The sequence below is a fragment of the Amia ocellicauda genome, chromosome 12, assembly GCF_036373705.1.
Source record: "Amia ocellicauda isolate fAmiCal2 chromosome 12, fAmiCal2.hap1, whole genome shotgun sequence".
NCBI classification, from domain to species: Eukaryota; Metazoa; Chordata; class Actinopteri; order Amiiformes; family Amiidae; genus Amia; species Amia ocellicauda.
The window spans coordinates 40368450-40440538 of record NC_089861.1 but is presented as its reverse complement, the minus strand read 5'-3'; the positions used below and the strand labels follow the sequence as shown (position 1 = coordinate 40440538).

General features: G+C 42.8%; 3 non-coding genes across 3 annotated transcripts; 2 read left to right on the top strand and 1 right to left on the bottom strand.

The window, feature by feature from the left end:
* The first annotated feature begins 28416 nt into the window (after nucleotides 1–28416).
* On the top strand, nucleotides 28417–28490 carry trnai-aau (transfer RNA isoleucine (anticodon AAU)). The gene has a single exon. It is a non-coding gene; the product is annotated as a tRNA-Ile (tRNA).
* An 18247-nt stretch (nucleotides 28491–46737) lies between these two features.
* Nucleotides 46738–46828, bottom strand: trnar-ucu (transfer RNA arginine (anticodon UCU)). The gene is given in 2 exon segments: nucleotides 46738–46773; nucleotides 46792–46828. It is a non-coding gene; the product is annotated as a tRNA-Arg (tRNA).
* Nucleotides 46829–69970: 23142 nt separating this feature from the next.
* Nucleotides 69971–70044, top strand: trnai-aau (transfer RNA isoleucine (anticodon AAU)). The gene has a single exon. It is a non-coding gene; the product is annotated as a tRNA-Ile (tRNA).
* Nucleotides 70045–72089: the final 2045 nt, after the last annotated feature.

The following is a 72089-nucleotide window of genomic DNA, read 5'->3' as shown; positions in this document are numbered from 1 at the left end:
CCCCACCATCAAACATGGAGGTGGAAACATTATGCTTTGGGGGTGTTTTTCTGCTAAGGGGACAGGACAACTGCACCGCATCAAAGGGATAATGGACGGGGCCATGTACCGTCAAATCTTGGGTGAGAAACTCCTTCCCTCAGCCAGGGCATTGAAAATGGGTCGTGGATGGGTATTCCAGCATGACAATGACCCAAAACACACAGGAGTGGCTCAAAAAGAAGCACATTAAGGTCAAGGAGTGGCCTAGCCAGTCTCCAGACCTTAATCCCATAGAAAATCTGTGGAGGGAGCTGAAGGTTCGAGTTGCCAAACGTCAGCCTCGAAACCTTAATGACTTGGAGAGGATCTGCAAAGAGGAGTGGGACAAAATCCCTCCTGAGATGTGTGCAAACCTGGTGGCCAACTACAAGAAACGTCTGACCTCTGTGATTGCCAACAAGGGTTTTGCCACCAAGTACTAAGTCGAAGGGGTCAAATTCTTATTTCCCTCATTAACTTTTGAAATGCATTTTTCTGGATTTTTTTGTTGTTATTCTGTCTCTCACTGCTAAAATACACCTACCATTAAAACTATAGACTGATCATTTATTTGTCAGTGGGCAAACGTACAAAATCAGCAGGGGATCAAATACTTTTTTCCCCCACTGTACTTATTAATTTCATTATTTGCAATCCACAAAGTCCATCTATAATCATTCAAACGCGGGCTACTTCATCTTTTCTTGCATGATCAGCAACTTTATCCCATGCTAATTAATACAAAAAATGTCTCAACTCCGGTAAAGTAGTATGTCATCATGACGTGATGGTTTTGGCACATGCGCATTACACAAAACGTTCATAGAACATATGTTTTGTGGTTACCTGAGCACGTTATTTAAAGTTTTACAATTCTGTTCAAGTTGAGGTTGTTGTAACTCATCTTATTGTGTGGTGAGACACTGCAATTTCACAGAACATGATTTTACTTGTCCAATTTCCAAAACGAGCTCTCTTCAATCTCCGTTTCAAATCCATGTTGATTTGCGGGTAATCACTGTATCCACTCAATCTTACTACAGTTGTAAGAAAACACCTGTAATGCTGTACAAATGCATGTGTTTTTCAAGCACATGAAAGATTGTAGACAGGTAGAGATCGCCACTTGAGTGCCAGACTGACTCTATTGTAAAGGGAAGGCAGGATTATGTGTTATATTTGAGTTATTATGTATTTAAATGACCAGTCAAAATAACCCGATTTTGGCTATTCTAGGTAAATGTGTTTATAACTTATTTATTTTCGTGTTTATGCAGCTAAAACGCTGTAGGCATGTTTAATACATATAGTTAGGAATAGTCACGAATGAGTATATGCGCAGTGTATTTTGGAACACAGTATAATTCAAATTTGAATAACCAAAACGGTCAAATTGACCGGCTCTGCGCTTGTAGTGTTAAATGTGGGTGTCATATCGTGGGCCGCACTTCCATGTGTGACGGGCCGCAGGTCGAGAACCACTGCCCTATTCAGAACAGGTTGGTCAGATAGGACCAGAACCAGTGCAGACCCAAAGAACAGAGGACGAGCGTTAGGCAGACAATCCCCAGGGCCCCAGGGCCACAGGTTAGTGCTTTCCTGGAGGTCTTTAGCTCCCCTGTATAATGGACCATTCCAGAGAGATTCCCCTTTGTAGTCAATATCATCAGTTCAGCAGTTTGCCAATACAGATCCCTGGGGAGGTGGGGGCTCAAATCCAGGACCAGGGTTAGCCACCCCTAGCATAAAGCAAAACATTACATGTGTTTAAATGGTTGAAGTCAATACAATGATTAATGAATTGATGTATTTATTGAGGTGGCTGTGACAGAGCGGCTATAGAGACTATTGCGCTCCTTCACAGCAGCGTCTCTGTTGCTTATATTAAGTTATACTAAGGTATGCTGAGCTGACGATATTGAGGTTTTTACTAAAGAAAAAACAGATAACATGCCACAGGTTAACAACCAGTCCAGTCAAACCCTAAGAGAGATCAGGATAAATGAGGAGGAGGTAGTAAAGGGACTAGCAGAATTAAAAACAAACAAATCACCTGGGCCAGATGGTATATTTCCAACAGTACGTAAAGAAATTATGGAAATTATTGTATTAATTATTTCTAAATAGCACTGGTTTCACTGTTTTTGAATGTTTTGATGTTTTTTTTATTTGTCAAATGCATTGACCGTTATTGTTCTTATAAATGCATCAGATTGTTTTGATAGTTTTTTTTTGTTTGTTGTTTTTTACATTTCAGTTATTTTGACAATTTTTTCACCATTGCATAAATTAAATAGTCTAAAATGTGCTTTTTATTATTTTGTCTTGCTTTTCAAAGACAAAATCAATTACAAAACTACAATTAAAAATATGTATTTAAGACTGAACATTAAACACTGTGCCAACAAAGCACAATAAATAAAATAAAATAAAATAGATAAATTTATATCTGGCCATCTTTGAGCCCCCCTTCTTGAATAGCCTACTGTGAAAGCCGGACACAAATAACGGGGAGAGAGAGAGGGAGAGTCTCCGGTTTCGGTTGTGTCCGGGCTTTATTTTGTTCAGGTATGTCAAAAAAGGGCGGAGATACAAAACAAAAACAAAATCAAAAGCAAAAGCAAAAAGTGTCCACAATCGGGGTGCTCCGGGCAGACAGGGGTAATAGACTCAGTCCACCTTCTTGTCGGTTAGCTGCTTCGGTCGGGGAGGGAGAGGGATTAAATAAACAGGGCACAGCCCACTTTATAGCGAGACACTCCTTTTCAATGGTGCTATATTTACGCTCCTGGGCGATAATTGTTTGCTTAGATAGAGGACGGGGTGTTCCTGACCCCCAACACTCTGGGACAGGACCGTGCCCACTCCAACTTCTCAGGCGTCGGTCTGTAGAATGAAAGGGAGAGAGAAGTCAAGGCATTTAAAAAAAGGGTGTTGGCAGAGGCGGTCCTTAATCACCTGGAAAGCCACCTGGCACTGCTCCGTCCACTGGACCGTATCTGGAGCACCTTTTCGCGTCACTTCGGTCAGGGGGTAAGCCAGGGTGGCAAAGTCCGGCAGAAACTGGCGATAATACCCGGAAAACCCCAAAAACTGCCGAACTTCCTTTTTGGACTTAGGAGGCGGACAGGAGGCAATAGCGAACACCTTGTCAACGACTGGCCGTACCTGCCCCCCTCCTAAGAGGTACCCCAGATACTTGGTCTCCCTCCTCCCAACTGTTCACTTGCCCGGGTTTTCCGTGAGCAGCGCCCGGCCGATCCAGCAACTCATCCACACGGGGCATCGGATAGGCATCAAACCTAGACACTGCATTGAGCTCCCTATAATCAAAGGCTGTCCCCGTCAGGCTTTGGCACCAAGACTATAGGGCTACACCATTCCGATTGTGACTTTTCAATGACTCCCAGCTCCATCATCTTCTGCACCTCTTCATTGACAGCCTAGTTTTTGTAATAGGGGGTGCGATAGGGTTTGACACGCACGCAGTGGTCCAGTGCTGTGTGGATATGGTGTTCAATGAGAAGTGTGAGCACGGGTCTGTGAGAAAAGACATGCTGGAAGCGGCACAATAAAGAGCGAACCTGCTGTTTCTGTGCGTTTGTTAAATGGGCGTTTGTTAAATTGAGTTCAGTGCGAACCTCAGAAACAGCGGCTTCAGACTCTTTATTGTGGGGGGAACTAAAAGCACCCAATGCTTCCTGCTCTCGCCACTTCTTCAGCATGTTCAGATGATAGATCTGCTTTTACCTCCGACGATCTGGGCGACACACCTCATAATCAACATCCCCTAAGCGGCGTATGACCAAAAAGGGTCCCTGCCACTTAGCCAGCAGTTTAGATGTTGAATTTGGGAATAACACCAGTACCTTGTCCTTGGGTGAACGATCGTAACCGGGCTCTCCTGTTGTACATGCGCTGTTGTCGCTCCTGGGCCTGTAAGAGATGCAACTGTGCAAGTTTCCCCAGTGCCGATAGCCGATCTCTCAGGTCCAGGATGTGCTGTACCATAGAGGTCTGGGAGGGGGCGGTCGCCTCCCAGTCCTCCTTTATTAAGTCGAGGATGCCCCTCAGCCGCCTCCCGTACAGCAGCTCGAAGGGAGAGAAGCCAGTGGACGTCTGGGGCACCTCGCGTACAGCGAACAGCAGGGGTGGCAATAACTTGTCCCAGTCCCAAGCGTCTGTTCTCACAAACTTACAGATCATGTTCTTTAGGGTTTTATTAAAGAGCTCCACTAGGGCGTCTGTCTGGGGATGATAGATTGAGGTCCTGATGGACTTTATCCCCAGCAGCCTACAGAGGTCTCGCATCACGCGTGACATGAATGGAGAGCCCTGATCTGTCAGGATTTCCTTTGGGATCCCCACCCGAGTGAAGACCTTAAACAGCTCCTCGGCGATCCTAGTCGCTGACATTGTCCGTAGACGAATTGCCTCCAGGTACCGAGTGGCATAGTCTACTATGACCAGCACAAATTGATACCCCGCGGAGCTTTTCTCCAACGGACCGATCAAATCCATCCCAATGCGCTCAAATGGTATCTCCATGAGAGGCAGCGGTACCAGCGGAGCCCACGGTACTGCACTGGCATTGGTCTTCTGGCACTCCGGACAGGCAGCACACCATCTTTCTACCTCCTTTTTGATGCCTGGCCAGAAGAATCGGTCCATTATCCGGCTTAAGGTCTTGTCACGACACAGGTGACCTGCCCCAGCCAAATCAGATGAGAGCCTATGATCCTTAATATTAGATAGATAGTTTTCACTAGCGAACACCCGGCTGGGCGATGTCCAGGCTGCCCGCAACGTCACCGTGGTTTTTCCAGGGGACCACACACTGCCGGGGGAGAGAGAAAAAGAAGGAGCTAAGGAGGCAGATTTGTTTTTGGGACAGGCAAGGCGAGAAGGGGAAGTGGGTCGGGGAGAAACATGTTTAGGTGTGGTGTTTGGCAACATGCTGGTATCCAGGACAGTCGGGTCAGAGGGGGTCTTGGGAATGGAAGGGAGGGTGCCCGCCGTCGGGCATCAGAAGGTGGCATCGTCCCGGGCAATGATGGTTCTCTGCCAGCCTGGTGCCAGCCTTCGGGTTGGACGTGGGAGATGGCAGATGAACTGCTCCAAGGCCACCAGGTCGGCAACTTCTGTGGCTTGAGCCAGCGGTGGCAGGCACCGGGAGCCAGGTTCGAACCGGAGGCTTCTGAGCTTTCGGCGCTGGCCGTCCGACGTCAGACCGACCCGGTCCAGGACACTGTCCCTCAGTCTATTGTAGTCTAGGGCATCCTCGGGACGAAGCACTCGGGTGGCAGGGGAGCCAGGTGTACCGCCCACTCCGACTTCGGCCAGTCGCAACACCGGGCAGTGCGCTTGAAGATGGTAAGAAAAGCCTCCGGGTCATGAAGTGAGCACTGACTCCGGTGGTACACGATCCCACAACCTTTGAATGACCACTGCCCTTTTCACTAAAAGTCCAACGCGCTATCCATTGCGCCACAGAGGACGCCTAATGATGATGGGGCATCTCAGTGTGCTTGTACAAGTAGCATTTACAGATGTGTTTTTTTAATCGCTCTCTCTGATATAGAGACGAAAGGAAATGATGGGTTCTTCTTTTAGATAATACGACTCATGTTGACTTGACTGTGAGGGGAAGTTTTTGTCAGGCACACTGTCTGTGTCTGTCTGGCTGTCTGTGTGTGTCTGTGCTTGTGTGTGTGTGTCTCTGTGTGTGATGTGGGACAGTGCCCTGTCTGAGTGCCAAATATATTATATTCCCACCATTGTTGCAGCAAGATTGTGTAACCCATATATGAATTTAAGCTTTGTGTATGGCTCCGGAGAGGACAGGTACAGTAGTTCTGTGCAGGTGATTTTTAGAAAAACATTTTCATCCAAGGACATAGAAAGAACATAATGTAAGACACAGGAGACGTGTGTGTTAAAGTTTGAGGTACCTCATTACCATCATCTAGTTGCCCAGAAACCAAAGGGAGTCCTCTTGTATATGATAGCAAGTTCTTTAGAAAAACTTTAGATGTGTCTTGCCCAGTGACCATCTCCGGAGCGCTTCGTTGTAGCTCAATAAACTTTTTTGGTATTATTTCAGTTAAATCAGGTCCTGATTATTCCTTGTCCGCCTGTTTATTGAGGGAGTAAAATTTGTCCCTATTAGTGCGTCTGTGTCTGTGTCTCTGTGTGTGTGTGTCTGTGGAGGGTTGACATTTTTGATATCCATAACATCAGAGCAGATGAGCTGAAAATGTTTCTCATTATGCACACTGGGCACACTATATTGAATAGCGATAACACTACACACATATGAACACCAAATTATTGCTGAATCTTTAGTTATGCTAACTCTGAAAATCATAAAATGATCATCTGAAACACACAACAATAAAGCAACGAACATCATTCCACAAAGCAAAGCGAGCACATACAAGGATACTGTAAATTGTAACTGTACGCATACACTAATGTACAAGCACAATGACCATGAACTCAGACCCAATTCTTGGTGGGGGGGGTTTAAGACTAGAAAAGTCACTGGTGCCATCACTGGTATACATTGATTACAGATCGGGCCCTGTGTTCAGTGTGGCCACTGCTACCTACCTACATACCAGAGGAGGCTGGTGCATAGAGGTGCGAGAGAGCAGTTCTGGATCAAACACACCTGCTGCTGCGCTCTGCTCTCCAATGCGCACTGCAGGTCAGTCTCAGGACCAGACAGTGCGCAGTAAGTTGACCATTGAAATACTCTTGCTGTGCTGGATTTTATTTCTGCTATGACACTGACAATTTGATGAATGGTGATAGCTAGTTTAGGGTTACCATACATCAGAGGAGGCTGGTCCACAGAGGCAGAGGAGGTTGCTCCTCCTCTATCTTTGAGTGTTTAGCTGTTACTGTTTCTTCAGTTATATTTGTACTATATTACCTTGTTATAGTGTTAAAATGTATTTTCATTTAATAGTGTGGTTTTTCAAAGTAAATACTTTTTATATACATTAATCATATTAACTAAAACAAATATGATATTCTTTTTAGTAAAAATAATACTAATCGTTAATGTTATTTATTGTTTGTTATTGATTGTTAAAAAAATATGTTTTAGCTCACAAGTTTTTGTGTTCTTTTCTTGGTAAAGCATTTTAGCACCTTTTTGCCATGTATTGAACAAATAAGTGCTGTTTTTTATTTGACCTATTTGTATATATTTGCACAGTATATAATGTTACATAAGGGTCCAGGGATTGAATGTTACACTCTTAACATACAGTGTTAAAGATGCATTCTAGTGATGTTGGGGGGAGTTGTGTACCCATTCTCTCCAGTCAGGCATTTTCTTTATTTTTGCATATTAAGGGGACCCTATTTTGTTCACTAAAAGCATTCCCTCTTGCACTGAACACATGCTCAAGGAATGTGTCCATATTGAAGCACTTTTGGCGGTGAGTCGGGTGGAAAAGTTGTCTGTATTGTCTTGTGTTCATGGCAAGAAGGCATCACCGTTGTCTATTGTGTTCATTTTAAAATACATTTGTCACTAGCAAATGGTAGCAAATATGGTGGTACATTAATGCTGGATTGTTATGAATAGTCCAGCTTATCCTTGTAATTTGCTTCAATCTTGACTTACAAACTGAGTTTTTAAAACCAATTTTAAAAGCATGCCCCCAGACCCCCCTAGCAGACCTCTCTGTAATAATCATGGCCTCCTTATGGACCCCGCCCCATTTTCAAAATCCTAGAATCAGTGAAATGATTTTTGTCCTGTTTTTCATGTTGTACAGAATTGATTTCTTATTATCATGGTTGTACAGTAAACTGTCCAATTTATTAATTCGGGACCGTTTAGCCTGGAGCTTAGGCTCACTCATATCTTCCTCTTGAAAGTGGCGACTGCAGACGATAGTATGAGGGGTTATGCTGAACTGCTCACACCAAATATTTTGTATCCACTTTTTGAGAGTATCTTCCATGGTAGGGAAAGTATGAAAAGAAAGCTCAACACGCAGTTGAACTAGAGGAAGCCTCACGCAGCGGGACATCTGATACCCCACTCCCCCGCTGTTATTGTGAAAATGGTGCGGTCGAAACACTTGGCCAGTCAGATGTGCGGAACACACTGATGTGCATTTTGCAGCTCAGCAAAGCGGAAACTGACTAGCGAGTCAAAATGCCTCACCAAAGGCAAAAATCAGGGGACAGAGAGGAAAAGGAAACGAAAGAAGCAGAGAGGCAATGGCCACATTTCTTGCAAAGCATGAACACCAGGTATGATAGGCGAAGCTGAACATGGCAAAAGTGAGGAGCTGGTAGACTCGCAAATAAAACGTCAGCTAGAAAGCTTAACCTTTAAGTAACGTTAGCACATTCACTTCACTAGATAAGACAAAAAAACACTGCTTCACTGGCCATGAGAAGGGCTGTGTACTAACCCGGTATTAAACGGGCCCCGGTGCTAAATGATTAAAGACTGTAGTATTGATGAGCTCCGACGTTACGGTTCTTTTGAACGTGTCGGTGTCACTGGAAATCACGCAGCTGCAGCCGCTGCTCTGCTCTGTCGGACTGACACACACACACACACACACACACACACACACACACACACACACACACACACACTATGGCAGGGATGGCGAACCCGTAATGCAACGTCTGAATTTCAGTGTGAATACATACACAATAAAATAGCACCCTTCCCAGTAGCTAGAAATACCACGCATTAGGCTGCTATGGGTTAGATCATGGGTTTTCAAACCGGTCCTGGAGTACCCCCTGCCCTGCTGGTTTTTGTTCCAATTTAGGTTTTAATTACTTAATTGAATGGTATATTGCTTTGTTAGGTCAATTAAGGATTCAATTAAGCAATTTAAGACCTCAGTTGCTGTGAACATTTTGTCAGGGTTCACATCGCAAAAAGTGAGACAAATTCACCTCCATTTGCGATGTATTTTCTTCATCGATTCGCTGATTCTGCGATGCATTAAAATACGTTTTTCCGTCCCAAATCAAGCATCGAAAATGCGTATAAGCAATGCTGAGGTACCTCCCCTTTAAGATACGCGTATTTTTTTTTTTTTATTGTGACGCCCGAGAGGCGGCCCGCACTCCGTGCCCTGTTACCCGAATCCCGTCCCTCATTGGCCAGCGGGTCTGTCACTCATACAGGGCAGGGCTGTAGCTTTCCAATTACACCAGACACGCCCATATCCGAGTACTTGGCTGCGCTGCGGGTTTGTGTGAGAACAAATAATCACCACTTTTGATAATTGGTAGACCAATTTAAGTTGCTAATCAAGCAACTCGTGTTGCTAAGCAAAATTATATTTGATTAGCATAACTACTATGCAAATTTGAGACAACAAAATGTACGCTGCAGTTGGAACAAAAACCAGCAGGGCAGGGGGTACTCCAGGACCGGTTTGAAAACCACTGGGTTAGACGATTGCACTGACTCCTTTTTTCACACGCAAAATTACATCGAGAGCAACAGACATGGACGGTCACTACTACTGAGTTCAGGCAATAATTACTATGCATGCTATTTAAAGTCATTCACATTGTCTGGCAAACCCAGCGGATTGTACATCACGCATCACACTCCCCTCACACAGACGCACACAAAGAAAGATATAGAGAGACACAGAGAGAGACAGATAGAGAGAGAGAGCGCTACAGTAATTAACGGAGCACAAGAGGTGGCCGCCGAGGCCACACAAAACACGACAAAGTCAGCACAGTTTCCAAATCAACCCTATTATTTAAAATATATTCAAACTCGGCATTTACGTTTTCAAAGGAAAACAATCTGCCGGTTGTCGTGGTTGGATCGATCCATAATAATGCTAACAATGTTCCAATTTCCCAACTTACATAGCTAGCTAGCGTTAACTAATTTTACTCAGATCAGTGTAATGTGTGATGCGCTGCATCACTACACTGCATGCTCACGCAGCAATGACGCAGTGACACAAATGGAACTGGCTGGCACTTATTCTGCTCGGTGATATTCTTGGTTGTTCCATGGTGGTGCTAAAGTGGGGCTGTAGCCTAACCAAGCCATACCCCGCCGCCACCCCTGACGCTGTGCAAGATTTCTATGAGGGCAATTATTGCTGTGAGTGACCTAGACAGATGTCATCATGGGCAGACTCTCTATATATATATTTTTTTTCACAATAATTCATATTGTCTTGTGCATCATAATAATTGTAACCAGGTGGCTGATGTGTACACTCTACCCTTGGCTAAATTACTGACCATGCCACTCGTTTCGCCCAAATAGTTTTAGATATAATGCGCACAACTCAGGTTTCCCCCTACAAGATCTTTTTAATCAAATAAAAGTAAGCAGAGACCGGAATAAATTGTACAAAATGTTTAACAGTTTATTACAAGCAAAAATCCAAGAATAAAAGCAGGATATGCAATAAACGATTCAATAATTATTCATCTTAAATGCCACAGGCGAACTGGGGTTAGTGAAGTAAAATAAACAAATAAACCACACTACAAACCAAACTCTAAATGTGAAAACAAATCGTGATCATTGTAACAACTCAACTCCAAAAAAGAAACCATTCAAATAAGAAACCCCAACTACCCGTTCACCAAGTGGCAATTAGACAGATGACTTTTAAAACTATTGTACGTTACAAATCATAATATAACAATAGTTTAAAGATGGATAAAAACAAAGAAAAAAATACATAAAATCCATTGTCAGCATGATTAAACAAAAGTTACCTAAAATGCAGTTTAAATCCAGTTACCTCGGGGAGGACAGGTATGCAGAGCAGCTTCCTTCATCCAAATCCTGTCACAGAAAGTTAGATGAGTTGGGAGCTGTGAACACAGGTGGGACTTGATAGGGGTGGGACACTTTCCTGGTTTTCTTCTATTTTTACCCCTGTCAGAGATCCCAGTTTAATACTAATGTCTAATCAGATTAATCTGTGTCCCAGTCTCCCTCTTTCATATGATATGCAAGTATTACTGATGTAACAAATATCATTTTATTTTCTAGAAAGGGGTGAGGTGACACATTAGCTGACTAAAGTAGGTAGAAACTTTTTTTTTTTAATCTATGTACTATTTGTCAATAGTGAAGTCATGCTGGATTCCAAGACGTGTCTCAGGCTGCCCTCTGACAGAGAAGGAGCTTATTAAGGGCATGTGTTGTGTGCAGGGTATTGTTATTGTTGTATTGCTATGACCAGCAGTACATATTGTGATATTGTGGAGCAGTGTAGCACAGTCACTCAGAGATGGCTCACACTCTGGGCCCTCATTCACCACAGCCCAACACTATAATGGGGATCCCAGACTGACGGGTAGTGGCAAAATAAATCAGTTTTCTGTTGGTCTCAGTGTAGGATGTTGTTAATATACACTGCACTGCTGGGTTTACAGGTCACAGTGAGTGTCTCTCCTGGCTGAACAGATTTCACTGATGGAGTCTGAGTCACAGTATACTGTCCGCTGGATTCTGGAAACGAAGAATAAAAATAATGCTTACATATATATGTAATATACATGAAAACAATCTGATTTGGTCTATGAGTTTGATGTGTGCCTGTTTAGATATTACAAAGAAATACATACAAAATGGAAATAATAAAATCAAAATAATTCCCACCCTGAGTGCAGAGTGTCCAGATGAACATGGTGATGAAAGTCATTGTTGATGTGTATTGTGTTGGCATGAAGGGCAGCTGTCGGTCATGAAGTGTTAAACTCACAGGCTGTAAACACTCCCAGAGCACTGAAGCATGTGCTGCCGGTGCCAAGTGTCTCGTTGTCGGACCTGCTGCATGGATTCCCCAGATCACCGCTACCTGTCACCCCTGTCTCAAGTTTTGTGGTTTCCCTTCTAATAATTTCATTCTTTTCTTTCTTCAAATGTACTTAAACCAAGGAGTACAGTTTTTGAACCATTCAAGACGATTTTATTAATTTTCCTTTTTAAAAAAAAACTGGTGGTTCAGTTAATTTGCTACAGAAATTCGATACCCTCTCAGTAATGTTGTGTAGATTGCTAAATGGAGAGTCTTTGACAGCATAAACATATTAACTGTGTAGTGGTGCACCTCAACAGCTTAACAAGCTTTCCATTTCCATTTTCAATATAAGAAGCAGAATGTGCTCACAGGGCTCCCCAATTATTGACATTTGAGGCCAGAGGAGTAAATTGATGCACATTGAATGTCATATTTTTTTCTCCATAAAGGATCTGAACACAAATTACAAATTCTACAAGGATAAGGGCAGCAAAATGAGTATCCCGCGTATCAATTTCACTTTCTAACAATATATGCATTGGTTGCACAAGCAGAGCAAATTGAGCATTATTTAAGAAGCATCTTTCAATCACAAAGGCAACATGTTCCCTATGACCCACTGGGCTTTGGAAAGCTGTTCCTCTGCTCTATATCGGACCTCCGGATCATTTGTTTGTTGCTAATTGATTGGTTTAAGCCCCAGGTGTGTACAATCCCCCAGGAAATTATATACTAGGCTGCAATTTAGTGCGTATCCTCCACTTGTGTTGCAATCTGACCCAAAGGGCAACACCTTTGAGTTACTAACTTAATCCTGTACCAATGTTTACATATTAGATAACTTTCACCATCTGCTGTCAGAGAAACAATGCACTATGTTTGGCAAAGCACTACGCTATGTACAGAACACACTTATTCCTGGGTAGCTGCTGCCATGCTGGAACAGGCTGGCACACAAAATCAGGCGCCTGCAAAACAGTTTATATGTTATTGCTCAACTGTCATAAATTGTAGAATACATGATCTCGATAAAAGCTCAGACATTTATCACACAGGGCAAGCCAGCTAAGCGATGAAAGGAACCATAACCATTTAATGTGCCTTTTCACAATTGCTGGCGCTCTGTGCCACGATCAGCCGTGTTCAGCCAGCATTAATGACACAGGCCGCTTGTCTAGAACGGCAACATGAATTGAGCACCATCAGAGTAAACAGACAGTCGCAGTGCGGGGGCTTCTGTAGACTTTCACAATTATCCGAATTTACTTTTCTCACTTGAATTCTGTGCTCTCTATATTATCGCTGGATCCAGGGGACTGGGGACAGTGCTGGCTCAGTACCGGTACACTGTGTGTGTGTGTGTGTGTGTGTGTGTGTGTGTGTGTGTCTGTGGGGTGGCGGGGGGGGCGTGCTGGGCATCCCAGGTGCTGCTGTCTTAGACCGAGGTGGAGCCCGAGTGGTAGTCTGACGTCACCTTCTCTGTGGCACTCGTCACTTCCTTAGTTATTGTCATCATCGCCGCTGCTGGGGAAACTCTCCACTTTAAAAGTGTCATTGTCCTCACCATACCTGGAGAAATAAAATAAAACGGTTCAGAATGGTTACTGGAAATCAGGGTGTGTGCCCTGCGCTGAAACCAAACACAAGAAAGGACGAGAGTGAAAAGGAAGAAAGGGAAATAAGGAGAGAGAAACGCTCACCTGCACCACAGCTCTCCAGGGTCGACCCATAGTGAGCGCCCAACAAACCAAATGGCCCATCCCTAGCTCCATAATATCACTATCTATATCATATATGTTTGCTTATATATTGACTTAAATACGGTGTTGCTTATTTATGGTGTATGCAACTGTGTTAAAGGATTTATGTACAAGGTTTCTTCAGTTTAATCCAGTACCCCCCCCCCTATACCAAATGGCCCGTCCCTAACTGCACAATATCACTCTATACGTTTACTTGTATTTTAACGTAGCTTATTTATGGTCTATGCAACTGTATTTAAGGATTGATACACACGTTTTCTTGTCTTTTGGCTTTGTTTTAGGATTATACTCACGTTTAATGATGCTCTGGTCACTCCACAGACTGCCTCTGTTGTCTGCTGCAAGTGGTACATTCAATTACATCTTGACGTGCGCTAGTAGCGATCGTTTCCAGTACATTTCTATATAAAATACTACCGGAGTTAGGCAGGAGGACACAAACCGAACGCAACCGCTGGCACATTGTCAGTTGCACGCATTCGTGAAACTAGCGCACCGAATAGCGCACCGAGGAAAAATCTGAGGATTTAAATCGTAACAGCTGTAAAACGTAAGATAATATGCACTAGCCACACGGACTAGTTCTAGAGAATCTGTACTGGCCCGCAGCGAGCTGCACTAGCCATTGGCAAGCGGGCTCGCGTTAAGATCGACCCCTGTAGTAGAACAGTGTGTCTCTATGGTTACCTATGTAGAAGCCCCAGTATAGACCAGTGTGTCTCTGGTCTATTAGATGGACTGTATTATAGAGTTAGACTTATAATTGTCACATTGTGCCAAATGTTGTGTCAAACGTAGTGAGAAGTCTGTTAATTATACAGTAGTCAAGCTGGCTAGCATTAGTCAGTCACTAGTCAGTGGGAACTGTTTCTCTTTGGGTCTAGTCCAGTATGGTCCTGCCTATGACTAGTCTATTGTTGAATGGATTGTTGTTTTAATGAGGGCTCAGATTCTAGTCCAGTTGATGTTCTACTCTCAGACTTTTGATTTTAAAATGTACTTTTCACGTTGTGCCTCAGAATGCTCAGGAGTATATGAATCAGATGTGAATTGATAATGAAACAATGATTGGTAAAAATCGATGAAGATCGATGGTTCCATGTTTATGAAATGTTTTGATTCTTGAAGGCAATGTCACTCAATGTGTGTGACTTCTTAATAATGAGTATTACAGTTCAGGCCAAATGGCAGCTGGAATTTGAATACTCTGTATTTCATGTGTTTTAAGTGGTATTGTTCAAATACAGCACATTTAGAAGCCTGAATGATGCAGCAAATTGACAAAACATTGAGTGACAGTGAGTGCAAATTAAATAAGAAATAACAAAGTTTGTTACAGTTTTAAATAATACAAATTGACAATATTTTCAACAATTTTCTTTTCCTGACACACTGGTCTATACTGGGTCTACTACATAGGTAACCATGGAGACACACTGGTCTATACTGGGGCTACTACATAGGTAAACATAGAGACACATTGGTCTATACTGGGGCTACTACATAGGTAACTATAGAGACACACTAGTCTATACTGGGGCTACTACATAGGTAACCATGGAGACACACTGGTCTATACTGGGGCCACTACATAGGTAACCATAGAGACACACTGGTCTATATGGGGCTACTACATAGGTAACCCAGGGCTCTACAGTGTGAGCGTTATGCTCGAATTTGTGAGTGAAAATAATGTTGTGCGAGTGTGAAATACAATTTGGGCGCACAGTGCGTATACAATATTTGAACTCTATAAGTAAATACTACATTGACAGGATTTTGATAATAATTATATCTTACACTAATCATTATTACGTTAGAAAATGTGGGAAATGTAGTTCGGTTGTGGATTGTCGCAATTAACCGAGAAGGCAATGAAAACTACAAGAACCGTGAATGACGTTCATGACCCAGTGCTGCAGCGGTACATTTGGTACGACATCCAATCACCTACCATCTGGCGTTAGCCGCCTCGTCATTAAAACACACTTACAGATACAGTAGTACTCAGCGACAGCGGGGCTGCCAATGACTTAGCGATAAAGTTGATTAAAATCGAATAAAATCTTAAAATGTAATTAATCGTCGATTACTTGGGTCTACCTGGGGCGCAGCTACTAGAAAAAACCACCTTGAGAGAGGCAACAGCTTCATCCGTGGAAAGTAAAGGAGCACTTTACATTGAATTTACACTGGAGAGTTTGCTGCAACATGTGCACGGGTGAACTCACACGGTGCGGGCACAATGACACAGAAAACTGAAGAGACGCACTGGAGCCGATGGCAGGATGGAGACATTCAGCTGGTACATTTCTGGACCGAAAACTTGTCCATTAAGGATGGCACAGTGGACCCGTTTAAACCATACAAGTACTCAACCTTTCTGTTACTTGAGTTACACCTAGTTTCTTTCTTACGGTGGCCCTGAAGTGCAACTGCTGAAAAAATAAAACAGCAGCTGCGAGATTTGCAGTGGCTGTGAGATTTGGAAGTGCTGAAAAATTTATTTTGTAATAATTATCTGAATCTCAGCCAATGAGTTCCTCATCCACCTAACAGACACTCATACAAGACAGTGTCCTAGTCCTGCGCTCTTGTTGGGAAGGATATATCACAAGAACCATCTTAAATTACCCACTGTTCTAAAACTTACTATATAAGGACCTACCTCGCTCTCCTTGTTTGTTGGGTAGAAAGATTGTGGTGGTTTTGACTGTGTTAATATATATATATATTTTAAGGATTGCTTGCGTTTTTGATTTGGACTCTTACTGAGAACCCTAATTTTGTGATTGAACCTGGACTGGCTGAGGACCCACTGCCTACTGATTTGGACAAACACTTTCACAATGTCAGAGAAGCCTTTGTGTTTGATCACTTTGTAAACTTAAGTGATGGTAACAAAGAAGGAAACCTGGACCCCACCGGACCTCACTTTCGCAGCCCCCCAGCTCCCCCGGACCTCACTTCATCAGCATCAGGTCTATACTGGGGCTTCTACATAGGTAACCATATGTAACGAGGAGTTAGTAAATGTCCTGCTGTTGTAGGGGTTCTAAGCTAGATATCTTGGATGGATGAGAAACTAAAGGATCTAAGTTCGTGCCCCCAACACAGTTTGTCCCTATACCCCCCAAATTTGAGGTATGTGCCCATCCTGCGTTATATATTTTTTTACATACCGAAGTATAGCTGTGACCTAATTTGGCAAAGTAGGGTTCAAGATTTAAATTCACAATGGCTACCTGAACTAACAGTAATGGGGCACACAAAAAGTAAACAGAGAGGATAACTAAACTATTCCTACCCTCCCGAATCTTACAGGACAGGCGAGACACCCCTACACCAAGATACTTATACAATAGAAAAACTCAGGTGCAGGTGCACCCTGCGCTATCCTTTGCCCGAGCTTTGTCCAGGAAATCTCACTGTAGCCATCTTAGTTCAACGCGGGCTCTCCTTAACTGCGTATTACACGGGTCCAGTTCACTTTGCACCTAGAACAGTCTCTTCTAAAAAAAAACTTGAAAAGAAACACAATTCCAGGCCAGTGTTCAAAAACAAAGTTCATTGTTTTCATATAAAAAACATGTTTATTTCCTCTGCACACTACACAGCTCCAATTAGCACACTCAACTAATCATGGCGACTACTCTTCCCGAACTACAGCCCACCCTTTTTCTCGAGAAAGCTACATTCCGATTGGACAGCAGGTTAGGCGATTCAGTAATTCAGTTGGTTTGCGAAGCCATCCATTACATTAGACCTCTCTGGTGTTCTTAATGTAACAATACCGTATTCTGAACAAAGTAGTATCCCTTACAGTATCCCCCCTGTTGAAAACCTGCTGAATTAATACAGGTTATATATCAAAACATTCAAGGCAATTTCAGGATACCTTTTAAGGGGTCTGTGATCTATAATGACAATACACTGCATATTTTTTGTAAATACCCATCTATTAAGCTTACTGGAAGTGTACCCTTGTTATATCTCTAGGAGCGTCTCACAACAGGGGAATCCTCCCTCTCTAGCTCTAGATCATCCAAGGGTTCTGGTTCCTGCCCATCTAGAATTCCCTCTGTGTGTTTGTGACTCTACACACAGAGACGCACTGTTCTGTACTGGGGCTTCTATATAGCTAACCATAGAGACACACTGGTCTATACTGGGATTAGGTAACCATAGAGACACACTGTTCTATACTGGGGTTTCTACATAGGTAACCATAGAGACACTGTTCTATACTGGGGCTTCTACATAGGTAACCATTAGTAATATTACGTATTAGTCCTTTTATTCCCTGGAAGATAGCACTTCACAGCATTTGATCATGCTTCTTGTGTTACTAATACTTGTATTATTGATTGATTTCCCCCTTGCTCCCTTTCCTGTGACCTTACATCTTGACAGCACTTAGCTTTTACGTTCCAGGATGTATGACCTCACTTACTGTACTTACCTGTGTAAATTGGAAGTTGTAAAATGTATTATATATTGAATTGCTTTGTACAATGTAAATTTGTATTTGTAATATTTGATGCCTTAACTGTATTCTTGCAATTTGTATAGCACTGGATAAGGGCATCTGCCAAGAAATAATAATAATAATAATAATAATAATAATAATAATAATAATAATAATAATAACAATAATAATAATAGCCATAGAGACACACTGGTCTGTACTGGGACAAGGTAACCATAGAGACACTGGTCTATACTGAACTGATGCTGGTCATGAAATGTACCCTGTGATGAGGTGTGCGTGATGGTAAAGCAGTAGCTCTTTTGGAGTATCAGGGCTCATAGTGTTGCATTTTTGCGGAGTTCTTCAACACAGGTTTGTATTTCACTATCATGTTTACTTTAAATAGCTCAGAGAAATGTCCTTTATTTAGAGCTTCTCTGAGACCCCTGATTGGAATTCACTGCTTTGTGCAGTACATCAGAATGTCAGTCACAGCTTTAATCACAATTCCTCTCAAATAAGCCTTCCTGGAATCCCGATTTAACCAATTAAAAATGTTTCTGTGTGGCTTTGTCTGTAACCTTCGGATGGACAGTACCAGTTGCTTGCTTCATGTTTTGAATGGCTCTGATTCAAATGCTTAAAATCTTTAAAACCATTTTTAGTGAATGTTTCTTCGGTGTGGGAATCAGAACAAATGCCTGCATATCTACAGATAATTGCATTTCTGGCTATGCTGTATTCCATCCAGCGATACTTCTCATACCACCGCTGTGATGAAAAACTTTGGGATTTAACACAAATTAAAGCAAATGCCTGCAATTTTGGCCGTGTAGGTGACTCATCTATTCCTTATAAATCCGAGGGACAGTAAAATGTTTCCTTACCGAATTCAACACTGGCCTGTGGATGCAAAGCAGTGCTTATATTGGTTTCTTCCGATGCAGTTGGTGATTTATCAGGTTGTGTAATGTGCTGTTCTGATAGTTCTCTTCTCGTCTTTTGAAATAATTCAACAAATAATTTTGTTTCACCATTTGTAGGAACTCCGTTCACAACTACATTTGTTCAGTTGTCATGGTGTGATGCACTACGTAAAAAAACATTTACCACAGCCAGTTATAACCTGCTTGTGCATAACTTAGCCAAAATGTAACCATTAGACTTGAAAAGAACCAGCCCCCATGCTTTGGAATAAAGCCTGTGATTTTCCGAAACACGTTATTGCTTCAGAATCTTGTATTTATAATGTTTTTTTAACACGCGGGAGAAATTTTACACTCTCTGATTGGGTGGACCTGAGAGGTAAGTAGGTGGGCCATGGCCCACCCAGGCCCACCCAGGCCCACCCATGGCTACGCTCCTGTTGTGGCCCAGTTACTTATTTGACACCCAGACTTACGGCCCACTGATTAATTTAGGTTGCCTTTATTAAAGAGTCTAAAGACGGCTGTCCGGTTCTGAACTTGGACCTGAAGTATTGTGTATTATGAGTATCGCGTGTCTTCAAAGCATGCAGGGAAAATGTACAATGACTCGAGATCGTCACCCTTGAACTCCCTCACTACTTTTGTTCTCTGAAAGTAGCTGATAGAAACTTGCACACAACTAGTTATTCAGAGATAACATTACCACTTTAAACGATTTTTCAATTGGGCTATAGTGGCTGTTATAATGGGGTTTTAGATTTCCTAACATTGACTGGGAAAGCCCAGTTGAGACTACAGAAGCAGTAGTAGAAATGTTTTAGAGGGCAAACGACTGCTTTCTACCTCAATTAGTCAGGGAACCAACCAGAGAGAGCACATGCTATTTGATATTTTCAAACGACCAATGGTGAACTGCGGTCACAATATGGTTAGCTTTGAGGCATACTTTCACAAAACAAGGACCTACACTCAGTAGAGCCTATTACTAAAAATGAAGCCACATTTCTAAAAATCATAAATGTAACCGCTACACTGTAAAAATTATTTATTGACGCAACGTGACTTAGTCAAGTCATCTTGTTGCTTTGACTCAGTTTAGCAAACATGAAGTGTTAAGTTCACTCACTGTTGAAATAACATGCAGTAAATTGAGCCAACGTACTCTATCAATTAATAAGCATTTAGAATTTTTAGTTAAGTCAACTGAAAAACATATTAATTGAACTTAATTTTTCAAGTTTTCACAACTATAAACCAAGTCTAATTGACAAAATAGTCATTCTTCCTCAACTTTCATTACTTACAGTGAGGGAAAAAAGTATTTGATCCCCTGCTGATTTTGTACGTTTGCCCACTGACAAAGAAATGATCAGTCTATAATTTTAATGGTAGGTGTATTTTAACAGTGAGAGACAGAATAACAACAAAAAAATCCAGAAAAACTCATTTCAAAAAAGTTATAAATTGATTTGCATGTTAATTAGGGAAAGAAGTATTTGATCTCCTATCAATCAGCAAGATTTCTGGCTCCCAGGTGTCTTTTATACAGGTAATGAGCTGACATTAGGAGCGCTCCTAAATCTCAGCTCGTTACCTGTATAAAAGACACCTGTCCACAGAAGCAATCAATCAATCAGATTCCAAACTCTCCACCATGGCCAAGACCAAAGAGCTGTCCAAGGATGTCAGGGACAAGATTGTAGACCTACACAAGGCTGGAATGGGCTACAAGACCATCGCCAAGCAGCTTGGTGAGAAGGTGACAACAGTTGGTGCGATTATTCGCAAATGGAAGAAACACAAAATAACTGTCAGTCTTCCTCGGTCTGGGGCTCCATGCAAGATCTCACCTCGTGGAGTTTCAATGATCATGAGAACGGTGAGGAATCAGCCCAGAACTACATGGGAGGATCTTGTTAATGATCTCAAGGCAGCTGGGACCATAGTCACCAAGAAAACAATTGGTAACACACTACGCCATGAAGGACTGAAATCCTGCAGCGCCCGCAAGGTCCCCCTTCTCAAGAAAGCACATGTACAGGCCCGTCTAAAGTTTGCCAATGAACATCTGAATGATTCAGAGGAGAACTGGGTGAAAGTGTTTTGGTCAGATGAGACCAAAATCGAGCTCTTTGGCATCAACTCAACTCGCCATGTTTGGAGGAGGAGCAATGCTGCCTATGACCTCAAGAACACCATCCCCACCATCAAACATGGAGGTGGAAACATTATGCTTTGGGGGTGTTTTTCTGCTAAGGGGACAGGACAACTGCACCGCATCAAAGGGATAATGGACGGGGCCATGTACCGTCAAATCTTGGGTAAGAACCTCCTTCCCTCAGCCAGGGCATTGAAAATGGGTCGTGGATGGGTATTCCAGCATGACAATGACCCAAAACACACAGGAGTGGCTCAAAAAGAAGCACATTAAGGTCAAGGAGTGGCCTAGCCAGTCTCCAGACCTTAATCCCATAGAAAATCTGTGGAGGGAGCTGAAGGTTCGAGTTGCCAAACGTCAGCCTCGAAACCTTAATGACTTGGAGAGGATCTGCAAAGAGGAGTGGGACAAAATCCCTCCTGAGATGTGTGCAAACCTGGTGGCCAACTACAAGAAACGTCTGACCTCTGTGATTGCCAACAAGGGTTTTGCCACCAAGTACTAAGTCGAAGGGGTCAAATACTTATTTCCCTCATTAACATGCAAATCAATTTATAACTTTTGAAATGCATTTTTCTGGATTTTTTTGTTGTTATTCTGTCTCTCACTGCTAAAATACACCTATCATTAAAACTATAGACTGATCATTTATTTGTCAGTGGGCAAACATACAAAATCAGCAGGGGATCAAATACTTTTTTCCCCCACTGTAAGTAATGAAAGTTGAGGAAGAATGACTATTAATTTCATTATTTGCAATCCACAAAGTCCATCTATAATCATTCAAACGCGGGCTACTTCATCTTTTCTTGCATGATCAGCAACTTTATCCCATGCTAATTAATACAAAAAATTTCTCAACTCCGGTAAAGTAGTATGTCATCATGACGTGATGGTTTTGGCACATGCGCATTACACAAAACGTTCATAGAACATATGTTTTGTGGTTACCTGAGCACGTTATTTAAAGTTTTACAATTCTGTTCAAGTTGAGGTTGTTGTAACTCATCTTATTGTGTGGTGAGACACTGCAATTTCACAGAACATGATTTTACTTGTCCAATTTCCAAAACGAGCTCTCTTCAATCTCTGTTTCAAATCCATGTTGATTTGCGGGTAATCACTGTATCCACTCAATCTTACTACAGTTGTAAGAAAACACCTGTAATGCTGTACAAATGCATGTGTTTTTCAAGCACATGAAAGATTGTAGACAGGTAGAGATCGCCACTTGAGTGCCAGACTGACTCTATTGTAAAGGGAAGGCAGGATTATGTGTTATATTTGAGTTATTATGTATTTAAATGACCAGTCAAAATAACCCGATTTTGGCTATTCTAGGTAAATGTGTTTATAACTTATTTATTTTCATGTTTATGCAGCTAAAACGCTGTAGGCATGTTTAATACATATAGTTAGGAATAGTCACGAATGGGTATATGCGCAGTGTATTTTGGAACACAGTATAATTCAAATTTGAATAACCAAAACGATCAAATTGACCGGCTCTGCGCTTGTAGTGTTAAATGTGGGTGTCATATCGTGGGCCGCATTTCCATGTGTGACGGGCCGCAGGTCGAGAACCACTGCCCTATTCAGAACAGGTTGGTCAGATAGGACCAGAACCAGTGCAGACCCAAAGAACAGAGGACGAGCGTTAGGCAGACAAACCCCAGGGCCCCAGGGCCACAGGTTAGTGCTTTCCTGGAGGTCTTTAGCTCCCCTGTATAATGGACCATTCCAGAGAGATTCCCCTTTGCAGTCAATATCATCAGCTCAGCAGTTTGCCAATACAGATCCCTGGGGAGGTGGGGGCTCAAATCCAGGACCAGGGTTAGCCACCCCTAGCATAAAGCAAAACATTACATGTGTTTAAATGGTTGAAGTCAATACAGTGATTAATGAATTGATGTATTTATTGAGGTGGCTGTGACAGAGTGGCTATAGAGACTATTGCGCTCCTTCACAGCAGCGTCTCTGTTGCTTATATTAAGTTATACTAAGGTATGCTGAGCTGACGATATTGAGGTTTTTACTAAAGAAAAAACAGATAACATGCCACAGGTTAACAACCAGTCCAGTCAAACCCTAAGAGAGATCAGGATAAATGAGGAGGAGGTAGTAAAGGGACTAGCAGAATTAAAAACAAACAAATCACCTGGGCCAGATGGTATATTTCCAACAGTACGTAAAGAAATTATGGAAATGATTGTATTAATTATTTCTAAATAGCACTGGTTTCACTGTTTTTGAATGTTTTGATGTTTTTTTTATTTGTCAAATGCATTGACCGTTATTGTTCTTTTAAATGCATCAGATTGTTTTGATAGTTTTTTTTTGTTTGTTGTTTTTTACATTTCAGTTATTTTGACAATTTTTTCACCATTGCATAAATTAAATAGTCTAAAATGTGCTTTTTATTATTTTGTCTTGCTTTTCAAAGACAAAATCAATTACAAAACTACAATTAAAAAATATGTATTTAAGACTGAACATTAAACACTGTGCCAACAAAGCACAATAAATAAAATAAAATAAAATAGATAAATTTATATCTGGCCATCTTTGAGCCCCCCTTCTTGAATAGCCTACTGTGAAAGCCGGACACAAATAACGGGGAGAGAGAGAGGGAGAGTCTCCGGTTTCGGTTGTGTCCGGGCTTTATTTTGTTCAGGTATGTCAAAAAAGGGCGGAGATACAAAACAAAAACAAAATCAAAAGCAAAAGCAAAAAGTGTCCACAATCGGGGTGCTCCGGGCAGACAGGGGTAATAGACTCAGTCCACCTTCTTGTCGGTTAGCTGCTTCCGTCGGGGAGGGAGAGGGATTAAATAAACAGGGCACAGCCCACTTTATAGCGAGACACTCCTTTTCAATGGTGCTATATTTACGCTCCTGGGCGATAATTGTTTGCTTAGATAGAGGACGGGGTGTTCCTGACCCCCAACACTCTGGGACAGGACCGTGCCCACTCCAACTTCTCAGGCGTCGGTCTGTAGAATGAAAGGGAGAGAGAAGTCAAGGCATTTAAAAAAAGGGTGTTGGCAGAGGCGGTCCTTAATCGCCTGGAAAGCCACCTGGCACTGCTCCGTCCACTGGACCGTATCTGGAGCACCTTTTCGCGTCAGTTCGGTCAGGGGGTAAGCCAGGGTGGCAAAGTCCGGCAGAAACTGGCGATAATACCCGGAAAACCCCAAAAACTGCCGAACTTCCTTTTTGGACTTAGGAGGCGGACAGGAGGCAATAGCGGTCACCTTGTCAACGACTGGCCGTACCTGCCCCCCTCCTAAGAGGTACCCCAGATACTTGGTCTCCCTCCTCCCAACTGTTCACTTGCCCGGGCTTTCCGTGAGCAGCGCCCAGCCGATCCAGCAACTCATCCACACGGGGCATCGGATAGGCATCAAACCTAGACACTGCATTGAGCTCCCTATAATCAACGCAGAATCTAGTGCTGCCGTCAGGCTTTGGCACTAAGACTATAGGGCTACACCATTCCGATTGTGACTTTTCAATGACTCCCAGCTCCAACATCTTCTGCACCTCTTCATTGACAGCCTACTTTTTGTAATAGGGGGTGCGATAGGGTTTGACACGCACGCAGTGGTCCAGTGCTGTGTGGATGTGGTGTTCAATGAGAGGTGTGAGCACGGGTCGGTGAGAAAAGACATGCTGGTGCTGTTTCTGGGCGTTTGTTAAATGGGCGTTTGTTAAATTGAGTTCAGTGCGAACCTCAGAAACAGCGGCTTCAGACTCTTTATTGTGGGGGGAACTAAAAGCACCCAATGCTTCCTGCTCTCGCCACTTCTTCAGCATGTTCAGATGATAGATCTGCTTTTACCTCCGACGATCTGGGCGACACACCTCATAATCAACATCCCCTAAGCGGCGTGTGACCAAAAAGGGTCCCTGCCACTTAGCCAGCAGTTTAGATGTTGAATTTGGGAATAACACCAGTACCTTGTCCTTGGGTGAACGATCGTAACCGGGCTCTCCTGTTGTACATGCGCTGTTGTCGCTCCTGGGCCTGTAAGAGATGCAACTGTGCAAGTTTCCCCAGTGCCGATAGCCGATCTCTCAGGTCCAGGATGTGCTGTACCATAGAGGTCTGGGAGGGGGCGGTCGCCTCCCAGTCCTCCTTTATTAAGTCGAGGATGCCCCTCAGCCGCCTCCCGTACAGCAGCTCGAAGGGAGAGAAGCCAGTGGACGTCTGGGGCACCTTGCGTACAGCGAACAGCAGGGGTGGCAATAACTTGTCCCAGTCCCAAGCGTCTGTGCTCACAAACTTACAGATCATGTTCTTTAGGGTTTTATTAAAGAGCTCCACTAGGGCGTCTGTCTGGGGATGATAGATTGAGGTCCTGATGGACTTTATCCCCAGCAGCCTACAGAGGTCTCGCATCACGCGTGACATGAATGGAGAGCCCTGATCTGTCAGGATTTCCTTTGGGATCCCCACCCGAGTGAAGACCTTAAACAGCTCCTCGGCGATCCTAGTCGCTAACATTGTCCGTAGACGAATTGCCTCCAGGTACCGAGTGGCATAGTCTACTATGACCAGCACAAATTGATACCCCGCGGAGCTTTTCTCCAACGGACCGATCAAATCCATCCCAATGCGCTCAAATGGTATCTCCATGAGAGGCAGCGGTACCAGCGGAGCCCACGGTACTGCACTGGCATTGGTCTTCTGGCACTCCGGACAGGCAGCACACCATCTTTCTACCTCCTTTTTGATGCCTGGCCAGAAGAATCGGTCCATTATCCGGCTTAAGGTCTTGTCACGACACAGGTGACCTGCCCCAGCCAAATCAGATGAGAGCCTATGATCCTTAATATTAGATAGATAGTTTTCACTAGCGAGCACCCGGCCGGGCGATGTCCAGGCTGCCCGCAACGTCACCGTGGTTTTTCCAGGGGACCACACACTGCCGGGGGAGAGAGAAAAAGAAGGAGCTAAGGAGGCAGATTTGTTTTTGGGACAGGCAAGGCGAGAAGGGGAAGTGGGTCGGGGAGAAACATGTTTAGGTGTGGTGTTTGGCAACATGCTGGTATCCAGGACAGTCGGGTCAGAGGGGGTCTTGGGAATGGAAGGGAGGGTGCCCGCCGTCGGGCATCAGAAGGTGGCATCGTCCCGGGCAATGATGGTTCTCTGCCAGCCTGGTGCCAGCCTTCAGGTTGGACGTGGGAGATGGCAGATGAACTGCTCCAAGGCCACCAGGTCGGCAACTTCCGTGGCTTGAGCCAGCGGTGGCAGGCACCGGGAGCCAGGTTCGAACCGGAGGCTTCTGAGCTTTCGGCGCTGGCCGTCCGACGTCAGACCGACCCGGTCCAGGACACTGTCCCTCAGACTTTTGTAGTCTAGGGCATCCTCGGGACGAAGCACTCGGGTGGCAGGGGAGCCAGGCGTACCGCCCACTCCGACTCCGGCCAGTCGCAACACCGGGCAGTGCGCTTGAAGATGGTAAGAAAAGCCTCCGGGTCATGAAGTGAGCACTGACTCCGGTGGTACTCGATCCCACAACCTTTGAATGACCACTGCCCTTTTCACTAAAAGTCCAACATGCTATCCATTGCGCCACAGAGCATGCCTACTGATGATGGGGCATCTCAGCGTGCTTGTACAAGTAGCATTTACAGATGTGTTTTTTTAATCGCTCTCTCTGATATAGAGACGAAAGGAAATGATGGGTTCTTCTTTTAGATAATACGACTCATGTTGACTTGACTGTGAGGGAAAGTTTTTGTCAGGCACACTGTCTGTGTGTTTGTCTGTCTATCTGTGGCTGTCTGTGTGTCTGTGGCAGTCTGTGCTTGTGGCTGTCTGTGTGTGTGTCTGTGGCTGGACCGATGGGGCTGATTGGAAACATCTTCGACCTGGGTTTCTCTTCATCACAGATACATCTTTCGCTGCCCACATGCCCGAATTGCTTTTCAGCTGGATCACAGCCTCGCCCCAGGTGGGCAAAACCTCCAAAAGTGGTACAAACTCATCCACGTATTCCAGTGTTTCCGAGAAAGCTTGGCATAGTGAGTGAGAAAGTCAACCCTGACAGTGTGGCGACAGATGAGAAGCCACGGAATTGATGCACTCTGTGATGTCATAGAAGTCAGCTGTGAGAGAGTTCTGAGATGTCATCGCTGAACTGGCAGTGAAGGGAGAGGGAGAGGAAGGCAAAGCATGTACATGGCTTCTCTCGCTGACTGGGCAAGATTGGATTAATGAGAGAGTGCAAGGACGGAAATGCAGTTGTTTTCTCGAAGAGTGTAGAAGAGTTTTCTGGTCTCCTGATGGAGGCGTGGGTTCAAATACCACTTCTGACAGACTGATTTATAGCATGACCAATGCTAGGAATTGCAAAAGTGTTCTTTTATTTTCTGACACTAAGCTGTTGGTCACCTCGACTCGGTTGCATAAGTGTTGAAAGTCACGGATTCCCGCAATTCTGTGGCCTCATTCTCAAGGCTATCTTCTATAATACACCTCTCAAAAAAATAAGGGAACACGTAATCATCACAGCATAACACCAAGTCAATTACACTTCAGGCATATCAATCTGTATAGTTAAGAATCCAAAGCGGTGGTGAATCACTCTCTCCTTTTTTGGTGCAAATTAAAGTGACAGCAGGTGCACCGGAGAGAGGCAACAGCAAGACAACCCCAAAAAGGGAATGGTTTTGCAGGTGGTGGCCACAGACGATTGCTCTCTCCTTATCCTTCCTGACTGATTCTTCTCTAGTTTTGCCTTTTGCTAGTGTCCTTGTCACTACTGGTATTATGAGGCGCTCCCTGCAGCCCATTCAGGTTGCACAGGTAGTCCAGCTCCTCCAGTATGGCACATCCATACGTGCCGTCTGAAGAAAGTTTGCTGTGTCTCCCAGTACAGTCTCAAAAGCATGGAGGTGGGAGAGTTACGAATTATGCAATGTACGGTGAAGATCTTGAGGTTTCCTAGACTTCGATCACGGAGATCCGATGTGTGATTTAAGAGTTCCCGCAGTTTTCTTGATCAGTATATAATCTCCCGGTGGACGTATACATCCTCTCAGAATGGCCGAGTGGTCTAATTTGCCAGACTTAAGGTGTTGTTCCCTTGAAGAGTGTAGAAGGGTTTTCTGGTCTCCTGATGGAGGCGTGGGTTCAAATCCCACTCCTGACAGATTGATTTATAGCATCACCAATGCTAGGAATTGCAAAAGTGTTCTTTTCACACTTGTGTGTAATGCATTTTGCAGCCAAATTACATAAACATGAGGAAATGCCTGGCAGAGAGACTCCTTTTGATGGCCGGTTAGCTCAGTTGGTTAGAGCGTGGTGTTAATAACGCCAAGGTCTTGGGTTCGATCCCCACATCGGCCAAGACTGATCGTAGGTGCTCATCCGTCTAGTTCGAGTCCTGTTTTTTGAATGTTTGACATGAAACTCCCTGAAGGCAAGCGTAGTAGTGCACTTAAGCAGTGGTAGGATCCACAAGACTTCATCAAGCACTGTCAAAGTCGGCCATCTACATGCACACGGGAAAATGTCCTTTCGCCGCTTTGCTTTTCTCAGAACACTTCATTTGCATTCTGTCCTCTGACAGTTTCAACTCGTGGGCTCCTGCCAATTCCTTATTACACAGACTTGGAGAGGGAAGCAATGCCAGTGGCTTCAAGAATCAACGCAAGTTTCATGAATGGCACATCTAAGCCATGGTGCCAACCAGACATTGAGCTGTTGGTCACCTTGACTCGGTTGCATAAGTGTTGAAAGTCACGGATTCCCGCAATTCTGTGGCCGCATTCTCAAGGCTATCTTCTATAATACACCTCTCAAAAAAATAAGGGAACAAGTAATCATCACAGCATAATACCAAGTCAGTTACAGTTCAGGCATATTAATCTGTACAGTTAGGAAGCCTAAGCGGTTGTGAATCACTGTCTCTTGTTTTGGTGCAAATGAAAGTGACAGCAGGTGCACCGGAGATAGGCAACAGCAAGACAACCCCAAAAAGGGAATGGTTTTGCAGGTGGTGGCCACAGACGATTGCTCTCTCCTTATCCTTCCTGACTGATTCTTCTCTAGTTTTGCCTTTTGCTAGTGTCCTTGTCACTACTGGAATTATGAGGTGCTCCCTGCAGCCCATTCAGGTTGCACAGGTAGTCCAGCTCCTCCAGTATGGCACATTCATCCGTGCTATCAGAAGAACCAGAAGGACCAGTATCTGCTTTTTTGTGCGAGGAGGAACAGGAGGAGCATTGCCTGAGCCCTCCAAAATGACCTCCAGCAGTCTACTGGTGTGCATGTTTCTGACTAAACTGTCAGAAACAGACTCTATGAGGGTGGCACGAGGGCCCGTCATCCTCTAGTGGGACCTGTGCTCACAGCCCAGCACCGTGCAGCTCGATTGGTATTCGTGAAAGAGTGTGGAGGCACCGTGGTGAACGTTATTCTGTCTGCAACATCATCCAGCATGATCGGTTTGGCTGCTGGTTTGGAGAGAAACACAAAGTGCCCTCTGTGTATTCACTATGCAACCATCAACAACTCTGACCTGGTCATATATATGTCCCAGGGCATCATCCTGTGTCTGGTCCATAGCGAAATCGGAAACCCGGTTGAAGGCGGGATCCAGTGTCGGGCCTTCCACTGGAAGAAGGAGAGAGGAGGTGAGTCCCAGAACTCGTTCCTTCCCCTGGGTCCAACAGGGTACTGTTGGCTGCTACACGACTGGAGTCAGAGGGAAGGCTGTCCCTGCCCCTCTCATCACCTGCAGTCACTAATGGTGATCGGTCCCCAGAGACATGTCCCAATTGTGCCCCAGCCAAATCAGACAATGAGAGCCTAGGATCTTTAATATTGGACAGAAATTCAGAGCCTCTGGGTTGTCCTCCGGTCCCATCTTTGGAATCTGCAGACCTGCCCAAGCCGGGATTGCTGCGGCCACAGCAGGGTTAGGTGCAGGAGCTGGTACTTGAAGTTGCTGGACAAGCGTCTCGAGAGTTTGTTGTTTTTGAGCCTGCAGCTTCACCACTGGGGCCAACAACTGTTCCACTGGAGACGCCTCCATAGCTGTCCTTCCGGGTACAGAGTTCAGGGTAAGTATGTCACAAAGCTTCCCCACATTGGCCACCAAATGTAAATGCCGGACACAATAAACGGAGAGAGTCTCGGGTTCCGGCGGTGTCCGAGCTTTATTGGGGTTCACAATAGTCCAACAGAAAAAAACACAAAAAGGGGAAAACAAGGCAAAACCAGCACACAAGACATCCACACAAACAGGGTGCTCCGGGCAGTCACAATAAAGTCTCCCTCGGGGAAGGAGAGGGATTAAATAGATGAAGCACACCTGCCAATGACGTCACAGTCGCCTCAGTGATCATTGCCTGCAGCCGTGAGCTCACAAGCTGTCTGCGAAGCAGCGGACAACACGGCTGCAACACATGAGCACCTAATTAGTGTGCGTCAGCAGCAGCCATGCCGTGACAGACAGTGTCCTGCCAAAATCACAATAAGATGTATAAAAGTACAGAAAAACAAAATGTAATAAACTATAAATGATCTTTAATACATAGAACTAAAGAAAATAGGTTTAGTGTTTACAGATTCCTTTTTGGAAATACAATGACATGCATTACAAATGAGTATTTACATTTTATTTACAGCTGGTGCTCATGTGTCACTGTGCCCCTCAGGCTGTGGCAGGCGGTGACATATTGGGCAGCCAGGGAGGCTGTGTGTCCCTCCTCCAGGAGGACTGACCATTTTTATTTTTTCTCAGTTTTGTCAAAGGTAGGGTGGCATTCATTATTTTGTTAAGGAATGTGTCCCTTATTTTGGGCATATTTATTGCATTGCAGGAGGAAGTGCAACTCTCTCTCTCTGTCTCTTTCTCTCTCTGTGTGCGTCCGTCTGTCACTGGAGGCGTTTGTCGTCCCCGTCCAGTGACACCCTCTTAACTCCCCCGGCCCCCTGGAGCGTGACCTACAGCCGAAGGGAGCGCCTGAGGGCTGGTTGGAAGCATCTTGGACTCGGGTTCCTCTTCATCACCAGAAGGGGGAGCCGGAGTAGATTCCTGCAGAGATTGACACTTGTTTTTTTGTTTCAGCAGAAACAGTGCGGAGGCGACCCAAATCCTGCTGGGGGGAGGTGTTTAAAAAAAAAAAGTTTTATCTTCTTCATAATGACATTATCCTTCAAGAAAAGACAAAGGGCATCAGATGATCAATACGTTAATACATCTCTTATAATCTCTCTTTAAAATACCAACTATTACAATGTTAACCATACATAAACAAAACAACCTATGCTTTTGTTTTTAATGTTGCTAGATCTCACAGTGATAAAATAAGGAAGATATGGTTTAACCAAAAAAGTTGATAAAACATTTCTTGGCAGAGCGCAAACAGAGGACATGTAAATAGGCTGACATTAAATTAAAGATAAGATTCTAAATAAGCTATCTTTTCTCTTCAGTCATGATGAGGAAAAATTGATAACTTGAATAATTTCATTCAGAATGACAAAGTTGCTCAATGTAAGCGCATTTTTCAGAGTAACGTTAGCACAGCTTCCTACAAATTGTCTGATAGATAAGATTAAAAAAGAAATCAGCTATCGGCTATGTTACAAATGAGAATTATACTATTAATATTGTACATTTATGATCATTATGTTTGTAGTTTGGATATGTCGATAATATATTTGACAGTAAATGGGTTTTATACGGTGTGTCCAAAAAAACTAAACAAAAACCCATCCCAATTTGCGTTACGTGATCGGGACCACTCCGTGGACCACAGTGCCGAGGTCCGGACCACTCAGTCGCTGTGGTCCAGACCTTGGACCAAAAAATGTTACAACCCCTACTGCTCCGCTGTGTCAGTTGTTTCTGTAACTGAATCACAAAACTGGGTTTTGATGTGCTCCCCACGTGCGTGTTTACAACGTCACTGAAGAAAAAAAACATCGAATCTGGAACACTGACGAGAATTGGAAGAAGCCGTGGCTGTGGCTAACTGTGTCTGTGAGTAGTATAGATGGCAGCATCACTTATTTTGACAGCCGGAAGTCCCGCCCTCCCTATGTACTTTTGAACTGGAACTCCTCTCTCCTTCCCAGCACCCCCCTGGGTTACTCTTTGACCCTCCCTCCTTATGTACCATTGAACCGGAACTCCTCTCTCCTTCCCAGCACCCCCCTGGGTTACCATTTGACCCTCCCTTGTCAGCCATCTTGGATGATATCGGCCATTTTGACTGATATCGGCCATTTGTAAGGTCATAGGTCATCTGGTAAGATGGTAGCCATTTTGTTAGGGTGACATCCATCATGGTGAATGTCCAAGGGCACCTCACACTGCTGGTGTGGAGGTGTAATGTTTAATAGCATAAACTGTGTTTTTAAGGTTATATTGTTTTATGATACTGTTTAAGTAAATAAAAAGAGAATAAGAAAAGTTTTAAATACATATATATATTTAAAGTTATATTGTTTTATGCTACTATTTTAGTAAATAAAAAGAGAATAAAAGTTTTAAATACAGATATATATATAATCAATAGGTTATATTGTTTTATGATACTGTTTTAGTAAATAAAAAGAGTATAAGAAAAGAAAAGTTTTATATTTTATTTTAGGTTATAATGTTTTATGATTTGTTTTAGTAAATTAAAAAATAAGAAAAATAAAAGTTGTATATACACTCACCTAAAGGATTATTAGGAACACCATACTAATACTGTGTTTGACTCCCTTTCGCCTTCAGAACTGCCTTAATTCTATGTGGCATTGATTCAACAAGGTGCTGAAAGCATTCATTAGAAATGTTGGCCCATATTGATAGGATAGCATCTTGCAGTTGATGGAGATTTGTGGGATGCACATCCAGGGCACGAAGCTCCCGTTCCACCACATCCCAAAGATGCTCTATTGGGTTGAGATCTGGTGACTGTGGGGGCCAGTTTAGTACAGTGAACTCATTGTCATGTTCAAGAAACCAATTTGAAATGATTCGACCTTTGTGACATGGTGCATTATCCTGCTGGAAGTAGCCATCAGAGGATGGGTACATGGTGGTCATAAAGGGATGGACATGGTCAGAAACAATGCTCAGGTAGGCCGTGGCATTTAAACGATGCCCAATTGGCACTAAGGGGCCTAAAGTGTGCCAAGAAAACATCCCCCACACCATTACACCACCACCAGCAGCCTGCACAGTGGTAACAAGGCATGATGGATCCATGTTCTCATTCTGTTTACGCCAAATTCTGACTCTACCATCTGAATGTCTCAACAGAAATCGAGACTCATCAGACCAGGCAACATTTTTCCAGTCTTCAACTGTCCAATTTTGGTGAGCTTGTGCAAATTGTAGCCTCTTTTTCCTATTTGTAGTGGAGATGAGTGGTACCCGGTGGGGTCTTCTGCTGTTGTAGCCCATCCGCCTCAAGGTTGTACGTGTTGTGGCTTCACAAATGCTTTGCTGCATACCTCGGTTGTAACGAGTGGTTATTTCAGTCAAAGTTGCTCTTCTATCAGCTTGAATCAGCCCATTCTCCTCTGACCTCTAGCATCAACAAGACATTTTCGCCCCCACAGCACTGCCGCATACTGGATGTTTTTCCCTTTTCACACCATTCTTTGTAAACCCTAGAAATGGTTGTGCGTGAAAATCCCAGTAACTGAGCAGATTGTGAAATACTCAGACCGGCCCGTCTGGCACCAACAACCATGCCACGCTCAAAATTGCTTAAATCACCTTTCTTTCCCATTCAGACATTCAGTTTGGAGTTCAGGAGATTGTCTTGACCAGGACCACACCCCTAAATGCATTGAAGCAACTGCCATGTGATTGGTTGGTTAGATAATTGCATTAATGAGAAATTGAACAGGTGTTCCTAATAATCCTTTAGGTGAGTGTATATATATATATATATATATACAAGGTTATATTGTATACATTTGAGAAAAATAAAAGTTGTAAATACACATATATATTTTATTTTAGATTATGTTTGATTATACTGTTTTAGTAAATTAAAAAATAAGAAAAATAAACGTTTTATATATATTTAAGGTTACACTGTTTTATGATACTGTTTTAGTAAATTAAAAAGAAAAATTAATATTTACCCAGAGTGGGATTTGAACCCACATGTGTTTTTAGTTTATATGTTTTATGATTAGGGTTAGGATGATACTATGTTTGCAAAATAAAAAGGTAAGAAAAAATCGATTAAGAAATGTATAGACTTACATATATTGCATGTCATTACATATATATTTAAGCAAACACAGATAAACACACATACCTATATCTCTTTAGTTTATATTTATCAATAGACAATAGAGAACAACAGTGAAATATATAGAATTATATCTGTTCATTTTGACCAGCACTGTACTTATTATATTTGTTACATTAGTGAATGCTCAAACGTAGCCTTAACATGTATCATATTTAAGAATATACTGCATTTCATTCCATTACACACACACACACACACACAAACATATATATATCTTGTTAGGTTTTATTTATCAATAGACACTAAAGACATGCACACCACTTTTCTTAGAGAGACACAGTGAAGCACTATTTGTGAATACTCATATGTAATAAATAATATATGTATATATGATTTGTTTGTGCTCAAATGTATAGAATTAATAAAATACACACACACACACACAATGGTGACTTTTATTGTGGCAAACAAGCATTTTACAACATGGAACATAGTCAGAAGTAGAAAAAGATACTCCATGAAATGTTGTATAGATACTTGTAATCATTAATTTCTGGTTCACAACACCAACATTGGACAGAAAGAAACACTGACCTGTACGGAGTAATGTCATTTCCAGCATATTCCATATATATTCTATTCAGTCTTTCACTCTTGGCTTCTTTTTCAAAGTTATACCAGGTTCTGGCGACAAAGTACATCAGGTATCTATTGTAAATAAAGTGAGAAACTCTTAAGTTTCTATTCCTTTGGAAATACCTTATTTTTCAAACCTACAAATACATGGTGACAACTGCAAGCATGACACACATACAAAACACAGAAATAGGGACCACACTGCAAGGATATAATAAGCACAAATGGTATTTTACTGCAAATTTTAAGTTTTGTAAAATTATTTATGTAACTTCTAGGAGTAATCTGCAAACTACATAGTGAAAATGCAGTCAGTCTTCAGGAAACACACACAGCAGACTGAAATAAGCACAACGTCATATTTATATGAACCAAAACTGCATTCTACTAAACCCTGAAACTCTGAAAAATCACTACAAACTCTATGTTTTGTAAAATGGCTTATTTCACAGACACAGAAACAAATATGCTCACCCTCAACATATTCCAACACTTACAAAAATTATGATGTAAACTTAAAGGTTTACCAGTAGTACAGGGGTATTATTAATCTATTCATGCAACTTTTAGACACTTGTCTAATACAGAGCTAACAACTGCATTGATAGCGGGTAGCAGGGCTTTGACAATGCTGTGCGGTGGGGTTTAAAATGACTTTGTAGGCCAGGGCTTTAAAACCTTACCCCATTGTAACATTTTCAAATTAGCCTCCAACCCCTAAAATACTAAGACATGTTTTTTGTATCATATGTATCATGTTGTTATACTATGTACATTAATGTGGTTTATAATTTTGATTTAATTTGACATAATTTTATCATATTTTTAATTACAAATTCATATATATAAATAACAAATACTATATAATAATAGTAATAATAATGCAAAAACATATTAAGCAATCATATTTTTACTTACAGAATAATATATTTAAAATAACAATATAATAATTTAATAATAATAATAATAATAATAATAATAATAATAATAATAATAATAATAATAATAATTTAAAAACATATTAAACAAAACTCACCCTGACTTTGTCACAACCTCAGGATGGGGAACCTCTGCTGTAGACCCTCATCCACTCTGTCAACAGTTTGTAGGTGACATGTGCAGAAACATGAAAACTCAGTCTTGGTGGGGTGTTTCTGTCCAGTGGTCTGATCTGATACAACTTTCTACTACATTTCATATTCTATTAAAATATAACAAATTAGTAGTTCATAAAAAAGTGCTCCTGCTACTCTTATGAGTGTCTCTACAGCCCCTCATTGCTCCCTTGCATTACAGAGCATGACACGTGCTCTTCACATTGAAATTCACATTCATGTTGATGTAGGACTCGTCAACACAAAACTGTACAAAAATACATGAAATACATAAACAATACAAACATTAAGAACAGAAACCACTTTCAATCTGACATTTCACAGTATAGAAATTAAATAAGTTTGAATTACCTCATGGTTTTCCTCAGGCTCGGAGCCAGGCCCCATGTTGCCATCAGTGTCAGAAGCTGAGCGCTCTGTGTAAGATTCAGAATAACGTTCAGCTGTGTGCGGTGGAGAGGGGAAATGGAGATGCAGAGCAGGCAGAGTGTCTGTGAGACGGGTTTCTGTCCTGCTTGTCCTGCAGAGCCTCTCTTATCTGAAATGGCACTGGACACAACCAAAGCAGCAACGTCCCACAGGCAACAGGTCCTTAAGAGAGAACACTGTCAAATTTAACATTCAATAAAAGTCCACAGTTTTGACCATTTTCAGTTGAATTAATCCTCCGCATCAAATGCATTGAGACCATACACAGCTTTCAGATGCCTTGTACTTTAAGATATGTTGTATATTTAGGCTACCCTGTTATTGCTTGAATAAAATGTTATTTTATGAGAGCAGTAAGAAAAAGGGGGAACAAAGATATATAATTCAATTAATAATTTTAAGCACTCTTGCTATTAGAAATAACTAAGATGAAGGCCTAAACTGGCTATCTAGTAACTGTTTAAAAATAAATGGTTTTCCGTGAGTGTGCTAAAGAAATGAACTTCTCATTTCTGTCATTACAGTGAACTAACTGGAATACGTACAGCATACACCTAACAATTGCTAAGAATTAAATGCTTTTCTTTATGAAATGTAAGATTAGTGCTCAAAATAATTAGACATCTATATTTCTAACTGGGCTTGATTATGTTGACTGTTTATGGCTGTGCTTTGCCATTAATTCCAGTTTTCACCTTGTTCTCTATGGGTTGGTTTCAGAGCATGATTAGCACTAGTTTAAGTACATTACTCAGAATATGTCACTCACCATTGTTTGGTATACAAAATGATTTAGCCTGAAGGACAATAAAGCATTGGTATATAGTACTATACTAGGCTAGCAAAAGTAATTTACCCATGTACATAAACAACCTACAGTCTGAATTCAACCTTCTTGGCTCTGACTCACATGTACCAACTTTTAAAATCTCAATTTGACTTACTAGTAAAAGTTACAAAGTGAGAGGGATTTAACCATAGATAAAGAACGATAGGTTGCATATGCAACCCCGGTTATCTGAGAAAAGAAGGACTGCCCAAGGGGGAGGGGTTTTCAGCGTGCATCGCTGGAACGCATCGAAGACTTTTGTCTATCAAAGCTGCCATTGGCCCTTGTGCCCGTCACTCAAACAGGACCCTTCCACTTCCTGTTTGTATAAAAGGTGACGTCTGCACAAGGACTTCCTCTTTTTGCCGGGAGCTTGAACTCCCGCGCGAGCTTGCAACCCTTGGGCAGTGCTTGTTTTCTCAGATAACCGGGGTTTCATACGCAACCTATCGTTATCTTTCGAGTCAGAAGCACTGCCCAAGGGGGAGGTGTTACAGTATAACCAAACCGTCGCAAGGGAGGAGGCAGCGAGCTGGTAAGAGAGCCTGCCCCGAGGCGAACCTACTAGGAGCCGTACCAACTCTATGATAGAACCACAGGGGCCCCTTGGGCCACATCTGGGCTGCTCAGACGCGAAGACCACAGTCACGCTGAACTGGGAAGAAATAAGCAATGGTGTATCCACAGGCAACAAGACCTTGTGCCTACCATGAAGCCTAGTAATAGCAGTCTCCTGCTCTACTAGCAGGGCTAGGAGCAGGGCCAATACCCAGACCACACCATATAAGCACAGGTCGCAGTCCGTTGAGCCCGTGCTCAACATACAGCGGGCTACCCAGACTAGATAGCCACTGCTGGATAGTTCAATTACGAATAATGGAACTATATACACAGTGGACCAACAAGAACCAACTCAAGTGCCTTCCGCTGGACACCGCAGCAGTGGCCTCAGCACTAGCATAGCTAGGGCGGGGCCACAGACTGCTGGCAAAGGAACTATATACATAGCGAAGCACGAGTGCCCTCGCTAACAACAGGAGCAGTTGTCCATTCTAAACTTAATAAGGAGCGGACAAGCTCAACTGTATATTCTAAAGAACTATATACACTGCGGGGCGCAGGAGCCAGTTCATGCACCACACACATGACACAGGAGCAGGATACCCACTGCGGAAGCTAGCGGCAACAGATGCTCTAATGATGTCAATAAATGAACTATATACACAGCGGGGCACAAGAGCAAACTCAAAGCCTACTGCTGAATACAGCAGCAGCGGCCCTCAGCACAGCTAGTATAGCTAGGGAGGGGCCAAGGCCTGCTGACAAAGGAACTATGTACAATGGCGGGGTACACGTGTAAAAAACACATGCACTCCCACCTATAGAATGAACTGTATACAAGTCACAGTCCGGTAGGAAGGGATAACGGTTCTGCATTGCTTTTCCCAAGCATGCTCAACAGGGGCAGACAGGGATAGAAAAGCCAGGAGCCAGTGCCTAACAGGCTACTGCGACTCAGCTGAAGCCAACACCGGATTCCCAATAGAAGGAACTGGGCCCGTCACGCCAGCCTGTACAACCGAACAAAGGTGTGTGGCAAGACCCAACTCGCAGCCGCACAGATGTCTGCCAGTGGGGCGCCTTGGAAAAAGGGCCCACGACGTGGCTACACCTTGAGTCGAGTAGGCCACCAGGTGTTCAGGCACTGGGGCTCCAGTTGACTCATAAGCCGTGGTAATGGTGTCCACAATCCAGTGCGAGAGGCGCTGCTTTGAAAGCGCCCGGCCACAAACAATTGGTCCGAACATCGAATGTCCTTGGTGCGCTTCAAATAGCACCTGAGAGCCCGCAGCAGGTCAACAGGTGTAGCCTACTCTCCTCCTCCGAAGAGAAGGGTGGAGGATGGAAAGCCATCAACTCAATAGGCCTGTTGATATGGAAAGGAGACAGCACCTTCGGGAGGAATGCAGGATTAGGTCAAAGTGTAACCCTGGAACCATCTCCTGCAAAACGGACACACACAGGGTGAACAGACAGGGCATGTGACTCGCTGACGTGATTGCCAGCAAAAATGCCGTCTTCAGTGACGCAAACCTTAAGTCATATGACTGCAAGGGCTCAAATGGGGCCTTAGAAAGCGTGTCCAGCACTACATTAAGGCGCCATGCGGGCAAAGAAGGAGCGTGGGTAGGCCTCTGCCTACGTGCACCTTTCAGAAACTGCGCTGCTAAAAAATGAGGGTCCGGAGGCTCGCCATCAATCCTGACATGACATGAGGAGAGGGCGGCTAAATAAACCTTGAGCAGCCAGTAGGGCACAGATCTGGTCCATCTTGGTGCAGCATCTCGCCCCCTGTCTTTCAGGACGTGACTAGGACCCTGCGGGTCCGGTCCCTGACAGAGGGGGCAGATCACGTCACCACTCCAAGCCGGTAGCATGCGGTGGCCACACGTGGCACAGCAGCGGGGATGGGAGGAGGAGGAACGGGGTCTCTCCATACCGTCAATACCACGCTCGATATTGTTATTTTATATATATTATTTTGTAAGTAAAAATATGATTGCTTAATATGTTTTTGCATTATTATGACTATTATTATATAGTATTTGTTATTTATATATATGAATTTATAATTAAAAATATGATAAAATTATGTCAAATTAAATCAAAATTATAAACCACATTAATGTACATAGTAATACAACATGATACATATGATACAAAAAAACATGTCTTAGTATTTTAGGGGTTGGAGGCTAATTTGAAAATGTTAAAATGGGGTAAGGTTTTGAAGCCCTGGCCTACAAAGTCATTTTAAACCCCACCGCACAGCATTGTCAAAGCCCTGCTACCCGCTATCAATGCAGTTGTTAGCTCTGTATTAGACAAGTGTCTAAAAGTTGCATGAATAGATTAATAATACCCCTGTACTACTGGTAAACCTTTAAGTTTACATCATAACAAGTGTTGGAATATGTTGAGGGTGAGCCTATTTGTTTCTGTGTCTGTGAAATAAGCCATTTTACAAAACACAGAGTTTGTAGTGATTTTTCAGAGTTTCAGGGTTTAGTAGAATGCAGTTTTGGTTCATATAAATATGACGTTGTGCTTATTTCAGTCTGCTGTGTGTGTTTCCTGAAGACTGATTGCATTTTCACTATGTAGTTTGCAGATTACTCCTAGAAGTTATATAAATAATTTTACAAAACTTAAAATTTGCAGTAAAATACTATTTGTGCTTATTATATCCTTGCAATGTGGTCCCTACTTCTGTGTTTTGTATGTGTGTCATGCTTGCAGTTGTCACCATGTATTTGTAGGTTTGAAAAATAAGGTATTTCCAAAGGAATAGAAACTTAAGTGTTTCTCACTTTATTTACAATAGATACCTGATGTACTTTGTCACCAGAACCTGGTATAACTTTGAAAAAGAAGCCAAGAGTGAAAGACTGAATAGAATATATATGGAATATGCTGGAAATGACATTACTCTGTACAGGTCAGTGTTTCTTTCTGTCCAATGTTGGTGTTGTGAACAAGAAATTAATGATTACAAGTATCTATAAAACATTTCATGGAGTATCTTTTTCTACTTCTGACTATGTTCCATGTTGTAAAATGCTTGTTTGTCACAATAAAAGTCACCATTGTGTGTGTGTGTGTGTGTGTGTGTGTATTTTATTAATTCTATACATTAAAGCACAAACAAATCATATATACATATATTATTTATTACATATGAGTATTCACAAATAGTGCTTCACTGTGTCTCTCTAAGAAAAGTGGTGTGCATGTCTTTAGTGTCTATTGATAAATAAAACCTAACAAGATATATATATATATGTTTGTGTGTGTGTGTGTGTGTGTGTAATGGAATGAAATGCAGTATATTCTTAAATATGATACATGTTAAGGCTACGTTTGAGCATTCACTAATGTAACAAATATAATAAGTACAGTGCTGGTCAAAATGTACAGATATAATTCTATACATTTCACTGTTGTTCTCTATTGTCTATTGATAAATATAAACTAAAGAGATATAGGTATGTGTGTTTATCTGTGTTTGCTTAAATATATATGTAATGACATGCAATATACACTCACCTAAAGGATTATTAGGAACACCTGTTCAGTTTCTCATTAATGCAATTATCTAACCAACCAATCACATGGCAGTTGCTTCAATGCATTTAGGGGTGTGGTCCTGGTCAAGACAATCTCCTGAACTCCAAACTGAATGTCTGAATGGGAAAGAAAGGTGATTTAAGCAATTTTGAGTGTGGCATGGTTGTTGGTGCCAGACCGGCTGGTCTGAGTATTTCACAATCTGCTCAGTTACTGGGATTTTCACGCACAACCATTTCTAGGGTTTACAAAGAATGGTGTGAAAAGGGAAAAGCATCCAGTATGCGGCAGTCCTGTGGGCGAAAATGCCTTGTTGATGCTAGAGGTCAGAGGAGAATGGGCTGACTGATTCAAGCTGATAGAAGAGCAACTTTGACTGAAATAACCACTCGTTACAACCGAGGTATGCAGCAAAGCATTTGTGAAGCCACAACACGTACAACCTTGAGGCGGATGGGCTACAACAGCAGAAGACCCCACCGGGTACCACTCATCTCCACTACAAATAGGAAAAAGAGGCTACAATTTGCACAAGCTCACCAAAATTGGAAAGTTGAAGACTGGAAAAATGTTGCCTGGTCTGATGAGTCTCCATTTCTGTTGAGACATTCAGATGGTAGAGTCAGAATTTGGCGTAAAGAGAATGAGAACATGGATCCATCATGCCTTGTTACCACTGTGCAGGCTGGTGGTGGTGGTGTAATGGTGTGGGGGATGTTTTCTTGGCACACTTTAGGCCTCTTAGTGCCAATTGGGCATCGTTTAAATGCCACGGCCTACCTGAGCATTGTTTCTGACCATGTCCATCCCTTTATGACCACCATGTACCCATCCTCTGATGGCTACTTCCAGCAGGATAATGCACCATGTCACAAAGGTCGAATCATTTGAAATTGGTTTCTTGAACATGACAATGAGTTCACTGTACTAAACTGGCCCCCACAGTCACTAGATCTCAACCCAATAGAGCATCTTTGGGATGTGGTGGAACGGGAGCTTCGTGCCCTGGATGTGCATCCCACAAATCTCCATCAACTGCAAGATGCTATCCTATCAATATGGGCCAACATTTCTAAAGAATGCTTTCAGCACCTTGTTGAATCAATGCCACGTAGAATTAAGGCAGTTCTGAAGGCGAAAGGGGGTCAAACACAGTATTAGTACGGTGTTCCTAATAATCCTTTAGGTGAGTGTATGTAAGTCTATACATTTCTTAATTGATTTTTTCTTACCTTTTTATTTTGCAAACACAGTATCATCCTAAGCCTAATCATAAAACATATAAACTAAAAACACATGTGGGTTCAAATCCCACTCTGAGTAAATATTCATATTTCTTTTTAATTTACTAAAACAGTATCATAAAACATTGTAACCTTAAATATATATAAAACGTTTATTTTTCTTATTTTTTAATTTACTAAAACAGTATAATCAAACATAATCTAAAATAAAATATATATGTGTATTTACAACTTTTATTTTTCTTAAATGTATACAATATAATCTTGTATATATATAAAACTTTTATTTTTCTTATTTTTTAATTTACTAAAACAAATCATAAAACATTTTAACCTAAAATAAAATATAAAACTTTTATTATCTTATTCTCTATATAACCTTAAATATATATATATATTTAAAACTTTTCTTATTTTTTAATTTACTAAAACAGTTTCATAAAACAATATAACCTAATATATATATATAACTTTTCTTATTCTTTTTATTTACTAAAACATTATCATAAAACAATATAATCTTATATATATATATATATATATATATATATATACACTCACCTAAAGGATTATTAGGAACACCTGTTCAATTTCTCATTAATGCAATTATCTAACCAACCAATCACATGGCAGTTGCTTCAATGCATTTAGGGGTGTGGTCCTGGTCAAGACAATCTCCTGAACTCCAAACTGAATGTCTCAATGGGAAAGAAAGGTGAGTTAAGCAATTTTGAGCGTGGCATGGTTGTTGGTGCCAGACGGGCCGGTCTGAGTATTTCACAATCTGCTCAGTTACTGGGATTTTCACGCACAACCATTTCTAGGGTTTACAAAGAATGGTGTGAAAAGGGAAAAACATCCAGTATGCGGCAGTCCTGTGGGCGAAAATGCCTTGTTGATGCTAGAGGTCAGAGGAGAATGGGCCGACTGATTCAAGCTGATAGAAGAGCAACTTTGACTGAAATAACCACTTAATACAACCGAGGTATGCAGCAAAGCATTTGTGAAGACACAACACGTACAACCTTGAGGCGGATGGGCTACAACAGCAGAAGACCCCACCGGGTACCACTCATCTCCACTACAAATAGGAAAAAGAGGCTACAATTTGCACAAGCTCACCAAAATTGGACAGTTGAAGACTGGAAAAATGTTGCCTGGTCTGATGAGTCTCGATTTCTGTTGAGACATTCAGATGGTAGAGTCAGAATTTGGCGTAAACAGAATGAGAACATGGATCCATCATGCCTTGTTACCACTGTGCAGGCTGGTGGTGGTGGTGTAATGGTGTGGGGGATGTTTTCTTGGCACACTTTAGGCCCCTTAGTGCCAATTGGGCATCATTTAAATGCCACGGCCTACCTGAGCATTGTTTCTGACCATGTCCATCCCTTTATGACCACCATGTACCCATCCTCTGATGGCTACTTCCAGCAGGATAATGCACCATGTCACAAAGGTTGAATCATTTCAAATTGGTTTCTTGAACATGACAATGAGTTCACTGTACTAAACTGGCCCCCACAGTCACCAGATCTCAACCCAATAGAGCATCTTTGGGATGTGGTGGAACGGGAGCTTCGTGCCCTGGATGTGCATCCCACAAATCTCCATCAACTGCAAGATGCTATCCTATCAATATGGGCCAACATTTCTAAAGAATGCTTTCAGCATCTTGTTGAATCAATGCCACGTAGAATTAAGGCAGTTCTGAAGGCGAAAGGGGGTCAAACACAGTATTAGTATGGTGTTCCTAATAATCCTTTAGGTGAGTGTATATATATATATATGTATGTATTTAAAACTTCTATTTTCTTATTCTCTATATAAACTTATATATATATATATATATATATATATATATATATATATATATATATATATATTTAAAATGTTTCTTATTTTTTAATTTACCAAAACAGTTTCATAAAACAATATAACCTATATATATATATATATATAACTTTTCTTATTCTTTTTATTTACTTAAACAGTATCATAAAACATTGTAACCTAAAATATATAAAACTTTTATTTTCTTATTTCTTAATTTTCCAACACAGTATCATGAAAACAATATAACCTTAAAAACACAGTTTACGCTATTAAACGTTACATCTCCACACCAGCAGGGTGAGGTGCACTTGGACACTCACCATGATGGATGTCACCCTAACAAAATGGCTACCATCTTACCAGATGACCTATGACCTTACAAATGGCCGATATCAGCCAAGATGGCTGACATCCAAAATAGCCGATATCATCCAAGATGGCTGACAAGGGAGGGTCAAATGGTAACCCAAGGGGGGTGCTGGGAAGGAGAGAGGAGTTCCCGTTCAAAGGTTCATAGGGAGGGCGGGACTTCCAGCTGTCAAAATAAGTGATGCCGCCATCTATACTACTTCTGTGGCTGTCTGTGGCTGGACCGGAGGGTTGGACCTGGGTTTCTCTTCATTACGAATACATCTTTCGCTGCCCAGGTGCCCACATGCCTGACCTGCTTTTCAGCTGGATCACAGCTCCGCCCCAGCAGGGTAGAGCATCCAAAAATGGTACAAACTCATCCACGTATTGCAGTGTTTCCGGGAGAGCTGGCATACTGAGCGAGAAAGTCAACACTGACAGTGTGGCGAGAGACATAATGTATGTGCTCTGTAATGTCATTGCTGTCAGGTGAGAGATTTCTATGATGTCATCGCTGATATAGCAGTGAAGTGAGAGGAAGAGGAAGGGATAGCACGTGTGTGGGCTCACTGGCTGCCTCAGCTAGAATGGGTGAATGAGAGAGTGCAGGAACGGAACGCAGGAAATATACAATTGTATGTGACAGGCCGCTGTCTGTCACGGCACGGCTGCTGCTGACGTCTGCTGATGAGGTGCTCATGTGCCACAGCTGTGTTGTCGCTCCCTCGCTAACAGGCTGTGGACTCACGGTTGCGGGCAATGAGCACCGAGGCGATTGTGATGTCAGTGGCAGCTGTGCCTTCTCTATTTAATCCCTCTCCTTCCCAGATGGAGGCAGCTAACCCGCTGAGAAGGAGGACTGACACTCCCAACCCTGACTGCCCGGAGCACCCTGTTTTGTGTGGATGTTTCGTTTTGGTTGTTTTTACCCCTTGTATTTTGTCCCGTTTACCCTGTGAACCACAATAAAGCCCGGACACCAACGGAACCAGAGATTCTCTCCATCCCTGTGTCTGGCTTTTACATTGTATTATGCATATTCTGAATCGATTTGTAATGTATATTCATGATTTATTGATTGAAAGAGTTCTGTTTCTTCTGGCTAAACTTGTTTGCACATTGAATATTGAATTGTAGTGTCTGTGTGTGTGTGTGTGTGTGTGTGTGTGTGTCACTAGAAGTCCAGCACACTATCCATTGTGGCACAGAACCACAAAACTGTACGACGAAGATACTCTTCTGCATGCCTGCAGATGACCGGGCGTCTCAGCGTGATTTGACAAGTAGCATGTACAGTTGTGTTTTTTAAATCCCTGTCTCGCTGATTTTGAGACGGATGGAAATGATGGGTTCTTCTATTTGGTAAAATGGCTTTGCTCACTCGAGAGGCAGCCAGGTTAAGCGGGCAATAATGCACAAGTAGCTCTGTCTTGCGAATCTTGGAACTGTCCATTGGACGTACACGGCGTCAGTCGTCAAGAAATGTCAAACAAGGAATGCCCACAACGATGGTGGGATAGAAAGCCACGGGTGCAAAATACAACGGCTTAGTAGTCCATGGCCTTAAGTACAAGGCCACCTGATCCAGCTGTTCCCGGAGATGCAACTGACACGGAGGGGGACTGGTACAGTGACAGTGGCTAGGAAAAGAAGCAGCGTATGAGGTCTTGATAGTCAAGCAAGGATTTGGGACAAAGTTGGCATTCCAGAAAAGTAAGAAGTGAAGGCATCAGCGAGGCACTTGACTGCAAGATACCTCTGGCTGTCACGAGGAAGCCCAGCAAGCTCTAAGTTTCATGAAGTGAGCACTGACTCTGGTGGGACTCGAACCCACAACCTTTGAATGACCACTGCCCTTTTCACTAGAAGTCCAACGCGCTATCCATTGCGCCACAGAGCCACTTGTCACCATACTGTTCTGCACGCCTACTGATGACGGGGCATCTCAGCGTGCTTGTAGAAGTAGCATTTTCAGATGTGTTTTTTAATCCCTGTCTCGCTGATATTGACACAAAAGGAAATGATGGGTTCTTCTTTTAGATAATGCGGCTCATGTTGACTTGACTGTGAGGGGAAGTATTTGTCAAGCACACTGTCTGTGTCTGTCTGGCTGTCTGTGTGTGTCTGTGCTTGTGTGTGTGTGTCTCTGTGTGTGATGTGGGACAGTGCCCTGTCTGAGTGCCAAATATATTATATTCCCACCATTGTTGCAGCAAGATTGTGTAACCCATATATGAATTTAAGCTTTGTGTATGGCTCCGGAGAGGACAGGTACAGTAGTTCTGTGCAGGTGATTTTTAGAAAAACATTTTCATCCAAGGACATAAAAAGAACATAATGTAAGACACAGGAGACGTGTGTGTTAAAGTTTGAGGTACCTCATTACCATCATCTAGTTGCCCAGAAACCAAAGGGAGTCCTCTTGTATATGATAGCAAGTTCTTTAGAAAAACTTTAGATGTGTCTTGCCCAGTGACCATCTCCGGAGCGCTTCGTTGTAGCTCAATAAACTTTTTTGGTATTATTTCAGTTAAATCAGGTCCTGATTATTCCTTGTCCGCCTGTTTATTGAGGGAGTAAAATTTGTCCCTATTAGTGCGTCTGTGTCTGTGTCTCTGTGTGTGTGTGTCTGTGGAGGGTTGACATTTTTGATATCCATAACATCAGAGCAGATGAGCTGAACATGTTTCTCATTATGCACACTGGGCACACTATATTGAATAGCGATAACACTACACACATATGAACACCAAATTATTGCTGAATCTATAGTTATGTTAACTCTGAAAATGATAAAATGATCATCTGAAACACACAACAATAAAGCAACGAACATCATTCCACAAAGCAAAGCGAGCACATACAAGGATACTGTAAATTGTAACTGTACACATACACTAATGTACAAGCACAATGACCATGAACTCAGACCCAATTCTTGGTGGGGGGGGTTTAAGACTAGAAAAGTCACTGGTGCCATCACTGGTATACATTGATTACAGATCGGGCCCTGTGTTCAGTGTGGCCACTGCTACCTACCTACATACCAGAGGAGGCTGGTGCATAGAGGTGCGAGAGAGCAGTTCTGGATCAAACACACCTGCTGCTGCGCTCTGCTCTCCAATGCGCACTGCAGGTCAGTCTCAGGACCAGACAGTGCGCAGTAAGTTGACCATTGAAATACTCTTGCTGTGCTGGATTTTATTTCTGCTATGACACTGACAATTTGATGAATGGTGATAGCTAGTTTAGGGTTACCATACATCAGAGGAGGCTGGTCCACAGAGGCAGAGGAGGTTGCTCCTCCTCTATCTTTGAGTGTTTAGCTGTTACTGTTTCTTCAGTTATATTTGTACTATATTACCTTGTTATAGTGTTAAAATGTATTTTCATTTAATAGTGTGGTTTTTCAAAGTAAATACTTTTTATATACATTAATCATATTAACTAAAACAAATATGATTTTCTTTTTAGTAAAAATAATACTAATCGTTAATGTTATTTATTGTTTGTTATTGATTGTTAAAAAAATATGTTTTAGCTCACAAGTTTTTGTGTTCTTTTCTTGGTAAATCATTTTAGCACCTTTTTGCCATGTATTGAACAAATAAGTGCTGTTTTTTATTTGACCTATTTGTATATATTTGCACAGTATATAATGTTACATAAGGGTCCAGGGATTGAATGTTACACTCATAACTTATTGTTCAGACATTAATACATAGATTTTGTTTTGCATGTAAATACTTGTTTGACGTCATAACACTTTGTTGTAAAAGGTACTTCTTAACATACAGTGTTAAAGATGCATTCTAGTGATGTTGGGGGGAGTTGTGTACCCATTCTCTCCAGTCAGGCATTTTCTTTATTTTTGCATATTAAGGGGAACCTATTTTGTTCACTAATACCATTCCCTCTTGCACTGAACACATGCTCAAGGAATGTGTCCATATTGAAGCACTTTTGGGGGTGAGGCGGGTGGAAAAGTTGTCTGTATTGTCTTGTGTTCATGGCAAGAAGGCATCACCGTTGTCTATTGTGTTCATTTTAAAATACATTTGTCACTAGCAAATGGTAGCAAATATGGTGGTACATTAATGCTGGATTGTTATGAATAGCCCAGCTTATCCTTGTAATTTGCTTCAATCTTGACTTACAAACTGAGTTTTTAAAACCAATTTTAAAAGCATGCCCCCAGACCCCCCTAGCAGACCTCTCTGTAATAATCATGGCCTCCTTATGGCCCCCGCCCCATTTTCAAAATCCTAGAATCAGTGAAATGATTTTTGTCCTGTTTTTCATGTTGTACAGAATTGATTTCTTATTATCATGGTTGTACAGTAAACTGTCCAATTTATTAATTCGGGACCGTTTAGCCTGGAGCTTAGGCTCACTCATATCTTCCTCTTGAAAGTGGCGACTGCAGACGATAGTATGAGGGGTTATGCTGAACTGCTCACACCAAATATTTTGTATCCACTTTTTGAGAGTATCTTCCATGGTAGGGAAAGTATGAAAAGAAAGCTCAACACGCAGTTGAACTAGAGGAAGCCTCACGCAGCGGGACATCTGATACCCCACTCCCCCGCTGTTATTGTGAAAATGGTGCGGTCGAAACACTTGGCCAGTCAGATGTGCGGAACACACTGATGTGCATTTTGCAGCTCAGCAAAGCGGAAACTGACTAGCGAGTCAAAATGCCTCACCAAAGGCAAAAATCAGGGGACAGAGAGGAAAAGGAATCGAAAGAAGCAGAGAGGCAATGGCCACATTTCTTGCAAGGCATGAACACCAGGTATGATAGGCGAAGCTGAACATGGCAAAAGTGAGGAGCTGGTAGACTCGCAAATAAAACGTCAGCTAGAAAGCTTAACCTTTAAGTAACGTTAGCACATTCACTTCACTAGATAAGAAAAAAAAACACTGCTTCACTGGCCATGAGAAGGGCTGTGTACCAACCCGGTATTAAACGGGCCCCGGTGCTAAATGATTAAAGACTGTAGTATTGATGAGCTCCGACGTTACGGTTCTTTTGAACGTGTCGGTGTCATTGGAAATCACGCAGCTGCAGCCGCTGCTCTGCTCTGTCGGACTGACACACACACACACACACACACACACACACACACACACACTATGGCAGGGATGGCGAACCCGTAATGCAACGTCTGAATTTCAGTGTGAATACATACACAATAAAATAGCACCCTTCCCAGTAGCTAGAAATACCACGCATTAGGCTGCTATGGGTTAGATCATGGGTTTTCAAACCGGTCCTGGAGTACCCCCTGCCCTGCTGGTTTTTGTTCCAATTTAGGTTGTAATTACTTAATTGAATGGTATATTGCTTTGTTAGGTCAATTAAGGATTCAATTAAGCAATTTAAGACCTCAGTTGCAGTGAACATTTTGTCAGGGTTCACATCGCAAAATGTGAGACAAATTCACCTCCATTTGCGATGTATTTTCTTCATCGATTCGCTGATTCTGCGATGCATTAAAATACGTTTTTCCGTCCCAAATCAAGCATCGAAAATGCGTATAAGCAATGCTGAGGTACCTCCCCTTTAAGATACGCGTATTTTTTTTATTTTATTGTGACGCCCGAGAGGCGGCCCGCACTCCGTGCCCTGTTACCCGAATCCCGTCCCTCATTGGCCAGCGGGTCTGTCACTCATACAGGGCAGGGCTGTAGCTTTCCAATTACACCAGACACGCCCATATCCGAGTACTTGGCTGCGCTGCGGGTTTGTGTGAGAACAAATAATCACCACTTTTGATAATTGGTAGACCAATTTAAGTTGCTAATCAAGCAACTCGTGTTGCTAAGCAAAATTATATTTGATTAGCATAACTACTATGCAAATTTGAGACAACAAAATGTACGCTGCAGTTGGAACAAAAACCAGCAGGGCAGGGGGTACTCCAGGACCGGTTTGAAAACCACTGGGTTAGACGATTGCACTGACTCCTTTTTTCACACGCAAAATTACATCGAGAGCAACAGACATGGACGGTCACTACTACTGAGTTCAGGCAATAATTATTATGCATGCTATTTAAAGTCGTTCACATTGTCTGGCAAACCCAGCGGATTGTACATCACGCATCACACTCCCCTCACACAGACGCACACAAAGAAAGATATAGAGAGACACAGAGAGAGACAGATAGAGAGAGAGAGAGCGCTACAGTAATTAACGGAGCACAAGAGGTGGCCGCCGAGGCCACACAAAACACGACAAAGTCAGCACAGTTTCCAAATCGACCCTATTATTTAAAATATATTCAAACTCGGCATTTACGTTTTCAAAGGAGCACAATCTGCCGGTTGTCGTGGTTGGATCGATCCATAATAATGCTAACAATGTTCCAATTTACCAACTTACATAGCTAGCTAGCGTTAACTAATTTTACTCAGATCAGTGTAATGTGTGATGCGCTGCATCACTACACTGCATGCTAACGCCCGCAGTTTCACGCAGCAATGACGCAGTGACACAAATGGAACTGGCTGGCACTTATTCTGCTCGGTGATATTCTTGGTTGTTCCATGGTGGTGCTAAAGTGGGGCTGTAGCCTAACCAAGCCATACCCCGCCGCCACCCCTGACGCTGTGCAAGATTTCTATGAGGGCAATTATTGCTGTGAGTGACCTAGACAGATGTCATCATGGGCAGACTCTCTCTATATATATTTTTTTTCACAATAATTCATATTGTCTTGTGCATCATAATAATTGTAACCAGGTGGCTGATGTGTACACTCTACCCTTGGCTAAATTACTGACCATGCCACTCGTTTCGCCCAAATAGTTTTAGATATAATGCGCACAACTCAGGTTTCCCCCTACAAGATCTTTTTAATCAAATAAAAGTAAGCAGAGACCGGAATAAATTGTACAAAATGTTTAACAGTTTATTACAAGCAAAAATCCAAGAATAAAAGCAGGATATGCAATAAACGATTCAATAATTATTCATCTTAAATGCCACAGGCGAACTGGGGTTAGTGAAGTAAAATAAACAAATAAACCACACTACAAACCAAACTCTAAATGTGAAAACAAATCGTGATCATTGTAACAACTCAACTCCAAAAAAGAAACCATTCAAATAAGAAACCCCAACTACCCGTTCACCAAGTGGCAATTAGACAGATGACTTTTAAAACTATTGTACGTTACAAATCATAATATAACAATAGTTTAAAGATGGATAAAAACAAAGAAAAAAATACATAAAATCCATTGTCAGCATGATTAAACAAAAGTTACCTAAAATGCAGTTTAAATCCAGTTACCTCGGGGAGGACAGGTATGCAGAGCAGCTTCCTTCATCCAAATCCTGTCACAGAGTTAGATGAGTTGGGAGCTGTGAACACAGGTGGGACTTGATAGGGGTGGGACACTTTCCTGGTTTTCTTCTATTTTTACCCCTGTCAGAGATCCCAGTTTAATACTAATGTCTAATCAGATTAATCTGTGTCCCAGTCTCCCTCTTTCATATGATATGCAAGTATTACTGATGTAACAAATATCATTTTATTTTCTAGAAAGGGGTGAGGTGACACATTAGCTGACTAAAGTAGGTAGAAACTTTTTTTTTTTAATCTATGTACTATTTGTCAATAGTGAAGTCATGCTGGATTCCAAGACGTGTCTCAGGCTGCCCTCTGACAGAGAAGGAGCTTATTAAGGGCATGTGTTGTGTGCAGGGTATTGTTATTGTTGTATTGCTATGACCAGCAGTACATATTGTGATATTGTGGAGCAGTGTAGCACAGTCACTCAGAGATGGCTCACACTCTGGGCCCTCATTCACCACAGCCCAACACTATAATGGGGATCCCAGACTGATGGGTAGTGGCAAAATAAATCAGTTTTCTGTTGGTCTCAGTGTAGGATGTTGTTAATATACACTGCACTGCTGGGTTTACAGGTCACAGTGAGTGTCTCTCCTGGCTGAACAGATTTCACTGATGGAGTCTGAGTCACAGTATACTGTCCGCTGGATTCTGGAAACGAAGAATAAAAATAATGCTTACATATATATGTAATATACATGAAAACAATCTGATTTGGTCTATGAGTTTGATGTGTGCCTGTTTAGATATTACAAAGAAATACATACAAAATGGAAATAATAAAATCAAAATAATTCCCACCCTGAGTGCATAGTGTCCAGATGAACATGGTGATGAAAGTCATTGTTGATGTGTATTGTGTTGGCATGAAGGGCAGCTGTCGGTCATGAAGTGTTAAACTCACAGGCTGTAAACACTCCCAGAGCACTGAAGCATGTGCTGCCGGTGCCAAGTGTCTCGTTGTCGGACCTGCTGCATGGATTCCCCAGATCACCGCTACCTGTCACCCCTGTCTCAAGTTTTGTGGTTTCCCTTCTAATAATTTCATTCTTTTCTTTCTTCAAATGTACTTAAACCAAGGAGTACAGTTTTTGAACCATTCAAGACGATTTTATTAATTTTCCTTTTTAAAAAAAAACTGGTGGTTCAGTTAATTTGCTACAGAAATTCGATACCCTCTCAGTAATGTTGTGTAGATTGCTAAATGGAGAGTCTTTGACAGCATAAACATATTAACTGTGTAGTGGTGCACCTCAACAGCTTAACAAGCTTTCCATTTCCATTTTCAATATAAGAAGCAGAATGTGCTCACAGGGCTCCCCAATTATTGACATTTGAGGCCAGAGGAGTAAATTGATGCACATTGAATGTCATATTTTTTTCTCCATAAAGGATCTGAACACGAATTACAAATTCTACAAGGATAAGGGCAGCAAAATGAGTATCCCGCGTATCAATTTCACTTTCTAACAATATATGCATTGGTTGCACAAGCAGAGCAAATTGAGCATTATTTAAGAAGCATCTTTCAATCACAAAGGCAACATGTTCCCTATGACCCACTGGGCTTTGGAAAGCTGTTCCTCTGCTCTATATCGGACCTCCGGATCATTTGTTTGTTGCTAATTGATTGGTATAAGCCCCAGGTGTGTACAATCCCCCAGGAAATGATATACTAGGCTGCAATTTAGTGCGTATCCTGCACTTGTGTTGCAATCTGACCCAAAGGGCAACACCTTTGAGTTACTAACTTAATCCTGTACCAATGTTTACATATTAGATAACTTTCACCATCTGCTGTCAGAGAAACAATGCACTATGTTTGGCAAAGCACTACGCTATGTACAGAACACACTTATTCCTGGGTAGCTGCTGCCATGCTGGAACAGGCTGGCACACAAAATCAGGCGCCTGCAAAACAGTTTATATGTTATTGCTCAACTGTCATAAATTGTAGAATACATGATCTCGATAAAAGCTCAGACATTTATCACACAGGGCAAGCCAGCTAAGCGATGAAAGGAACCATAACCATTTAATGTGCCTTTTCACAATTGCTGGCGCTCTGTGCCACGATCAGCCGTGTTCAGCCAGCATTAATGACACAGGCCGCTTGTCTAGAACGGCAACATGAATTGAGCACCATCAGAGTAAACAGACAGTCGCAGTGCGGGGGCTTCTGTAGACTTTCACAATTATCCGAATTTACTTTTCTCACTTGAATTCTGTGCTCTCTATATTATCGCTGGATCCAGGGGACTGGGGACAGTGCTGGCTCAGTACCGGTACACTGTGTGTGTGTGTGTGTGTGTGTGTGTATGTGTGTGTGTGGGGTGGCGGGGGGGGCGTGCTGGGCATCCCAGGTGCTGCTGTCTTAGACCGAGGTGGAGCCCGAGTGGTAGTCTGACGTCACCTTCTCTGTGGCACTCGTCACTTCCTTAGTTATTGTCATCATCGCCGCTGCTGGGGAAACTCTCCACTTTAAAAGTGTCATTGTCCTCACCATACCTGGAGAAATAAAATAAAATGGTTCAGAATGGTTACTGGAAATCAGGGTGTGTGCCCTGCGCTGAAACCAAACACAAGAAAGGACGAGAGTGAAAAGGAAGAAAGGGAAATAAGGAGAGAGAAACGCTCACCTGCACCACAGCTCTCCAGGGTCGACCCATAGTGAGCGCCCAACAAACCAAATGGCCCATCCCTAGCTCCATAATATCACTATCTATATCATATATGTTTGCTTATATATTGACTTAAATACGGTGTTGCTTATTTATGGTGTATGCAACTGTGTTAAAGGATTTATGTACAAGGTTTCTTCAGTTTAATCCAGTACCCCCCCCACAATACCAAATGGCCCATCCCTAACTGCACAATATCACTCTATACGTTTACTTGTATTTTAACGTAGCTTATTTATGGTCTATGCAACTGTATTTAAGGATTGATACACACGTTTTCTTGTCTTTTGGCTTTGTTTTAGGATTATACTCACGTTTAATGATGCTCTGGTCACTCCACAGACTGCCTCTGTTGTCTGCTGCAAGTGGTACATTCGATTACATCTTGACGTGCGCTAGTAGCGATCGTTTCCAGTACATTTCTATATAAAATACTACCGGAGTTAGGCTGGAGGACACAAACCGAACGCAACCGCTGGCACATTGTCAGTTGCACGCATTCGTGAAACTAGCGCACCGAATAGCGCACCAAGGAAAAATCTGAGGATTTAAATCGTAACAGCTGTAAAACGTAAGATAATATGCACTAGCCACACGGACTAGTTCTAGAGAATCTGTACTGGTCCGCAGCGAGCTGCACTAGCCATTGGCAAGCGGGCTCGCGTTAAGATCGACCCCTGTAGTAGAACAGTGTGTCTCTATGGTTACCTATGTAGAAGCCCCAGTATAGACCAGTGTGTCTCTGGTCTATTAGATGGACTGTATTATAGAGTTAGACTTATAATTGTCACATTGTGCCAAATGTTGTGTCAAACGTAGTGAGAAGTCTGTTAATTATACAGTAGTCAAGCTGGCTTGCATTAGTCAGTCACTAGTCAGTGGGAACTGTTTCTCTTTGGGTCTAGTCCAGTATGGTCCTGCCTATGACTAGTCTATTGTTGAATGGATTGTTGTTTTAATGAGGGCTCAGATTCTAGTCCAGTTGATGTTCTACTCTCAGACTTTTGATTTTAAAATGTACTTTTCACGTTGTGCCTCAGAATGCTCAGGAGTATATGAATCAGATGTGAATTGATAATGAAACAATGATTGGTAAAAATCGATGAAGATCGATGGTTCCATGTTTATGAAATGTTTTGATTCTTGAAGGCAATGTCACTCAATGTGTGTGACTTCTTAATAATGAGTATTACAGTTCAGGCCAAATGGCAGCTGGAATTTGAATACTCTGTATTTCATGTGTTTTAAGTGGTATTGTTCAAATACAGCACATTTAGAAGCCTGAATGATGCAGCAAATTGACAAAACATTGAGTGACAGTGAGTGCAAATTAAATAAGAAATAACAAAGTTTGTTACAGTTTTAAATAATACAAATTGACAATATTTTCAACAATTTTCTTTTCCTGACACACTGGTCTATACTGGGTCTACTACATAGGTAACCATGGAGACACACTGGTCTATACTGGGGCTACTACATAGGTAAACATAGAGACACACTGGTCTATACTGGGGCTACTACATAGGTAACTATAGAGACACACTAGTCTATACTGGGGCTACTACATAGGTAACCATGGAGACACACTGGTCTATACTGGGGCCACTACATAGGTAACCATAGAGACACACTGGTCTATATGGGGCTACTACATAGGTAACCCAGGGCTCTACAGTGTGAGCGTTATGCTCGAATTTGTGAGTGAAAATAATGTTGTGCGAGTGTGAAATACAATTTGGGCGCACAGTGCATATACAATATTTGAACTCTATAAGTAAATACTACATTGACAGGATTTTGATAATAATTATATTTTACACTAATCATTATTACGTTAGAAAATGTGGGAAATGTAGTTCGGTTGTGGATTGTCGCAATTAACGGAGAAGGCAATGAAAACTACAAGAACCGTGAATGACGTTCATGACCCAGTGCTGCAGCGGTACATTTGGTACGACATCCAATCACCTACCATCTGGCGTTAGCCGCCTCGTCATTAAAACACACTTACAGATACAGTAGTACTCAGCGACAGCGGGGCCTCCAATGACTTAGCGATAAAGTTGATTAAAATCGAATAAAATCTTAAAATGTAATTAATCGTCGATTACTTGGGTCTACCTGGGGCGCAGCTACTAGAAAAAACCTTGAGAGAGGCAACAGCTTCACCCGTGGAAAGTAAAGGAGCACTTTACATTGAATTTACACTGGAGAGTTTGCTGCAACATGTGCACGGGTGAACTCACACGGTGCGGGCACAATGACACAGAAAACTGAAGAGACGCACTGGAGCCGATGGCAGGATGGAGACATTCAGCTGGTACATTTCTGGACCGAAAACTTGTCCATTAAGGATGGCACAGTGGACCCGTTTAAACCATACAAGTACTCAACCTTTCTGTTACTTGAGTTACACCTAGTTTCTTTCTTACGGTGGCCCTGAAGTGCAACTGCTGAAAAAATAAAACAGCAGCTGCGAGATTTGCAGTGGCTGTGAGATTTGGAAGTGCTGAAAAATTTATTTTGTAATAATTATCTGAATCTCAGCCAATGAGTTCCTCATCCACCTAACAGACACTCATACAAGACAGTGTCCTAGTCCTGCGCTCTTGTTGGGAAGGATATATCACAAGAACCATCTTAAATTACCCACTGTTCTAAAACTTACTATATAAGGACCTACCTCGCTCTCCTTGTTTGTTGGGTAGAAAGATTGTGGTGGTTTTGACTGTGTTAATATATATATATATATATTTTAAGGATTGCTTGCGTTTTTGATTTGGACTCTTACTGAGAACCCTAATTTTGTGATTGAACCTGGACTGGCTGAGGACCCACTGCCTACTGATTTGGACAAACACTTTCACAATGTCAGAGAAGCCTTTGTGTTTGATCACTTTGTAAACTTAAGTGATGGTAAACCTGGACCCCACCGGACCTCACTTTCGCAGCCCCCCAGCTCCCCCGGACCTCACTTCATCAGCATCAGGTCTATACTGGGGCTTCTACATAGGTAACCATATGTAACGAGGAGTTAATAAATGTCCTGCTGTTGTAGGGGTTCTAAGCTAGATATCTTGGATGGATGAGAAACTAAAGGATCTAAGTCCGCGCCCCCAACACAGTTTGTCCCTATACCCCCCAAATTTGAGGTATGTGCCCATCCTGCGTTATATATTTTTTTACATACCGAAGTATAGCTGTGACCTAATTTGGCAAAGTAGGGTTCAAGATTTAAATTCACAATGGCTACCTGAACTAACAGTAATGGGGCACACAAAAAGTAAACAGAGAGGATAACTAAACTATTCCTACCCTCCCGAATCTTACAGGACAGGCGAGACACCCCTACACCAAGATACTTATACAATAGAAAAACTATGGTCATGCTATGCTTCAAAGAAAGAAAATGCTATTGCTGCTTACTTGCGTTTTTCCCTTTTTACCTTCTCTGATCACAATGCTTTTTGACAAAAACACAGGTGCAGGTGCACCCTGCGCTATCCTTTGCCCGAGCTTTGTCCAGGAAATCTCACTGTAGTCATCTTAGTTCAACGCGGGCTCTCCTTAACTGCGTGTCACACGGGTCCCGTTCACTTTGCACCTAGAACAGTCTCTTCTAAAAAAAAACTTGAAAAGATACACAATTCCAGGCCAGTGTTCAAAAACAAAGTTCATTGTTTTCATATAAAAAACATGTTTATTTCCTCTGCACACTACACAGCTCCAATTTGCACACTCAACTAATCATGGCGACTACTCTTCCCGAACTACAGCCCACCCTTTTTCTCGAGAAAGCTACATTCCGATTGGACAGCAGGTTAGGCGATTCAGTAATTCAGTTGGTTTGCGAAGCCATCCATTACATTAGACCTCTCTGGTGTTCTTAATGTAACAATACCGTATTCTGAACAAAGTAGTATCCCTTACAGTATCCCCCCTGTTGAAAACCTGCTGAATTAATACAGGTTATATATCAAAACATTCAAGGCAATTTCAGGATACCTTTTAAGGGGTCTGTGATCTATAATGACAATACACTGCATATTTTTTGTAAATACCCTTCTATTAAGCTTACTGGAAGTGTACCCTTGTTATATCTCTAGGAGCGTCTCACAACAGGGGAATCCTCCCTCTCTAGCTCTAGATCATCCAAGGGTTCTGGTTCCTGCCCATCTAGAATTCCCTCTGTGTGTTTGTGACTCTACACACAGAGACGCACTGTTCTGTACTGGGGCTTCTATATAGCTAACCATAGAGACACACTGGTCTATACTGGGATTACGTAACCATAGAGACACACTGTTCTATACTGGGGCTTCTACATAGGTAACCATAGAGACACTGTTCTATACTGGGGCTTCTACATAGGTAACCATTAGTAATTTTACGTATTAGTCCTTTTATTCCCTGGAAGATAGCACTTCACAGCATTTGATCATGCTTCTTGTGTTACTAATACTTGTATTATTGATTGATTTCCCCCTTGCTCCCTTTCCCGTAACCCTTGACTGTGACCTTACATCTTGACAGCACTTAGCTTTTACGTTCCAGGATGTATGACCTAACTTACTGTACTTACCTGTGTAAATTGGAAGTTGTAAAATGTATTATATTTTGAATTGCTTTGTACAATGTAAATTTGTATTTGTAATATTTGATGCCTTAACTGTATTCTTGCAATTTGTATAGCACTGGATAAGGGCATCTGCCAAGAAATAATAATAATAATAATAATAATAATAATAATAATAATAATAATAATAATAATAATAATAACAATAATAATAATAGCCATAGAGACACACTGGTCTGTACTGGGACAAGGTAACCATAGAGACACTGGTCTATACTGAACTGATGCTGGTCATGAAATGTACCCTGTGATGAGGTGTGCGTGATGGTAAAGCAGTAGCTCTTTTGGAGTATCAGGGCTCATAGTGTTGCATTTTTGCGGAGTTCTTCAACACAGGTTTGTATTTCACTATCATGTTTACTTTAAATAGCTCAGAGAAATGTCCTTTATTTAGAGCTTCTCTGAGACCCCTGATTGGAATTCACTGCTTTGTGCAGTACATCAGAATGTCAGTCACAGCTTTAATCACAATTCCTCTCAAATAAGCCTTCCTGGAATCCCGATTTAACCGATTAAAAATGTTTCTGTGTGGCTTTGTCTGTAACCTTCGGATGGACAGTACCAATTGCTTGCTTCATGTTTTGAACGGCTCTGATTCAAATGCTTAAAATCTTTAAAACCATTTTTAGTGAATGTTTCTTCGGTGTGGGAATCAGAACAAATGCCTGCATATCTACAGATAATTGCATTTCTGGCTATGCTGTATTCCATCCAGCGATACTTCTCATACCACCGCTGTGATGAAAAACTTTGGGATTTAACACAAATTAAAGCAAATGCCTGCAATTTTGGCCGTGTAGGTGACTCATCTATTCCTTATAAATCCGAGGGACAGTAAAATGTTTCCTTACCGAATTCAACACTGGCCTGTGGATGCAAAGCAGTGCTTATATTGATTTCTTCCGATGCAGTTGGTGATTTATCAGGTTGTGTAATGTGCTGTTCTGATAGTTCTCTTCTCGTCTTTTGAAATAATTCAACAAATAATTTTGTTTCACCATTTGTAGGAACTCCGTTCACAACTACATTTGTTCAGTTGTCATGGTGTGATGCACTATGTAAAAAAACATTTACCACAGCCAGTTATAACCTGCTTGTGCATAACTTAGCCAAAATGTAACCATTAGACTTGAAAAGAACCAGCCCCCATGCTTTGGAATAAAGCCTGTGATTTTCCGAAACACGTTATTGCTTCAGAATCTTGTATTTATAATGTTTTTTTAACACGCGGGAGAAATTTTACACTCTCTGATTGGGTGGACCTGAGAGGTAAGTAGGTGGGCCATGGCCCAACCAGGCCCACCCAGGCCCACCCATGGCTACGCTCCTGTTGTGGCCCAGGTGCTTATTTGACACCCAGACTTACGGCCCACTGATTAATTTAGGTTGCCTTTATTAAAGAGTCTAAAGACGGCTGTCCGGTTCTGAACTTGGACCTGAAGTATTGTGTAGTATAAGTATCGCGTGTCTTCAAAGCATGCAGGGAAAATGTACAATGACTCGAGATCGTCACCCTTGAACTCCCTCACTACTTTTGTTCTCAGAAAGTAGCTGATAGAAACTTGCACACAACTAGTTATTCAGAGATAACATTACCACTTTAAACGATTTTTGAATTGGGCTATAGTGGCTGTTATAATGGGGTTTTAGATTTCCTAACATTGACTGGGAAAGCCCAGTTGAGACTACAGAAGCAGTAGTAGAAATGTTTTAGAGGGCAAACGACTGCTTTCTACCTCAATTAGTCAGGGAACCAACCAGAGAGAGCACATGCTATTTGATATTTTCAAACGACCAATGGTGAACTGCAGTCACAATATGGTTAGCTTTGAGGCATACTTTCACAAAACAAGGACCTACACTCAGTTGAGCCTCTTACTAAAAATGAAGCCACATTTCTTCAAATCATAAATGTAACCGCTACACTGTAAAAATTATTTGTTGACGCAACGTGACTTAGTCAAGTCATCTTGTTGCTTTGACTCAGTTTAGCAAACATGAAGTGTTAAGTTCACTCACTGTTGAAATAACATGCAGTAAATTGAGCCAACGTACTCTATCAATTAATAAGCATTTAGAATTTTTAGTTAAGTCAACTGAAAAACATATTAATTGAACTTAATTTTTCAAGTTTTCACAACTATAAACCAAGTCTAATTGACAAAATAGTAATTCTTCCTCAACTTTCATTACTTACAGTGAGGGAAAAAAGTATTTGATCCCCTGCTGATTTTGTACGTTTGCCCACTGACAAAGAAATGATCAGTCTATAATTTTAATGGTAGGTGTATTTTAACAGTGAGAGACAGAATAACAACAAAAAAATCCAGAAAAACTCATTTCAAAAAAGTTATAAATTGATTTGCATGTTAATTAGGGAAAGAAGTATTTGATCTCCTATCAATCAGCAAGATTTCTGGCTCCCAGGTGTCTTTTATACAGGTAATGAGCTGACATTAGGAGCGCTCCTAAATCTCAGCTCGTTACCTGTATAAAAGACACCTGTCCACAGAAGCAATCAATCAATCAGATTCCAAACTCTCCACCATGGCAAAGACCAAAGAGCTGTCCAAGGATGTCAGGGACAAGATTGTAGACCTACACAAGGCTGGAATGGGCTACAAGACCATCGCCAAGCAGCTTGGTGAGAAGGTGACAACAGTTGGTGCGATTATTCGCAAATGGAAGAAACACAAAATAACTGTCAGTCTTCCTCGGTCTGGGGCTCCATGCAAGATCTCACCTCGTGGAGTTTCAATGATCATGAGAACGGTGAGGAATCAGCCCAGAACTACACGGGAGGATCTTGTTAATGATCTCAAGGCAGCTGGGACCATAGTCACCAAGAAAACAATTGGTAACACACTACGCCATGAAGGACTGAAATCCTGCAGCGCCCGCAAGATCCCCCTTCTCAAGAAAGCACATGTACAGGCCCATCTAAAGTTTGCCAATGAACATCTGAATGATTCAGAGGAGAACTGGGTGAAAGTGTTGTGGTCAGATGAGACCAAAATCGAGCTCTTTGGCATCAACTCAACTCGCCGTGTTTGGAGGAGGAGCAATGCTGCCTATGACCTCAAGAACACCATCCCCACCATCAAACATGGAGGTGGAAACATTATGCTTTGGGGGTGTTTTTCTGCTAAGGGGACAGGACAACTGCACCGCATCAAAGGGATAATGGACGGGGCCATGTACCGTCAAATCTTGGGTGAGAACCTCCTTCCCTCAGCCAGGGCATTGAAAATGGGTCGTGGATGGGTATTCCAGCATGACAATGACCCAAAACACACAGGAGTGGCTCAAAAAGAAGCACATTAAGGTCAAGGAGTGGCCTAGCCAGTCTCCAGACCTTAATCCCATAGAAAATCTGTGGAGGGAGCTGAAGGTTCGAGTTGCCAAACGTCAGCCTCGAAACCTTAATGACTTGGAGAGGATCTGCAAAGACGAGTGGACAAAATCCCTCCTGAGATGTGTGCAAACCTGGTGGCCAACTACAAGAAACGTCTGACCTCTGTGATTGCCAACAAGAGTTTTGCCACCAAGTACTAAGTCGAAGGGGTCAAATACTTATTTCCCTCATTAACATGCAAATCAATTTATAACTTTTGAAATGCATTTTTCTGGATTTTTTTGTTGTTATTCTGTCTCTCACTGCTAAAATACACCTACCATTAAAACTATAGACTGATCATTTATTTGTCAGTGGGCAAACGTACAAAATCAGCAGGGGATCAAATACTTTTTTCCCCCACTGTAAGTAATGAAAGTTGAGGAAGAATGACTATTAATTTCATTATTTGCAATCCACAAAGCCCATCTATAATCATTCAAACGCGGGCTACTTCATCTTTTCTTGCATGATCAGCAACTTTATCCCATGCTAATTAATACAAAAAAAATTTCAACTCCGGTAAAGTAGTATGTCATCATGACGTGATGGTTTTGGCACATGCGCATTACACAAAACGTTCATAGAACATATGTTTTGTGGTTACCTGAGCACGTTATTTAAAGTTTTACAATTCTGTTCAAGTTGAGGTTGTTGTAACTCATCTTATTGTGTGGTGAGACACTGCAATTTCACAGAACATGATTTTACTTGTCCAATTTCCAAAACGAGCTCTCTTCAATCTCCGTTTCAAATCCATGTTGATTTGCGGGTAATCACTGTATCCACTCAATCTTACTACAGTTGTAAGAAAACACCTGTAATGCTGTACAAATGCATGTGTTTTTCAAGCACATGAAAGATTGTAGACAGGTAGAGATCGCCACTTGAGTGCCAGACTGACTCTATTGTAAAGGGAAGGCAGGATTATGTGTTATATTTGAGTTATTATGTATTTAAATGACCAGTCAAAATAACCCGATTTTGGCTATTCTAGGTAAATGTGTTTATAACTTATTTATTTTCATGTTTATGCAGCTAAAACGCTGTAGGCATGTTTAATACATATAGTTAGGAATAGTCACGAATGGGTATATGCGCAGTGTATTTTGGAACACAGTATAATTCAAATTTGAATAACCAAAACGGTCAAATTGACCGGCTCTGCGCTTGTAGTGTTAAATGTGGGTGTCATATCGTGGGCCGCACTTCCATGTGTGACGGGCCGCAGGTCGAGAACCACTGCCCTATTCAGAACAGGTTGGTCAGATAGGACCAGAACCAGTGCAGACCCAAAGAACAGAGGACGAGCGTTAGGCAGACAAACCCCAGGGCCCCAGGGCCACAGGTTAGTGCTTTCCTGGAGGTCTTTAGCTCCCCTGTATAATGGACCATTCCAGAGAGATTCCCCTTTGCAGTCAATATCATCAGCTCAGCAGTTTGCCAATACAGATCCCTGGGGAGGTGGGGGCTCAAATCCAGGACCAGGGTTAGCCACCCCTAGCATAAAGCAAAACATTACATGTGTTTAAATGGTTGAAGTCAATACAGTGATTAATGAATTGATGTATTTATTGAGGTGGCTGTGACAGAGTGGCTATAGAGACTATTGCGCTCCTTCACAGCAGCGTCTCTGTTGCTTATATTAAGTTATACTAAGGTATGCTGAGCTGACGATATTGAGGTTTTTACTAAAGAAAAAACAGATAACATGCCACAGGTTAACAACCAGTCCAGTCAAACCCTAAGAGAGATCAGGATAAATGAGGAGGAGGTAGTAAAGGGACTAGCAGAATTAATAACAAACAAATCACCTGGGCCAGATGGTATATTTCCAACAGTACGTAAAGAAATTATGGAAATGATTGTATTAATTATTTCTAAATAGCACTGGTTTCACTGTTTTTGAATGTTTTGATGTTTTTTTTATTTGTCAAATGCATTGACCGTTATTGTTCTTTTAAATGCATCAGATTGTTTTGATAGTTTTTTTTGTTTGTTGTTTTTTACATTTCAGTTAATTTGACAATTTTTTCACCATTGCATAAATTAAATAATCTAAAATGTGCTTTTTATTATTTTGTCTTGCTTTTCAAAGACAAAATCAATTACAAAACTACAATTAAAAAATATGTATTTAAGACTGAACATTAAACACTGTGCCAACAAAGCACAATAAATAAAATAAAATAAAATAGATAAATTTATATCTGGCCATCTTTGAGCCCCCCTTCTTGAATAGCCTACTGTGAAAGCCGGACACAAATAACGGGGAGAGAGAGAGGGAGAGTCTCCGGTTTCGGTTGTGTCCGGGCTTTATTTTGTTCAGGTATGTCAAAAAAGGGCGGAGATACAAAACAAAAACAAAATCAAAAGCAAAAACAAAAAGTGTCCACAATCGGGGTGCTCCGGGCAGACAGGGGTAATAGACTCAGTCCACCTTCTTGTCGGTTAGCTGCTTCCGTCGGGGAGGGAGAGGGATTAAATAAACAGGGCACAGCCCACTTTATAGCGAGACACTCCTTTTCAATGGTGCTATATTTACGCTCCTGGGCGATAATTGTTTGCTTAGATAGAGGACGGGGTGTTCCTGACCCCCAACACTCTGGGACAGGACCGTGCCCACTCCAACTTCTCAGGCGTCGGTCTGTAGAATGAAAGGGAGAGAGAAGTCAAGGCATTTAAAAAAAGGGTGTTGGCAGAGGCGGTCCTTAATCGCCTGGAAAGCCACCTGGCACTGCTCCGTCCACTGGACCGTATCTGGAGCACCTTTTCGCATCAGTTCGGTCAGGGGGTAAGCCAGGGTGGCAAAGTCCGGCAGAAACTGGCGATAATACCCGGAAAACCCCAAAAACTGCCGAACTTCCTTTTTGGACTTAGGAGGCGGACAGGAGGCAATAGCGGTCACCTTGTCAACGACTGGCCGTACCTGCCCCCCTCCTAAGAGGTACCCCAGATACTTGGTCTCCCTCCTCCCAACTGTTCACTTGCCCGGGTTTTCCGTGAGCAGCGCCCAGCCGATCCAGCAACTCATCCACACGGGGCATCGGATAGGCATCAAACCTAGACACTGCATTGAGCTCCCTATAATCAACGCAGAATCTAGTGCTGCCGTCAGGCTTTGGCACCAAGACTATAGGGCTACACCATTCCGATTGTGACTTTTCAATGACTCCCAGCTCCAACATCTTCTGCACCTCTTCATTGACAGCCTACTTTTTGTAATAGGGGGTGCGATAGGGTTTGACACGCACGCAGTGGTCCAGTGCTGTGTGGATGTGGTGTTCAATGAGAAGTGTGAGTTCGGGTCGGTGAGAAAAGACATGCTGGAAGCGGCACAATAAAGAGCAAACGTGCTGTTTCTGGGCGTTTGTTAAATGGGCGTTTGTTAAATTGAGTTCAGTGCGAACCTCAGAAACAGCGGCTTCAGACTCTTTATTGTGGGGGGAACTAAAAGCACCCAATGCTTCCTGCTCTCGCCACTTCTTCAGCATGTTCAGATGATAGATCTGCTTTTACCTCCGACGATCTGGGCGACACACCTCATAATCAACATCCCCTAAGCGGCGTGTGACCAAAAAGGGTCCCTGCCACTTAGCCAGCAGTTTAGATGTTGAATTTGGGAATAACACCAGTACCTTGTCCTTGGGTGAACGATCGTAACCGGGCTCTCCTGTTGTACATGCGCTGTTGTCGCTCCTGGGCCTGTAAGAGATGCAACTGTGGAAGTTTCCCCAGTGCCGATAGCCGATCTCTCAGGTCCAGGATGTGCTGTACCATAGAGGTCTGGGAGGGGGCGGTCGCCTCCCAGTCCTCCTTTATTAAGTCGAGGATGCCCCTCAGCCGCCTCCCGTACAGCAGCTCGAAGGGAGAGAAGCCAGTGGACGTCTGGGGCACCTCGCGTACAGCGAACAGCAGGGGTGGCAATAACTTGTCCCAGTCCCAAGCGTCTGTGCTCACAAACTTACAGATCATGTTCTTTAGGGTTTTATTAAAGAGCTCCACTAGGGCGTCTGTCTGGGGATGATAGATTGAGGTCCTGATGGACTTTATCCCCAGCAGCCTACAGAGGTCTCGCATCACGCGTGACATGAATGGAGAGCCCTGATCTGTCAGGATTTCCTTTGGGATCCCCACCCGAGTGAAGACCTTAAACAGCTCCTCGGCGATCCTAGTCGCTGACATTGTCCGTAGACGAATTGCCTCCAGGTACCGAGTGGCATAGTCTACTATGACCAGCACAAATTGATACCCCGCGGAGCTTTTCTCCAACGGACCGATCAAATCCATCCCAATGCGCTCAAATGGTATCTCCATGAGAGGCAGCGGTACCAGCGGAGCCCACGGTACTGCACTGGCATTGGTCTTCTGGCACTCCGGACAGGCAGCACACCATCTTTCTACCTCCTTTTTGATGCCTGGCCAGAAGAATCGGTCCATTATCCGGCTTAAGGTCTTGTCACGACACAGGTGACCTGCCCCAGCCAAATCAGATGAGAGCCTATGATCCTTAATATTAGATAGATAGTTTTCACTAGCGAGCACCCGGCCGGGCGATGTCCAGGCTGCCCGCAACGTCACCGTGGTTTTTCCAGGGGACCACACACTGCCGGGGGAGAGAGAAAAAGAAGGAGCTAAGGAGGCAGATTTGTTTTTGGGACAGGCAAGGCGAGAAGGGGAAGTGGGTCGGGGAGAAACATGTTTAGGTGTGGTGTTTGGCAACATGCTGGTATCCAGGACAGTCGGGTCAGAGGGGGTCTTGGGAATGGAAGGGAGGGTGCCCGCCGTCGGGCATCAGAAGGTGGCATCGTCCCGGGCAATGATGGTTCTCTGCCAGCCTGGTGCCAGCCTTCAGGTTGGACGTGGGAGATGGCAGATGAACTGCTCCAAGGCCACCAGGTCGGCAACTTCCGTGGCTTGAGCCAGCGGTGGCAGGCACCGGGAGCCAGGTTCGAACCGGAGGCTTCTGAGCTTTCGGCGCTGGCCGTCCGACATCAGACCGACCCGGTCCAGGACACTGTCCCTCAGACTTTTGTAGTCTAGGGCATCCTCGGGACGAAGCACTCGGGTGGCAGGGGAGCCAGGCGTACCGCCCACTCCGACTCCGGCCAGTCGCAACACCGGGCAGTGCGCTTGAAGATGGCAAGAAAAGCCTCCGGGTCATGAAGTGAGCACTGACTCCGGTGGTACTCGATCCCACAACCATTGAATGACCACTGCCCTTTTCACTAAAAGTCCAACGCGCTATCCATTGCGCCACAGAGCATGCCTACTGATGATGGGGCATCTCAGCGTGCTTGTACAAGTAGCATTTACAGATGTGTTTTTTTAATCGCTCTCTCTGATATAGAGATGAAAGGAAATGATGGGTTCTTCTTTTAGATAATACGACTCATGTTGACTTGACTGTGAGGGAAAGTTTTTGTCAGGCACACTGTCTGTGTGTTTGTCTGTCTATCTGTGGCTGTCTGTGTGTCTGTGGCAGTCTGTGCTTGTGGCTGTCTGTGTGTGTGTCTGTGGCTGGACCGATGGGGCTGATTGGAAACATCATCGACCTGGGTTTCTCTTCATCACAAATACATCTTTCGCTGCCCACATGCCCGAATTGCTTTTCAGCTGGATCACAGCCTCGCCCCAGGTGGGCAAAACCTCCAAAAGTGGTACAAACTCATCCACGTATTCCAGTGTTTCCGAGAAAGCTTGGCATAGTGAGTGAGAAAGTCAACCCTGACGGTGTGGCGACAGATGAGAAGCCACGGAATTGATGCACTCTGTGATGTCATAGAAGTCAGCTGTGAGAGAGTTCTGAGATGTCATCGCTGAACTGGCAGTGAAGGGAGAGGGAGAGGAAGGCAAAGCATGTACATGGCTTCTCTCGCTGACTGGGCAAGATTGGATTAATGAGAGAGTGCAAGGACGGAAATGCAGTTGTTTTCTCGAAGAGTGTAGAAGAGTTTTCTGGTCTCCTGATGGAGGCGTGGGTTCAAATACCACTTCTGACAGACTGATTTATAGCATGACCAATGCTAGGAATTGCAAAAGTGTTCTTTTATTTTCTGACACTAAGCTGTTGGTCACCTCGACTCGGTTGCATAAGTGTTGAAAGTCACGGATTCCCGCAATTCTGTGGCCGCATTCTCAAGGCTATCTTCTATAATACACCTCTCAAAAAAATAAGGGAACAAGTAATCATCACAGCATAATACCAAGTCAGTTACAGTTCAGGCATATTAATCTGTACAGTTAGGAAGCCTAAGCGGTTGTGAATCACTGTCTCTTGTTTTGGTGCAAATGAAAGTGACAGCAGGTGCACCGGAGATAGGCAACAGCAAGACAACCCCAAAAAGGGAATGGTTTTGCAGGTGGTGGCCACAGACGATTGCTCTCTCCTTATCCTTCCTGACTGATTCTTCTCTAGTTTTGCCTTTTGCTAGTGTCCTTGTCACTACTGGAATTATGAGGTGCTCCCTGCAGCCCATTCAGGTTGCACAGGTAGTCCAGCTCCTCCAGTATGGCACATCCATACGTGCCGTCTGAAGAAAGTTTTCTGTGTCTCCCAGTACAGTCTCAAAAGCATGGAGGTGGGAGAGTTACGAATTATGCAATGTATGGTGAAGATCTTGAGGTTTCCTAGATTTTGATCACGGAGATCCGATGTGTGATTTAAGTGTTCCCGCAGTTTTCTTGATCAGTATATAATCTCGCGGTGGATGTATACATCCTCTCAGAATGGCCGAGTGGTCTAATTTGCCAGACTTAAGGTGTTGTTCCCTTGAAGAGTGTAGAAGGGTTTTCTGGTCTCCTGATGGAGGCGTGGGTTCAAATCCCACTCCTGACAGATTGATTTATAGCATCACCAATGCTAGGAATTGCAAAAGTGTTCTTTTCACACTTGTGTGTAATGCATTTTGCAGCCAAATTACATAAACATGAGGAAATGCCTGGCAGAGAGACTCCTTTTGATGGCCGGTTAGCTCAGTTGGTTAGAGCGTGGTGCTAATAACGCCAAGGTCTTGGGTTCGATCCCCACATCGGCCAAGACCGATCTTAGGTGCTCATCCGTCTAGTTCGAGTCCTGTTTTTTGAATGTTTGACATGAAACTCCCTGAAGGCAAGCGTAGTAGTGCACTTAAGCAGTGGTAGGATCCACAAGACTTCATCAAGCCGTGTCAAAGTCGGCCATCTACATGCACACAGGAAAATGTCCTTTCGCCGCTTTGCTTTTCTCAGAACACTTCATTTGCATTCTGTCCTCTGATAGTTTCAACTCGTGGGCTCCTGCCAATTCCTTATTACACAGACTTGGAGAGGGAAGCAATGCCAGTGGCTTCAAGAATCAACGCAAGTTTCATGAATGGCACATCTAAGCCATGGTGCCAACCAGACATTGAGCTGTTGGTCACCTCGACTCGGTTGCATAAGTGTTGAAAGTCACGGATTCCCGCAATTCTGTGGCCGCATTCTCAAGGCTATCTTCTATAATACACCTCTCAAAAAAATAAGGGAACAAGTAATCATCACAGCATAATACCAGGTCAGTTACAGTTCAGGCATATTAATCTGTACAGTTAGGAAGCCTAAGCGGTTGTGAATCACTGTCTCTTGTTTTGGTGCAAATGAAAGTGACAGCAGGTGCACCGGAGATAGGCAACAGCAAGACAACCCCAAAAAGGGAATGGTTTTGCAGGTGGTGGCCACAGACGATTGCTCTCTCCTTATCCTTCCTGACTGATTCTTCTCTAGTTTTGCCTTTTGCTAGTGTCCTTGTCACTACTGGAATTATGAGGTGCTCCCTGCAGCCCATTCAGGTTGCACAGGTAGTCCAGCTCCTTCAGGATGTCACATTCATCCGTGCTATCAGAAGAACCAGAAGGACCAGTATCTGCTTTTTTGTGCGAGGAGGAACAGGAGGAGCATTGCCTGAGCCCTCCAAAATGACCTCCAGCGGTCTACTGGTGTGCATGTTTCTGACTAAACTGTCAGAAACAGACTCTATGAGGGTGGCACGAGGGCCCGTCATCCTCTAGTGGGACCTGTGCTCACAGCCCAGCACCGTGCAGCTCGATTGGTATTCGTGAAAAAGTCTGGAGGCACCGTGGTGAACGTTATTCTGTCTGCAACATCATCCAGCATGATCGGTTTGACTGCTGGTTTGGAGAGAAACACAAAGTGTCCTCTGTGTATTCACTATGCAACCATCAACAACTCTGACCTGGTCATATATATGTCCCAGGGCATCATCCTGTGTCTGGTCCATAGCGAAATCGGATACCCGGTTGAAGGCGGGATCCAGTGTCGGGCCTTCCACTGGAAGAAGGAGAGAGGAGGTGAGTCCCAGAACTCGTTCCTTCCCATGGGTCCAACAGGGTACTGTTGGCTGCTACACGACTGGAGTCAGAGGGAAGGCTGTCCCTGCCCCTCTCATCACCTGCAGTCACTAATGGTGATCGGTCCCCAGAGACATGTCCCAATTGTGCCCCAGCCAAATCAGACAATGAGAGCCTAGGATCTTTAATATTGGACAGAAATTCAGAGCCTCTGGGTTGTCCTCCGGTCCCATCTTTGGAATCTGCAGACCTTCCCAAGCCGGGTTTGCTGCGGCCACAGCAGGGTTAGGTGCAGGAGCTGGTACTTGAAGTTGCTGGACAAGCGTCTCGAGAGTTTGTTGTTTTTGAGCCTGCAGCTTCACCACTGGGGCCAACAACTGTTCCACTGGAGACGCCTCCATAGCTGTCCTTCCGGGTACAGAGTTCAGGGTAAGTATGTCACAAAGCTTCCCCACATTGGCCACCAAATGTAAATGCCGGACACAATAAACGGAGAGAGTCTCGGGTTCCGGCGGTGTCCGAGCTTTATTGGGGTTCACAATAGTCCAACAGAAAAAAACACAAAAAGGGGAAAACAAGGCAAAACCAGCACACAAAACATCCACACAAACAGGGTGCTCCGGGCAGTCACAATAAAGTCTCCCTCGGGGATGGAGAGGGATTAAATAGATGAAGCACACCTGCCAATGACGTCACAGTCGCCTCAGTGATCATTGCCTGCAGCCGTGAGCTCACAAGCTGTCTGCGAAGCAGCGG